The sequence below is a fragment of the Cygnus olor genome, chromosome Z, assembly GCF_009769625.2.
Source record: "Cygnus olor isolate bCygOlo1 chromosome Z, bCygOlo1.pri.v2, whole genome shotgun sequence".
Classification (NCBI taxonomy): domain Eukaryota; kingdom Metazoa; phylum Chordata; class Aves; order Anseriformes; family Anatidae; genus Cygnus; species Cygnus olor.
The window spans coordinates 39412304-39475541 of NC_049198.1; the positions used below are offsets into that span (position 1 = coordinate 39412304).

At 39.1% G+C, this 63238-nt stretch overlaps 1 protein-coding gene across 1 annotated transcript; it reads left to right on the forward strand.

Annotated features, from left to right (window-relative positions):
- Positions 1–17577: 17577 nt before the first annotated feature.
- Positions 17578–48323, forward strand: PTAR1 (protein prenyltransferase alpha subunit repeat containing 1). The gene is made up of 7 exons (XM_040541317.1): positions 17578–17762; positions 22819–22988; positions 28546–28612; positions 33262–33366; positions 36155–36368; positions 43187–43503; positions 44890–48323. Exons 1-7 carry the CDS (start codon positions 17677–17679, stop codon positions 45236–45238), a joined length of 1308 nt encoding a protein of 435 aa, XP_040397251.1. The 5' UTR covers positions 17578–17676; the 3' UTR covers positions 45239–48323.
- Positions 48324–63238: the final 14915 nt, after the last annotated feature.

Below are 63238 nucleotides of genomic sequence, written 5' to 3' on the forward strand. Positions count from 1 at the left end.
TTTAAAAGGTTTGAAAAATGTGGGTAAGAACTAAAATACGTCAGTTTTCTACAGCTGCAGTAACAGCAGCTGCCCTCAGTGGAACACAGGCACATAATTTCTTCTTTTTCTTGTTTAGAAATGGCAGCATGTTACTGGAATTTAACAAAGAAGGAATGCCACTTATATGCTATCTCTGTTTGAACTGGACTTGAGCAAGATTTAATCTCTCCCTTCTCCAAAGAATGCTAAATACTTTTTCTATGAGTCAAACGATTTCATATGAAATTGGGCATTGTCAGCCCTACCTGAGAAATGAAATCAAAACAATTGTGCCACAATTTCAAGTAATGATAAAACAAAACAAAAGAGTTCTTTCATAACATTTTACCACCACTCACACTTTAAAGCATATTTTCTTAGCATAAAGGAATAGGAAGATGCGTGATGTGAAGTTTTGCCATGAAGAACAACAATGTATTAATATAATCAACTGATATTCTATATTTCAGACAAATAAATTTAAATAAGGCTAACACGATTCCATAATCCTGTAGTTTAAATGCTAGTCTTCAGTAAAGAATGATAGTGCTGCTAGATCGGTAGAGTGATTTTAAGCAGCAATTTAAAGCTTTTTTTTTTAATTGTGAAAACTCTTCGCATCAAGTAGCACTAGCTGTGTTTTGTGTTCATTTCATGCAAATGTAGTCTAATATGGAATCCAACACTTTAAAAGCTCTCACACCTATTCTAGATTTACTGATACTCTTTGTATTCATCAAAAATTACTGTTCTATATGACAGCTATACACTTAAAGTGAACATATGCAAAAGCAACCCATTAAATGATATTAGTGCAAAACAATAAACAGGTCAGGATCTATTCTCACATGTAGCTGAATTTAGTTTGCACCCATCTGAGTGGAAATGGAAATTGGTTTTCTGTAGGCAAACTGGAGGATGGGTTATGAACTCCCAAAGTACGTAGAACTGTAATCTGTTCTCCTTGATTTTATTCTAACGTGTGCTTGTCAGTTTGGGGCAGTGGGAGGGAAGATTTGCTAGAAAATGCTTCAGAGATGGTCCAGGCCGGACATTTCTTATGCTAACATATTGCAGATATAAGAATATTTCTAGAAACATCATCACATAATACAACCTTGTTGCCAACTGAATAATGATAAACAGTTTATTTAAAGATGTCTGACAAAAATCTAAAACATATAGTTGATTATACAGAATCAAAACACATTTTAATTCACATGTGATGTGCTGAAGTATTTTGGTTTGATTATTAAAAGGGTAGCTAATTGAACTGCACCAGCTTCTGATGCTTAGTTCACACCAAGCTAAGGAGATTCCACAGAGTAACTTGGATCAAAAAAAAACAGGAATTACTCTTAGGATGTTGTCTTGGAAACTGCCCCATAACCAACTGCAGTTCCTTGGAGGCTGATTTCTATACAAATACCTTTGTTTATCTAAAAAAGTGTTTAGGATAATGGTGTTTTCTCTCTCTCCATACTATATTTGTATGCTTGGACAGCATAGAGCAATGTAGACCTGTTCTTCATTTTGTTCTACTAACATTTATATGTGTCAACAGGTTGTTAAAAATGAAGATACAACTCAATCTGAATTTAGTAATATTTATAAAAGGCAAGTATGCAGCGCTGCGTGCGCGGGGAGTCCGCGCTCTACCAACACGCACACACAACCGCCCAACTTTCTACGGGTATAGAACATTGCTTTTACATATTCATAAGAAACCCGAGTACGCCTATACATATGTATGACCTATCCCCGCTTCCTATTATAATTATCTCGTCCAGACCGCAGGGGGGGCTTCGACCGCTCCCTCTTCTTCTGCGCGAGCTCTGCCCTCCACAAGGTTCCCGAAAGTAACAAAATGTGATCGACACCAACCCATGCGAGGCCGTCTTTTCCCGCGTTTCGGTAACCCTTGAAACCACACTAATAATATGATTATCATATAACATTAAACAACAAATTTTAACAGTTTACTCAGTGTTTTTCATTGTTCTATATCAGTAACTGCTACTTCTTTGTTGATGACATAACTTCATTATATATGTGTTGCATCCCATATTGAGGACAGGCTCCCTTCTTACACTATTCGCCCCACATCAGTGCTTTTCCACTCACTCTTCATTGGTCAAACAACTTTGCCCGGCAACCAGCAAACCCCCAGCAACTTCCATGCCTTAACGGCGGGAGAACAAGCAACCCGAGACGGCGTCTCCTGAATCACCCTTCTTTGTTCCCTCTGAACTCTTTACATTCCTGATGGCCTCATCGTTAGGAATCTGATGTTATCACCAACCAACCATGGCGCCTGTCGACCCTCATGGCCACACTCCCACATCTCCCGCTTCTTTATTAACATCAACCATCTTCTTGACACGAATTATTACTCCATATATCACAAGGTCCAACCCAGAAAGTACACAACAGTGTTTGCTGTACTTGAAAACCCTTGTTTTCTGTACACACCACATGATTATTCACAGATTTAATATATTTTTAGCCTTATATATAAAGAGGAAAAGGTACTTAGTTGAATGAAAGTGAATTTGGATTTAACCTTCTCAATGAAAACTGCACATTTAAGTGTATGTCTGCTAAATAAACTGAACCTAAAGGCCACAAGATGCATGTTTCGTTAATCAAAGTTACAAGCATGTTACAGATGTGCACACTGAAATTTCTGAGCTATAACAAAAGAGAAGGAGCAAGTTCTTACAGCACTTGTCTTTCCTTCTGTCATATAAGAAGACCATCACAAATTCTTTGAATCCAAAGGAGTCTTATTTACATCTTAGTCTTTGTGGTCAACCTCCTCATGCCTTAAAAAAAAAAAAAAAAAGTACAACACATTTTTGGAAAGACATAGTGAAGCATTCTCCACTTTCAGAACCAAGATCGAATAATAATCTTATATATAATCCTATTGTCTTATTCCATCTCCTGCTGTTACCTTTAGTACAGATGAGGTTTGCAGTTGCATCTCATTGCACTTGAGAGATGATGAATAATCTTTCTGCTTCGTCTTCAGAGAAAACAAAACATTTAGTGACCATACTAAACAGGATTTTGCACATTAGCGGAAGAATCATTAAATCTATTTCCTTATCACTAAACTAACACAGAACTAAACAGCAACAAAGCTAGCTAAAATGTGTGCAGACATAGCATATTGCCAGAATTAAGTCCTTTTTTATCTACATTAATGTTCACGTAGAAGAGTTTCTCTCTAGCAATATGCTTTAAACATTCTCCAGATTAATGATTACCATTAAGTGAGGTGCAGAGCACAGCAGCCTCCTCCAGCTGCTCCGGCCCAGAACCATTCCTGCCTGGCTGCTGGGGCCCAGCCCCATGCCTGTGGACTCGCACACTCGTCCCTCAGGCTCACCATATCTGCAGGTCCCCCTGGGCATACCAGCACAGCCCTGAAGCCCCACTACTTGCTGACTGGTCCAGCTTAAAGTGTGCAGGCGAATACACACACACACACCCCAGGCTGGGGAAGATACATGCACTTGGGACCCCACCAGAAGCACCAGGCCCGCGGGCTGTAACCTGTGGCCCTGCTCCAGCCGGTGGTGCGGAGCCCCCTCACTCACCTTGCTCACTGGTTTGGGAATGTAAACCCACCTTGCCCCATGGCTGTGGGTAGGGAACCCCACTCACCCTGGTACCCCACTCGCCCTGGTAACTGGCACCGCAGTCTGTAGGGCACCTACACCCCTGGCCTGACTCCAGCAGCTGGCACTGGTGTCACTTGCACACACACAGGTCCCACCAGGAGCTGGTATGCAGTCTTTCGGCATGCACACCCACAGGATAGAGTGCACATATGCAGAGAGAAAAGATTTAATGAGGAGACATAAGACAAATTCTGGTGACAAGGCACAGCCAGACAAGTGCACTGAGCAGCCCTGTTTCACACATGACCGTCCCTTTTATACCCTTTTCTACTTACTCTCCTTCTACATACTCTTACCTTCTCATATTCACCACCTCAAAGCGACCTATCTAAGAATCCCTAATAATATGATTCTGAATGTCAGTCATCAACAGCACTGTGAAATATAACTGAAAAAGATGCAAACTGCAAGATGCAGCAGCTGGAGCTGTCAAAAATGACGACAAATTCCAAGAATCCATTTTTTCTTCCCAGTCTCCAAAAGAAAAGCATGGCATCATTCATTCATTCACACTTTGTGGATATCTTGCCATCAACTTAATTAAAACTGTAATTTCACTTCTTAGAATATGGAGGAACAAGCAAGTCCCTGATTCAAAGAAAACTTCAGTCTTGATATCAGCTCCCTATTTCTAGAAATCCATGTTAATAAATTCATAATGCAATATGGCATTCTAAGTTGCAAGTGCAGGACTGAGTATTGCAGAATCTGAAGGCTTCGGAGGTGACAGCTGATATTCTCAATAGCCATGTGCTTATAAGGGTTTTTGCATTATCTAGCTTGATTGAAGTGTTTGAGACTTGCATTCATCACCCTTAAACGAAATTGGTTGTTCTTTTCTGTCAGATCAATATGCTTTGAAAGCTTAAAAAGGAAACCTTGGCCTGTAGGGAGGAGAGAGGGGGACTTAAATAAATGAATGAATAAATAAATAATAATGTCATAAACTTTATTTGTAATCACTGACAAGCGAGTTCCTGAACCACAAATATTTAGTTTGCATAGAACATAGTTTTCTTCCACTCTTGAGCATTTGATCTGAACAGCATTATCTGACTTCTGAGAGCTGTGGATTCACAAGTTTAACCCTTAATGTTAAAAAAGGATCTTTTACCCAGAACAGGATAGGTGGTCCACATATTTGTGGACCTCACAAGGTCCTCAACCTATTTGGTAACTGTATTAGAGGTCAAATTTCATTTTAATATTGCAGTTATTTTGGACGTTTTATTAAAACAGCTCAAGAAGCCAAATCAAATGAAGTATTCTGTGCCTAAAAGACAACATTCTGAGTACTGTGTCCAGTTTGGGGCTGCAGAGAATAAGAAAGACATTGAAATACTGCAGAGAGACCAGTAGAGACCATCAAGCTAGTCAAGGACCTGGAACAAGTGTTGTGTGAGCAGAAGCCGTGAGAGCTGAGTTTATTCAACAATAAGGAGAAAAATCTACCAGGCAGCCCTACTACTGTCTTCAAGTACCTAACAGGAGGATATCAAGAAAATGGAGTAAAGCTCATCTTGGAAGAGCACCATGGTAGGATGGGAAGTAAAGGACAAAGGAAGATTAGGGAAAATGCTATTAATTGGGGCAGAGGGTCTGGTGACAAAGAATAGAGACAAGAATGATGAACTCAATGTCCTCTTTGCCTTGGACTTGCCCTCAGAAATCCCAGGCCCCAGGGGCCTGTAGGAAAGTCTGGAGCAAGAAAGAAGACCTTTGTGGAAGAGGGTCAGTTTAAGGAGCTTTTAAATGGATTCAACATACTCAAGTCCATGGGTCCTGACAGGATGCACCCATGAAAGCTGAGAGAGCTGACCCTTGTCATCATAAGATCAATCTTAGTTATCTTTGAAAGGTCACGAGAACTGGGAGAGACTCCTGTGGCCTAGAAGAGAACTAGTGTCACTTATACCTTGAAGGAGGTCAAGAAAGAGGACCCAAAAAAGTAGACTGGTCAGCCTCAGCTCATTCACAAGAAAACTGACAGGGCAAATAACTCTGGAAACTATTTCCAAAGATATGAAGGGCAAGAAGGTGACTGGGAGCAGTCGGGATGGATTCACAGAGGGGAAATCCTGCCTGACCAACATGATAGCCTTAAAAATTAGATGAGTGGGTTTGTAGGGCACAAAGATGATTAGGGGACTGGAGCATCTCTCGGATGAGAAGACGCTGAGAAAGTTGAGACTGTTCAGCCTGAAGAACAACCCCCCTGAGCAAGGAAGTAGACTAGATAATCTTCAGAGGTTCCTTCCAAACTAAAATTGTGATGCCACAATTCTAAGTGCTCATCCTCCTGTACTCCTGCATGCATAATGGGGTTTTTCTGAATAAAATATTACACAAGATTTCAAGAATTGTCCCTTGGCCTTCATGGTTTCAATAAATAATATTTGTCTTCATATTTTTCCTTAGGTCACCTAAGATGCTGTTGTTAGAATGTCGATAACATCAGTTAAATTTCACTCAAATTAATTTCACCCATTAATTAAATTTCACTCCACCAAAAAAAAGTAAACAGATAAAGTTATCGAACTGTTCATTAATGATCCACTCCTACCTATGCTTTCACTTTTTTCTTTTTAAATGGCTTTAACAAAAACAAAGCAAAGCAGAACAGAAACACTGCATGAGCTTTTAACAGTGCAAAGGATGTCTGACGACTTTCCTAATGCCTTGGGTGAACAAGAACTGTTTTTTGCCCACCAAAATTTATGTAAATAGGTATACACACTGACTTACCAGAAGGGGACAAAAAGCTAGGAGTGGAGGATGATGCAAAGTTTCACATCTCAGAAATTGTGTGCAACTAAAAACAGCCAGTATCCAATAATGGACACAGTGTAACCTCAATGGTATAACCTTTCTTGTTCCTCCCAGCAAATACTAAACTGCTAACCTTCCTGAAAATGAGAAATCAGAGACTACAGCTCATATATGCAGAGATGTCGAAGAATTTATATGGGTTCAAGGGAAGATTTGAGAATTTTTTAGTGAGATCTTTTGAGGGTTACTTAGAAAACAAATCAGGGAGGAGCAGCTGGTACTCCTGGAAGACTCTGCTGTCATACAGAGGGACCTGGACAGGCTGGAGGGATGGGCCGAGAGGAACCTCATGAAGTTCAACAAGGGCAAGTGCAGGGTCCTGCACCTGGGCAGGAGCAACCCGAAGCACCAGTACAGGCTGGGGGCTAACCTGCTGGAGAGCAGCTCTGCAGAGAGGGACCTGGGAGTCATGGTGGAGAGCAGGCTGAGCATGGGTCAGCGATGTGCCCTTGTGGCCAAGAAGGCCAGTGGTATCCTGGGCTGCATTCGGAAGAGTGTTGCCAGCAGGTCAAGGGAGATGATCCTCCCCCTCTACTCAGCCCTGGTGTGGCCACAGCTGTAGTATTGTGTCCAGTTCTGGGCTCCCCAGTACAAGAGGGAAGTGGAGCTACTGGAGGGAGTTCAGAGGAGGACTACTAAAATGATGAGGGGACTGGAGCACCTGTTGTACAAGGACAGGCCGGGAGAGCTGGGCCTGTTTAGCTTGGAGAAGAGAAGGCTGAGAGGGGATCTTACCAATGTCTACAAATATCTGAAGGGAGGGTATCGAGAGTATGGGGCCAGACTTTTTTCAGTGGTGCCCAGCAAAGCGATGAGAAGCAAGAGGCACAAACTGAAACACACGAAGTTCCATCTGAATATGACGGGTTTACTGTGAAGGTGACAGAGCACTGCAACAGGCTGTGTAGTCTCTTTCTCTGCAGGTATTCAAAACCCACCTGGACATCATCTTGTGCAATGTGCTCTAGGTGATGGTGCTTGAGCAGGGAGGTTGGACTGGATGACCTCCAGAGGTCTCTTCCAACCTCAACCATTCTGTGATTCTGTGATGCTGTGACTTTTTGATTAGTCTTCCCTGGGTATCCAGTTGTGTCCTTTGAGCAGTGACATACTATTGGAACTAGTCTGAACCACCAGAGTCACTTGTGTGTCTTGAAGATTTCCGGCTTTGTGGGGCAAAAACATGATTTAGTCTCATCACTGGGGAGGCTTAAGTCAGATCCCTACTTACTATCCACAACAACAACTCCAGCTCCCCATAAAAGGTAGAAGAGGTAAACAATTTCAGAGAATAATTGATCTCATCATGTCTATACTTTAACTGTTGGAGGAGGGTACTGATTTGTGAACAGTATTTCTAAGAAAAAAGAAAAAAAATAATAATAACAACACAGGTTTCCAGCACATGCTCCAGAGACATTAATCACCAGCAAAATCCCATCTTAATCAGCAACATGACCCTTGTCAACACAGCAATGCAAACACCTTGTCATGTTTCAGGGGCAGGGCTGTATCATCTGATCTTTCATTTTCAAGCACAACAGGTAAAAAAGAGAGGATAAACTGATGGGTATATTCTGAATCTATGGTAACTTTATTCTTTTTTCACAGTCTAGATGTGAGACAGCATGTGTTTGCACTGAATCACATAACTAAAAGCATTCACCCATAATTTTCATTTTATTAAAACCAGAAAACATAGCTTTTCAAAATCTTAAAAAAAAAAAAAAAAAAAAAAAAAAAAAAAAAAAAAAAGCTTTCAAAATCTGCAGCCTTGTGAAAGGGCTTCTGCAAAAATATTCTGTTATCTGTCAGTATTAATTGGGCAGAACTCATCCATGGGAAGTATTTCAATCAAGAAACTCAGCTCGTACTTTCTTGTTAGTAGCAGGGTTCCCTAGGTAACTCTAAGAGCATTCAGCCATTAAAATAAAGATAGAAATAGAAAAATATCGGAAGAAAATAAAGCAGGGTATCAGATTCAGAAAGTCAAAGAAGTTCTCCTTCTTTCCAATCTTTCAGAAAAGTTTTAATAAACAAGGTTCCTGATCACATAGTGAATCCATGATATTGTAAGTTAAAAACAATAACAACAACAAAAAAATTTCTACATACTAGTTAGCTGAATTGTCATTAAAAGCATTAACAACTGAAATTCACATATACTCAGAATACAGATATTTATTCTTGGTGGGATAACATTATGATTTGAAATACTGATGTTCAAACAAGGATACTAGGCCAGAATGCAATGCAAGACAACAACAAGAAACAAAAGGTTGAAAGCAATGCTGTACCCATTACACTTGGGGATAATACACTAGGCCATTCTCCAGTGAATGTATGATTGCCATATACATGAAAACTGACAGAAGTGTCCTTAGTTAGCCTTTTTTAACTCAAATTTTCCTTGGGGTATGTGGATTAAAGGAACCAACCATATATATCTGTGATTTATTGGAAGTTTGGTCTCAGTAGACAGCACCATTTTAAATATTATACAACAGAAATAAGAAAAATATTTAATAAATAAGAAAAGGTAAAATTTAAGGATTAGATTAAGCAGAGCAAAACATTTGAATTTGGGAAAATGAAAGAAAAAGGTGTTTCCTTAGGAATATATCTAGCCAGTTCTCTGAATGCTTATGTCCTCCCATTTATTTACCATTAAGAAGGCCTGTAACTAGAAAAAAATAAATCAATGGCTGAAAAATAAATTAAGAAAGAAGGTGGGTTGACTGCTAGCACCACTTTGGACTAATAGAACAAATTAAGTGGCATTGGTATAGGCTAGCATTAGGGTTTGTGAGTAAGGCAAGGATTCAGACTGACAATAGTTAATACATAAATTCAGAATAAAAAGACCAGTTAAGCTAGTTGCTGCTGTTACCATCATTCAGTGGGCTATGATAATACACGGTTCAACTATGAGAGAAAATTATATATTATGTGAGCAAAACCTATGGGGCTAGCCTGATGTCTTGACAGCTTGTACCAAAACAGATCACTACACCTACATTTAACTTAAGATGCAATCATCACAGGAAGACAAGGAATAGCAAAACGCTCATGAGATAAGCTGACAGTTGCAACAAGCATGAGTCACCAGGACATTATAAATGTTGCTGTCAGTTTGCCTCACATCTTAAGACCACTGGCAAGAATTATAGGTTAAGACTATGACTACTGTATGTGTTTATATGGTGAGGGGGCAGTCACATTGGTTCAGAGAAAGGTCAGAGCTGTAATCTGCATTATGGGTTGTGCTAGATGAAGCCTGTAAGCTAGATTTTTTCAGTCACAACTGTAATATAAAAGAGTGAGAGCAACTGATGAGCATCCTGACGGATGGCCCCCGTGGTACAGAGCCATGTGGGAGCAGTTCTTGAAGAGCTGCTGCCTGTGGGCAGCCCCCACAGGCTCAGTTCAGGAAGGACGGCATCCCGTGGGAGGGACCCCACGTGGAGCAGGGGCACAGAGTGACCGTGAAGATGTGGCAGAGACAAAGCGTTTGGGACTGACCGCAGCCCCCATTCCCCATTCCCCTGCACTGCTTGGGGGGAGGAGGTAGAAGAGGGTGGGTGAGGAGAAGGTGTTTTTTGTTTGCTTTATTTTTTTTTGTTTCTCCCTGTTCTAGTCTGCTAGTGAGAGGCGATAAATTTTATTAATTTCCCTACGCTCAGTCTGTTTAGCCCAAGATGATAATTGTTGAGTGATCTCCCTGTCCTTATCTCAACCCTTAAGCACTTTCCATCATATCTTCTTCCCCTGTTCCTTTGAGGAGGAGGAGTGAGAGAGTGGTTGTAGTGGAGTTTAGCTGCCCAGCTGGGTACAACCACCACAGTCACAGAGGTGGATTGAGGTAAAAAAACTTGGAAGGCTCTTAAATCACAGAATCACAGAATGTTTGAGGTTGGAAGAGACCTCTGGAGGCCATATGATTCCTTGCCCCTGCTCAAGCAGGGACACCTCAAGGAGGCTTCCCAGGCCTATGTCCAGGCAGCTTTCGAAGATCTCCAAGGAGGGAGACTCCACAGCCTCTCTGGGCAGCTTGTGCCAGCGCTCCACCACCTGCACAGTGAAGTGCTTTCTGATGTTCAGAGGCAACCTCCTGTGTTCTACTTGGTGCCCTTTACTTCTTGTCCTGGCACTGGGCACCACTGAAAAGAGCCTGGCTCCGTCTTCTTCACACCCAGTGTGAATCCCAGTGTGAATACAGGCACTCATGACTGCGTAATGAGCAAACTGAAAACAGTACAGTTGTTGGGGATACTTAGAACCTGAAGAGTTTTTGAAAACTGACATGACAGACTAACTTCTTTGAATGGACATGGCCAGTGTACTTAAGACTTTAGCCATTATCAACAGTGTGTAAAGTGCCATCTGACCAATGGTAAGATTTCAGGCAACTTGTATACATTATTCAATGTGTAATGGTGAGGTAGAAATAAATTTTGAAATAATTTGGTATCTGACAGGCCTGAAACGTTAGCCATGGTTTGCTGTCTGATAATACACATTCTATAAGAAATAGTTATAACTACTACTTTTTTTTTTTTCCTTCGGAAGAGGAAAAAAAGTAACAAACATGACAACAAAAAGCAGTTCTTATTACAAGGTATCTTCAGAGTTTGAGAAAGACAGATGTAAGAGGAAGAAAAGCATGTGTTACAATCATTTCTAAATATATCTGTGAGAAAGCATCCCTGCTATCTTTCCCTTCACACCTTGAATCCTCACGCTGAAGTCGAGGTGTTACTCACCTGTACTAGCTGCTTTGTGGTCAGAATCCTAGCATCAGTTTGAAGGTGTGAATAAAAAATAAAAAATAAATAAAAAAACAAATGTTCTGTTTGCAGTATTTACACCTACAGAGGTTCTATTAACACAAGCTGAAGATATTATAGACATATCACAAGAAGGGAAGGGCATATACATGCTTTGTTTGCTTGAAGAGAAAGCAGAACAACAGCTGTACAAAACAGGGTTAGGGTTTTATCCAGGCAGACACTTCCCACTCCTACACATGCGCGCCACCTCACCTGCAAGCACTCGAACTTCACTTTATCCTGTGTAGTCAGCAACTCCTTGTGCACAACCAGCGACATATGACAGTTTTGGGGAGAAAACAAGATACCCATATCAAGTTATGCTCAGCTTTCCTCCTTAAGAGAGGCTACTAGATCTCTTCTGTTCATTTCGGGCCCTGGAAGCCATGACCAAGGCAAAAAGCCAGCCCTAGTTTTTCGGTTACTTACTGATGTTTTGGACACAGACTTCCACAAATGAATACCTTTGACAGCCACCCAAGCACCCTTAACTCTCCCATTAAGAATAAGCCCTTTCAACTGAGGGTAGCCAGAGCACCATGAAAGTAACAGCTGAAGAAGAACTGCCAGAGTGGTGCCTGTCAGAGGGGTGCCTGAGGGGGCCGGGGCAGGAGAGAGCAGCAAGGCCACACGAAGCCCTCTCGCAACCCCACAGCAGATGGCTGTAATCCTCACATTTGCTGAGGATAGTGGCAAAATCTTTCATATAGTTGCCGTTTTTAAAATTACTGCACAAGGTTATACCTTTAGTTTATAACACCTAAGAGAAATAACATATCACTCAAATAATGTACATATCATTTTAATCACAAAGTAGTTTCAAACATTCAAAAACATATATCTCATAATTAAACAGTAGTATACCCAATTAATGTTATATGAAAATATTAAATAAAGAATAGATTATAAAGCTTATTAAAATGTCAGTTTTTCCAATTTTTTGGTGTTTCTATTAACACAGTGTATCACCTTCCTTCTCCCTGCACCAAGAGTAAGTGCTAAACAACTCTGTCCTCATATAGAACCAAACACTATTCTTAGTAACTGTGGTAAGTCCATAGGTGTTAGATGATGAAATGGAACTAGCACAAATTATTTTGTATTTCTGAAGCATTCTGCTCCTCTGTGACCTCTTTCTATGTCACCAAAATGAAGTATTTCCTCCGTTCTTGTCAGTATAGACATAATGCTTTTCTTCTTTCTTAGGTACCAAAGTCCATCTTTTAGATTCCTATGTTATAGTCTATAATATCTTTTATAGAGTAGGAGATTTTTTTTTTGAGTAAGAAAATCTAATCAGTCTAATAAAAATTGCATACTAGATCACTGTAAAAAGTAATTTTTTGTACTTTGTTTTTGCGTGCAGTCCTTATCCAGCAGTCCACTACACACACATCAACATCAGTAAGGAATTTCTTCCTTGTCCTTTCAGTTTCCAGATGAAGGCTCCAAGTCTATTCAGTTTAAACCAGTCAAGCCCACCTGCCACTGATTTACATACTTTCACTTATTGCAAGACTGTTGTGAAGAATAGTAATATTACGTATTAAAATATGTAAATATACAACAAAGTGAAGTCAGGAAGTCACAGAATTCCATTCTCTATCATCTGTATCCTAAATAGAAATTAATGCTTTTACATATAAAAATTAGTGCTCTTACATATAAGGAAATATTCTGAGACTGACTTCTGACTTTCCGTAAAAAATAAGAAAACATTCTCAAAAGCAGTCAAATGTGGCCTCTGGCAGTAAGGAAGAATGTTTCAAGATGATCTAGGCACAAGATAATACATGCTCATTTATAAAACCAAGAAATCATCCCACCTTCATGCTACAATAGGAGGGAAAACAAAAAAATAGTCATATATATTACTTGTCTGCATCAGTCCTTAACAATCATAAGTAAAATCATGATGAAGGCAGAGGTTGGCTGTACAGTTATCTAGGTAGAGAAACAGTTTCAACATGAGTTTGCTGATATGGAAAACTGTGTAAAGATATCTCATCTTTGTCTTAGCTAACATTGGACTAATGGTATGTGTAATAGTACACACCCAGCACTAAAACAATTATTATTCCTTCACAGAACTTAAAACAAATAAATCACATTTAAAAAGAGGAAAAATGTGGTTACAGACATATCTTAATTGATTCTGTTGATTGCACGTGATTAGCCGATTCAAGTGTATATTTGAATCAATTGCCACCATTTTGCAGCAGACAGGGTAGGTGTACTCAAACCACTTGGCAGCACACATATATATACAAGTGCTGCTGGAACAGCTCCAGATTAAAAGTAGATCTAAGTGAAAATAAATGCAGTTTGATTTTCAGAAAAAAAAAAAAAAAAAAAAAAAAAAAAAAAACATCACTTGGCATATTGGAAACACTTTCATCGTATTAAATATGTATTAATAAAGCACAAGTATATGTTTTAGCAATTTAACATTTCCTGCCTAAGGTTACTCTAGAATTAAAATCAATTTAGCTTCAACTGTTACATGGATTAATATTATTCAACACAAGAGAGTGGATAGTTTAGTATGCATGAGCACCTTTTCTTGGCACTTCAAATACATTTAATTTAGTAAGAATGGGGAAAAAATTAGTGTGGAGAAACACAGAAAACCTAATAGCTTCAATTTAATTTCATTAAATCAAAATTATAGAAAGTATGGGATGTTTCTGAGAAACCTTTTTTTCAGATTTTTCTGCACATTTCAGTGTGAGGTTTGCTCCCCTTTTCTAGCCATTCCTTTTCTCTTTCATCCAGCTGAAGACCATGTCTGCACTGTCCCTCTACGATGCCATTTCAACTAGCCCACTGATACATTGATCGCATTATGAACTGAGCCACACCACAGTTCTTACAGTGTTTAAGAAACCATTATAATAAAATACAATTTATTGCAGCTGAAGAATTATATTGACATATTAAATTTTGACTCAGCAATAACTTCGGACAAATTTTTCATACGAATTATCTGGTTTTGTTGCAAGGAAGAAGCAATTGACAATATCTGAGTACTACTGTAACACAGTTACAATCTGACCTCCAGTGTAAACTACTAATTAGCTAATATAAGAAAACAATGAACAACAAACTTTCTCCCCATATGTTACAAAGAAAGTAATACTTTTTATTATTTCTCAGGCACTGCACTAGGTTGTTTTGTGTTTTGTTGTTTTTGCTTTCTTTTCTTTTGTTTTGAATCTAAAAATATGTATTTTTAAAAGGAAAATCCATGTAATTTTTAGAAATTCTGTCGTGGGGTATAAAATTTCCAACTTTCAGTATCACATCACAAACTGATGTTTTAAGATTTTGGTCAAAAATGTTACAATGTGTTAAATAAATAATTAATAAAAAAAGAATTAGTCACTTATCAAAGTTGATATTTCAGGTTGCACATCAGTAATCTCTTTTTTGTCATTAACTGTTTGTCTGCCAACTTTTGCGATGCTCTACAAAAAGCTCCTTTCTCCATAAAAGGAGAGTTCGGGTGTGTCTTGCATTTATAAGCTATTTCAATAGCTAGAACCTATTTTGTTTCCAAGTCCAAGAATGAGAATGCTTAGAACTGTTCAGAGTGACCATGTCCATCCATGTGACAAGTTCCTGAATGCTTAGGATTAAAAACCAACATCATTGCAGAAAAATGAAATTAAGGTTATCCATTTCAAACAAGTAAAGCAGGAAAGCTAGGAAAAAACAGTCAAACAAAAACAAGGCAAGGCATAAAACCAAATAAAACATGCAATGTGACTTTAACAGCCTTTATTAACCCATAAAACTGCTTCTTTCCCATGTAGTTTCTCTAAAATGTGCTGCTTCATTCAGCACCAGAACACTATTGGTGGAACTAGAAAATGACGCTACATTCTAAAGAAGGTATTTGCCCTTACAAATGTCAGCTTCACAAAGTTTTCCATTTGAGAGATTTTTCCAAAATTGTTTCCTATCAGTATTGCTATAACAGATAATGTAATCTCCTGCCTCTGTAACCTCTCCTTTCATCAAGGCTGAGAAGACTACTCAAATGATAAGTGTCCTGAAGCACACTGCTAGATATATTTGAAAATGAGGGGGGGGTGGGGGGGGGAGGCGGGGGGAAGGAAAAAAAAAAAAGGATGTAAGGAAAAAAAACGTGAGAACATACACTGTTATTAACATTAACAAACAATGACATTAGCAAGATTCAGAAATATACAGGAATGTTGAGGGACATTTTCAATCAAAAATAATGTCAGGCACTGAGAAATAAGTATATTCCCTGTGTTACTATTAAACTGGAGAAGGACTTTTTATCATGGAATGAAGTGATAAGAGGAGGGGTAATGGCTTTAAACTAAAAGAGAGGAGATTTAGATTAGATATTAGGAAGAAATTCTTCACTGTGAGGGTGGTCAGGTACTGGGACAGGCTGCCCAGAGAAGCTGTGGATGCCCCATCCCTGGAGGTGTTCAAGGCCACGCTGGATGGGGCCTTGGGCAACCTGTTCCAGCGGGTAGCATCCCCACTAGATCATGCCCAGGTGATCTTCAAAGTCCATTGCAACCCAGCCCATTTTGAGACTCATCCAATGATTCTAAATCCTTCAAAATAAAACAATTCAAAAAAAAAAAAAAAATCCTGGGAAACTGGATCATCCTTGTTCACAAGTTTGTTTGTTTGTTTGTTTGTTTTTTAATGTTTGCAGTTTTCTCAGCTCAGACAGAGAAAATTTAATTAAAATCTATATTATCTCTTGCATATTGCCATTTTCACTTTCGCGCATTTGACTGGAAGGCCTGAGTTTCAAAAGCTGTAAGGGAAATAACAGTTTTAAATAGTGAATAAAGTGGGCTAATCACTGAAAACCTGATTTAACAAGACATAATTTTAAGCAATACAGCATCCACTAGTAGTACATCACCCAAAACGGACATAATCAAGTGTATGTCAAACCAAGGGGACTTCCCAAACAGACTGGTACACCACCTCTGTTAATTTCCGTTCAAGTAGTGCCAGAGAGAGTAACTGGCAGGCTTGTCAGGGAACGATGGACAGGGTTGAGGAGCAAAGTGCCTGGGGTGATATGACAGGAGAGAATCCCCCAAATCAACAAAATAGGGTTCACCTCCAGCATTTGCACGTACTTAAGTGCCTACAATGCACCATTACGGAGAAATCCTCGGGGCAGTTTGTGGGAGACCAGGATGGCGCAAGCTAGCAATCTGCATGAAGCTGCAAGGCTAGGATCTTTCCAGGACCACAGAGATGTGGTGGGATGGCTCCCATGGTGAGGGCTGCAGTGAAGGGATACAGGCTCTTCAGGAGAGACAGGTTGGGAAGATGAGGAGGTAGAGTTGCCCTTTCTCATGAGAGGAAAAATACTACAGCAGGCTTAAAGAGACATCCATAAACACTTAAAATATTATTTCAGGGAGTATGTGGAAAGCAACATAAAACATACTAAGCTATCTTTCAGCAATTGCTGCAGAAGATGTCTCTGACATCCATTTTAGCTTTTAACCCTGCACTTCCATCAGTGTCTTGCGTCACTTGGGATTCCCTGCACTCCTCAGCATCCGTATTTGTCACATCCGAACATATATGGTACTATTTAACTACTGAAAAAACACGCAACAGCATGAAACATATGTCTGCTTTAGGTAAAGATTAATTTATTTACAAACCCAGCAAAAACCTGGCAACCTGAGCATGTGGGAACACATTCAGTGTTTCTCTAGGGGACATCCACCTTCCTCTTTTACACATTTCCTTGACAGAGCTCCTTTTCTACACGGAGTCTTTCCCTCCTCTTTTTTTGCCCCGGAGAAGGGCATACAGTGCCAGGCCCTCCTGGCGGTGGTGCAGATGATGGTGAGGACGGAGCAAGCTTGAAAATGAGAGAGAACTTAAATAACGCACAGCTAGTGTTTTGTAAAACGACTTGTTGCGGAGCAAGGCATTATTTTTCAAACAATAAAATACCGCAGCTAAGACATTTTTCACACAACCATCAGACACCTCAGTTACGTTTCAGTTACAATCTGTTCTTCACGCTTCGTGCCCCCGGCCGAAAAGGACGCGGCCACGGACCCGCCGGCGCCGCCTCAGCGGCCGGGGCCCAGCCGAGCCGGGTCCCTCAGGGCGGCGCCGGCCCCTCCGCCGCCACCGGCCGCCGGGGGGCGCCGAGCCGGGGCCGCCCCAGCCGCACGGAGGCCCCGCGTTGCCGGCCGACCCGGAAGAGCTCGGCTCGGCTCGGCGCGGCCCGGCACGGCCCGGCTCGGCTCGGCTGGGCTCGGCGGCGGAGGCGGAAGATGGCCGAGTCGCCGGAGGAGGTGGCGGTGCTGGTGCAGCGGGTGGTGAAGGACATCCGCAACGCCTTCGCGCGGAACCCGCACATGTGAGCGGCGCCGCCGGGACGGGCACGGGCACGGGGACGGGGCTGGGGACGGGGACGGGGCCGCGGAGGGTCCGGTGCTGCCCTCCCGGCTCCGGGGGAGCCGCCGCGGCTGCCTGTGGCCGGGCTGCCCGGGGAGGGCCGGGTGTGCTCAGCGGGCGGTTCTCGGCACGGCGGGGCCGGCAGTGCGAGCCCGGCTCATGCGGAGCCAGCCCCGAGCCCCCGGTTAAGGTGGTGGCAGCCCCGAGCCCCCGGCTGAGGTGCCTCTCCCACCCCGGCTTCCCCTCCCGTCCTTTGTTTCGAGACACACGGCGTGTAAGGGGAGCGACTTTCTGCCCGGCCAGCCTCCATGTTAGCTACGGCAAGTGAGACAGCAGATCGCGGGGAGCAGCTTCGTGACTCCGACGTGTGTGTGAAGAAAGGGCTGCAGTCCCTGGGGTGGCGGCCTGTTAGTCTGCCCCAGAAAATGGCACGCCGAGCAGTTATTTAGGAGCCCTGCGTGTGCTTTTTTAATTTGCTCGAGGGAGAGGATCAGGACGAGCATCCTCACGCTTCTCTAAAAGTAGCTAACCACTTGGGTAGGTGGCCAGCTTTTAAAATACAGCATATGGGTGCTGCCTAAAAAAGAACTGCGTTTTGCCATGGAGTTTCATTTTTAGGTTGTGAGCCGTAATATGCTGTAAACAGACAGTGTTTGTGAATGAACGCTGTGAGCCTTTTTAGTCCCTACTCGTTCTCCAAAATTCTTTAGCGATGGCAAACTCGGAGACCGTGTTTTGGAAGAATATGCTGCTGTTGCTGTTTTCTTTCATACAATCCAGGGGATGAAAGTAGGTTACAAGAGTCATGTGCACCGAGACCGATGCGCTGTGTCATGCTTGGAGTGAGGAAGCATGGGCTGGTGTACCGCTCACCTGAGGAGGAGCAGGGGGAATTCAGCCTGCCAGGTTTCTGGGCCACAGCACCCGTGTGGATAAAACAGGCTCCAGGCCTTTGGCTCCAGGCCTTCTGCCTGTGGAGCAGCGGGTTGCAGCCCCGATGGTCAGGCGTTCTCATAGATCTGACACCCTGCCTTCCTCCTGTGGGCGGAGACGGTCGTGATCCTTTGCAGTCCCTGTCAAACATTATCGTCTTCAACTGAGTGTCCCGTTTGTGTCACAGATCCAGCTTTGAATTCTTTAGATCTGGCTCCACAAAAAATAAGTGGCTTGCCCAGTGCACAGTGTTCGTTTAGGACCTCATACTTTTGTCCCCGACTCTAATTGCTATTACGGCATTTGTTGTCCCATGTCTTTGACTATTTGTTCACTTGCCCCCATTGCTTCTGTTGGAATGGATGCTTTGTTCTGGCAGGCTCCCCGTTTTCTAGGGTTTAAAGGGCGTGTTGTCTCTGGTCAACAATAAAAGCATGTAAAAAATAAATTTGGGGCTAACTAGAACATTGTTCTTTCTCTTTTATTTATTTGTTTTGAATTAGATTTGGAGCAACCTTTCATAAGGCTATGAAGTTTACTGGAAGATACTTTTACCCAGTCTGTACAAGCATAGGTTCCAATAAAATCATTGGCATGAGTTGTCCCACTGGAACTGATGGATTGCTAACACTGAACAGATCAGTGCATGTCTTCTTTTTGAACTTTGCTTTTCTCTGCATGTGAGGTCAAACAGAATATAAGATTCGCTTGTCAAAAAAGTACGTGAGTTTTATGGGTGTAATTGGAAAGCTGAACTCTTAGATGGTAGCCCAACATTTGTGTGTGAAATCTGAGGATGCTTTTTAGTTTGCTGACAATGATTTATATCACTTTAGCTCAGATCACTTTTTCTGTCTCAATTCACCACGTTCTTACTGTGTTTGTTTAAAAAACACACTTCACTTTATTAGATTGAAACTCTAAATCAAGGCATCTTTTGGTATGATTGCAAATTTCTCTGCTGGGGACTGAGAAAGAAACTTACTTTGTTAAGTCCTTACTGATACGAAATTTGTCTTGCTGCTGGCAGAGCTCAGCAGATGGTTGCACCTAACTTCTCCAGGCTCGATGCAGGTTGAAGAAGCTCTGTAATGACTGAGGCCTTCAGTGACAACCTCAGTTAAATCGTCCACTGAGTTCTAGCAGCTTCCATTGTGTGTTTTAGGCATGTGAGTTACTGTGATACATTGATCACCTGTAAATCCAAAGGTAGTTCATGCGGTTTTTGGAGCATGACCATAGTACTTGCTCTTAGGAAAATAAATCCATGCACACCAAAAAAACCATCATAAAATTCAACAGACAATAATGGAAAACCAGGGAATCTAGGGAGTGAAATATTACTTTCACAGTAGGTGGTGCTTCAGGTGCTAGCAAAGAACAGGAGCCCTCGATTGCTGTTTCCTTCAGTATTGTGAGCAGCTTGTATCTTGACCTAAATGTGGGCATCCTCTGTCCTGCAGCTGGTTTGTGCCGTCATGTCAATATGAGCGAGTTGTGCCCACGCCTGGGCCGGATCGATGGCTGCATTCAGCAGGGGTAAGTGCCAGGTCATGCTCTGGGGTCACAGCAACCCCAGAAGGAGCTGTTGGTTGGATCTGAGGATCTTTAAGTTCTTTTCCAACCTGGATGATCCTACGATTCTGTGACCGGAGGCTGTCTGCAGAAGATTAAGGGTATTTCAGTCATTTACTTTTACAAGCGCTAATTGGGTGACTGGTGCCTGCACGTGAGTCCTGCTGCAGAAGCTTTTTTTGGGGTTTGCGATGGAGCAAAGGCTGCAGGTGTTCTCAAGCAGTATCTGTTGGACTGACAAAATGAACAGCCTGCCCTGTAACTTGCTCCTTTTGCAGACCAGAGGGGCCTTCAGGAGCAGCCAGCTGGAATAGGTGGTGGTTTGTATGAATTGTTTTGGCCGTAAGTTAGGCACCCTGATGTGGATAAATCTGTTCTTCTGGTATTTTAAAGTATAAATTCTGTTCCTTCTCAGGAACCGAATGCCACATATGGTTTCTGAACCACCCGGGTCATCAGAAGCCATACCAGGGTGTTGTAGACAACATCTCTACCAGATGACAAGTCCTGATTTGCATCTTGGGAAAACTGAGCAGTTACCAGACACACCATTTCTTGTGTTGCATTGTATCTTCATGATTTTCATTGTGCCATGGTATGGTCCCCTGCCTCTTGGCTTGCTGAGCATGACCCCAGAGTTGGGGTGTTTGGCTTGTCAGCTCCGTGCAAACCCTACCTATCTGTCATCGTGGCATCTTCAACGCAGTGTTGTGAAATTTAGCTTTCCCAAATCAGACCTTTTTTGCTTGGTAAGAACAGAAGGTGTGGGTGTGTGGTTCTCTTTGGTTTTTGTTTTTGTTTTTTCCCCTTGCTGTTTACCTTTGGTGTACTCTCTATAGGCATCAGCTGGTAAATTTTATTGGTTATTCACAGAATTAATTAGCAAAGCTGCAGGTAACTATCTTTCTTGTAGCTGAGGCCCTGTATGTCCCAGTATGCAAGGCCAGACAAAGTTTGGCCAAGGACTAGGTTTAAGATTCATAAATGAAATGGAGCCAGCAGGAAGTACCAACTTCAGTCTATAAGGCACCTTCTTGAAAGCAGCAGTCTGGAATGACATTGTAGGTCTAATCTGACTAGCTTTGTGAAAAGCTTAACTTGTTTTTTCAGTGGAGCAGCAAGCATGAAAATCTTCCTTTTGATATTTACTGCTTACGGTGTAGTGGGTAGTAAAATATAGTTTTCCTCTTCTGTTCCTAGGTGACAAGAGGTGGGTAGGGGACCTGGCTGTGCATTTGGAGACAGAGCCAAGCTATTTGGGGATGTCTTCCCTCAGGTTATATGTGCTCTTTGTGGCTTGTTGCAGTCTGACAGAATAAATCAGTTTTCTGAAAAAGCAGATACACTTGTTCTTTAACAAGCACGTGGTGTCACTTTTGCTTTTAGACACTGAACTAAATCAGTGCATTCAGATTATCCAGTAACAAAATTAGTTTAAGGTAACTGAGTTAAGGTTACAGGGTTGGAGCTTATCTGTAGGCCTTGTACTGAGAAAATTTAAGGTGGTTCTGAAAACTACAGCAGATTTTTTTTTCCTGTCTGAGACCTGAGGAGCTCCCTTCTCAGCAACAGACATTTTCCTGTGAAACAGGGCATAATGGTGAAATCGTTCATAATAGCAAGTATAAAATAATGTTGCTTTCGGTCCAGGTGAGTGTGAAAAATTGACAGTCTGTTTGTTTTTAAGAAGCTGTTAAAGCCACTCTTCCAACACCCATGTATGCTAAAAGCTGAGGAAAAATGGAAAAAAATGTTGCCCCTTGAAACTAAAAAGCTTTAGATACTGCTGCTGTGTTTGCTGGTATGAATTTTTGTGGCCATGTTTTATTTATTTGATTTTTTTTTTCTAGAGGCTTGGTTAATGTTGGTAATGTGAAAATACGAAGCAGGGACCTTGCCCATTCAAGATTTTTGGGAAAACCTAGTATAGCTTTTCTGAGTGCGTTCAGAAAAGTGAGAATCACCAGAAGGAATCTTCCTAGATAGCATTTTAAAGATTTTGAATTCGTTCTTGTTCATGCAGTCATGGTTATTACATTGAGGCTGTTCAGCATGTCTTAAAATGTCCCTGTTTTTCTGTTGCTACAGCACTGGGGAGCTAAAATAAAATTTTGTAGAGGCTCTTAACCAAAACCACAGCTAGCTTTTATATTGTGTCTAAATAAATTGTGTGGTGATAAAATACGTTTAGGCTTTTTTTCTTTCCCCCCTCAACTTAAATCTTTATTCGCACTTTAAAACATGTTTGAATCATTTATTTACTGAGTTAATTTGCTACATAATTGTGCAGAGGATGTCTTTCTCAAAACACATTTTATCATACCTGAAGTCTAGGAAGAAACAGGAGGGTGAGTTGAGAATAATGAGCACAGACTTCGGTAATATCAGGGAAAAAGGTGATGAACGGGCAGGAAGCACTGCTTTTTGAGAAAAATAATTGACAAATACTGGAACTAAGTTTAATTATATTTCTTTCTGTTTTTTTTTTTTTTTTTTTATTTTTTTTTAAGAGATGAGATTGGATTAATACCCTGTCCTGAAGCCAGATATAACCGGAGCCCTATAGTCCTGGTAGAAAACAAGCTTGGTGTGGAGAGCTGGTGTGTCAAGTTTCTTTTGCCATATGTCCACAATAAACTTCTACTCTACAGACAAAGAAAACAATGGCTGAACAAAGATGGTAAGTTACCCAATTGGAGAATAGTATCTTACCTGATTCTTAACACACATTTTTTATTTACCTTTTTTTGGACGCTACACTGCCCCTTCTTGAAGGCAGTTTAACGTGTTCTGAAAGAACTGAGTGCAGCTCTCAGGCTTTATGTTGTGCTTCATGGCGACACAAACAAGTTGTATTGTTGCTTGGTTGAAAATACAAATCCTTCCTCTCTTGCCACACTGGAAGGTTTAGAGGGAAGTGAGTTATTCCCATTTCTGTGTACAGAAGGAATTATGCCCTGAGACAGAAGGGCAGTTATGGAGATGTGTGGATTTGAAGTAAGAAAGAAGTGCGATGTTTTTTGGACTTAGGGGTACCAGGAATCATGTGTCCAAACAACTTGGTAATTGTAAAACTCTATTCCCTTTTTCTTTTTTTGTTGTTGTTGTTCTGTTTTTTAATATGTTTTACTTTCATGAAAAGTACTTTTGTATGTATTGTCTATTTTGAATGTAGTGTTTTTTTTCTATTTTTTTTTTTTAAGAATTATAAACAAGTGTGACATGGGATGTATGACTCTACAAAGTAACTTATTCTGTTTAAAACAAGAATGAAAAAGGGTGACTGTAGCTTAGGAAACTAATTTTTCTGCTTATGGCTTTAGATCTCTTCTAAATGGCAGACAGCTTAAAAATTTTTCTTCCTGTATGCTTCTCTCAGTTGGATTCAAATTTACTGGCACACTGCTCCTTTTAGGCAGGTTCTTGTGCTTTCTTGTGGTGACACCGTCTGTCTGGTGCAATCCTGTCTGTCCAGCAGGAATGGCAAGGGTGTTCTGACTGTTCAGAAAGCGTTCCTACTTTCCTCACGGTTGAAGCATCTCAGAATCTCTTCTCTCAAAACACAGGTCATAAAGTTACGCATCAGAAAATACTGGAGCACTGTGAAGTTTAGATAAGTGCCTGTTTGTCTATTGAATCTTGTTTGATTTTCTTCCTTTGAAGAGTAACTCCCTTCTCCTTTGTTTCTTTAATTATGAAAGCCAATGTCACATGTTTGAGAAGAGATGACCGACAGTATTTTCACGTCTTCTGAGTAACTCCTGTAAAACATGATCAGGACCTCACCTTGTTAGTAGCATGCTTAGAAGCAATGTACAGCTTACAGCATTTAGCATGCTGTACCCTTAAAAGAGTATCACATTTGATAGGAAATTCTAGTGGAAACTGAACTGCAATGGTGGAGGAAATGAAGGCAGAAGTCTTTCCCAGACAGACCTACATAATTGTTTTTAACATAGGTTAAGTAGGTATACTATATCAAGAGACGTTACCTTTTCTATACATTTGAAATGTAATATCCTCAAGGATTTCCCTCTGAATTCTTTTTTCGTAGGTAAGACTTCATAGTGAGAATTTGGCAAGGTAGTTGTTTTCTTTTGAATGTAGTAAAAGTATAGATTTATTGCTGCTGCAAACTCAATTGCGTATTCTATTGATATTTGTAATAAACCGTGATTGCAAATACAGTCTCCTATTACCTCTTCTGTATTGTTTGAATTACCATAAGCCATTTTAGATAGAACAAAGAAGAAGAACAGAGTCCTGATTAAGGTGTATGATTTTGTTGGTAATAGAAGATGAAATACACATTTATCCTATGAATATTGCTTAATATATGTTACATTTGCGATGTACTGTGCCTGGGCTGCGCTTGGAAGATACAAAATATATGTGTGAAGATAGCATGAGAGAATGCACTGATTCATGATGAGGAGTAAGGAGGAGGACTAAAAGAATGCTAAATTGCAAGACATCTAGATAACAGGGGCCCCTCGGACCCTGGGAACTGGATCAAACCAACCTTACGGTTTGGACTGAGACCAAGGGCCCAGAGAGCATGCATAAGAAGAAAAGGTAAAAAAAGTTCAACTCTGATGAAGACATCTTACTTCATCCCAACGACCACCCGGACGACCACCAGAGAGTGATAGCGAGCGCAGAAGGACTGATAAGATAATTAGCATATGAAGCGGGGCTAGGCAGAGCTAGGAAATGAATATGCATAGATGTGTTGTAAAAGTTAATGCATATGTAATATTTTAGGAGATAAAAGAGAACTGAGTGAACAAATCAGACGAAGTTAGATTTGGGCAGGCATGCCCCTAACTTCCGTCGCCTAATAAAAGCACCTTCATATAATCACTTTGTGGACTATGTGTCTTCATGAATGCTAACGATTTCATCTGATATTCTTCTGGCAGGATCCTAGAAGAAGCCAGTTCTTTATAATCAGTCCTTAATAACTTACTGAGAGATTTTTAATTTCATCATGGCTTCTTTTGAAAGCTTGAAGGTTTCTTGGGATCCAGGATCAAGATTACTTCTTGCTATTGTTCTAGTTTAGAAGCCCCAATTTCATAATATGTTTTTATCCTTTCTCCAAATTGTTTTAATATATGTATGTATATTATTTGTGTATGACAACAAGACAGTTGGCTGAAATTGTTACACATCTTCTCTTCATGCAGAGTATCATTGTGCATATTCCCAGAATATCCTTACTTCCCATAAACCTGCATTTCCACTTCTATAACAGTGGATTTTTTTCTTCTTCTAAATTCTTCTAATTTCTTTTCTTCTAAAACAGTGGAATCCTTTTTTCTTCTGAAAAGCGCATTAGTGTGATACACGTACAAAAATAAAAATCTGGATACAGTCATATTTGAAAAGAAAACAAGCTAAAAATATACAGTCATTCTTGCCCTCTTGCATCTGAGGAAACTTTTAATGTATAGAATGATACCTATTTTGTGAGCATCTGTGATGCTGTATTTTGATTAAAATGTATCAAGCAGAAAGTGCTTTAAAAATTTTAAATAAAAGACATGTTGATTTTTGTTATTGACACAAAGAGAACTATCTGGCAACTACTACCTATGTGTGCCAGATCTGTCACATGACATTGCATGGAAAAACTTAGAGGTTGCTAAAATTGTGTCATTTGAAATCTCTAGCTCAGAATTCATATTTCGTGAAATCTACATGTGCTGTTTGTTACAGAAAACGTCAAAGTAAATTGGACTGAAAGAAATGGTTATTGCTTGGAGATTTTCCTTTGGTATGCTTCTTTCCTGTGATTATGTTCAGGATACAGTGATTTTTTTATTTTTTTTTTCAAACACTTCTGTAAAACAGGCAAAATGGTAGATAAGCTAGTGCTTAAATTGTGCATGTCTTGGTGCCGTTTCAAAACTTGGGCAATACCAGAATAGTCACATTAATGGGAAATCACGACTGTAGGACAAACAAACTATATTCTTCTACGTGGAGTTATGTAGTCTCTGAAAACTGTTTCTAAAAAGAATTTGAAAGATCGATACAGGCTGTAATACATTTCGTTTAACATATCCTATCTGTCATAGACTATATAATGATGGTACCTAATAATTACTGAAACAATTAATAAAATTCAACACTCAAAAGTTCAGATTTTTAATGTCTAAGTTCAGCAGCTCTGTGTTGTCTATAACGTTCTTTGTCACAGTACTCTGTTGTTTCTCTCCATTTCATTTTATCCTGCATTTTGCAGTCCCATTTACCTTTCACTTCTATAGCAAATACCTTTTCCTTCTATAGCAAATAAAAAAGGTCCTGAAGGCAGATCTCCTTTATTATTGCGCAGTCCTGGTGCCTTGATGCTTCTGTGATTGAGCAGAAGCATTGGACCCTTTAGATACAGCCTGCAGACTTGTTTGCAAAGTGATAAGCAGCTGAAAATGAAATGCATGATAAGTGTCAGTCAACCTAGATTTGGTGGTTGAAACTCTTCACAATATGTTTTAAAAATTGTACTAAGCCAGCAATTTGCTGGCAGTTTAGTTTAAATATAAGAAAGCAAGACTAAGATGGATGTGGCCCTCTTGTCTAGGGGAAAAGCAAATACTAAAATTTTGTGTGGGGTTCCTTCTTTTGTGTTTGTGTTGTTGTTTTTAATAAACACCAGTTGGAGAGAAGGTTGGTTGAATGGGGTAACGATGCAGTTACTTAAATAAAGGAGAATCATTTTCTGTTTTTAGTGTTGGTTTGTGTTTAGCAGCAAAGGTGGTAATTGCTGGATTTGTTCCTTCAAGAAACTCTCAATTGCCCTATAGTAGGTATGTGAATTTGACATAAAGAAGATTTATGTTACCTTGCATAACATAGTGAGAAGTGATTATTAGCTGTTGGCCCGTTGCATTTTGAAAGGCAGGAAGTTTTCTATATGTTTGTATTGTTTATGACTCGAGGTAATAATAACAGAATAATTAGTGTTTAATTGTGTTTATTGATGACACGTACAATCTATAGACTTCCGTAAAAGGTAGAATAACTGCTAGTATATTAAGAAGGTTAAATGGAAAGTGTAAATGAAACAACCACAGCTCACAACTTTACTTCATATTTCTTTTTACACATTTGCTTTTGATTTGCCGAGTGTTGCCAATGCGACTTTTTGAGTGTACAGTTAAAACCATAGCCAGCAAAACACTTACTAGGTGCTAAATTTTACATATGTGAGTAATCCTGAATATTTTATTGTGGACGCCTGCAATTTATCCGTGTAAAATTAAATAGGTGTTAAATAGGTGTTGAAGTACTTTACTGTCTCAGAGGTTGAATAAGTCAAAGAAAAAGCTGTGTACATTTAGGCATCATATTAAGAAAAGTGTTTGCACATCTTAGATGCGTTTCATACCCCAGCAACAAACAGGTCTTTAAACAAAAAAATTTCATTAAGGGCAAAAAAAAAAAAGGCAAAAAAAAAAGAAACCTGAAAAAAACAATTCAGCATAATTCTTTGAGGTAATTTTTAAAATATCACCATAACAGCTCAGTTCAAAATTGTCACAGTGCACTAAAGAGGACTTTTTTTTGCTTGCATAACATATATATATACAAATATCTGTATATATATATAACTTATATATAATATATATATAAATATATAACATTATAGGTAGGAGCATCATGAGGAGCACAAATTTGCTCTGTCAGACATAAGTGAACAAGTAGGTATGCAGTTATAAACAAACATATTCTACTTTTTCACACAAATAACAACTGACCTCTCTGAGAAACATCTTGGTTAAAATATAAATTAAGTAATTTTCCTGTCCATCTCGGAGAGCATATGATGTGTTTGAATCTATCTAGTTATTTATATCTCTATATAGATATATTGTATATCTATCTATCCATTTGTATGTATACCATCTATCTAGTTAGATAGACAGGTAGCAGTCAGAAATTTCCAGCTGCAGACTTCTTAGATAAGAGTAGTTAACAATATAGAAGTCCATTATTTCAAATAGCCAAAAGGGAAGATATGGCTGATTTTGCTCCCTCTTAAATTGTCATTTTTTCTGGAATGAGATATAGCAGTGTTTTGCAGAGGCAGGCATCCATAGATACAGCAGCCATGGGAGGGGAGACATTAAGGATGGGTGGGGGCGAAGGGATTTCAGAGAGATCACTGCTCTTTGTGAACCATTGCTAATTTTTGTGTTTTTTTTTTTTTTTTCCTAAACTCATTTTAGAGCTGATAGATATCACGTGTACGCTGCTGCTACTGAACCCAGACTTCACCACGGCTTGGAACGTGAGGTAGGTTGCCCTGAGCAAATGACATTAGAACGACCTGGGCCTTAATATGCAAGTCAGCCATAAGGTCTGCTTTAAGTGGTAATTAATGACACAGCAACAGCTTCTCAGCTAAGGAGTGCTGAAGGAATGTTGAACATCTCTTTTATCCTGTATACCTCACAGGTAATTTCATACTGGTTTTCGTTTTTGTTTTTTTCATGCAGACAAAGTTTATGCTGCTGCATGTGAATACAGGAGTTAGGCCCTTTTTTTTTTTTTTGGATGGAAGTCCCATTTGAACTGCTGCTTCTCTTTTTGTCCATCAGTTGAGGCGGGCTTCAACTGAGTTGTAAACTTGAGATGGACATATCCTTTTTGCTGAATCGCATAGCGCCCAACTGATGTTTGCTGTCTGATTTCATTGTTCCCATTTTACCATTCGTTCAATATTATACCTGAGTCCTTCTGAGCTAACTGTTCAATTTCCTACCATTACCAGTGCAGCTCATCAAAGCTGAATAGCCCTTAATAGATATATACTGCAAGAGAAGGGGAGGAAGTTGTATTCATAGCGTTGTGAAGCAGATCATTTTGTGTAAATCCTGCAGGTGGGGGAATATTCTTCTGCATCCCAGGTAAGATATGACGCAGTCTAAAAGGAATAGTTTAAGAGTGGTTAGAGGGCTGGCAGGAAGTTGTTAATGTCCAGGAGGGCTCTTGTTTAAAACAAAAAAACAAAACCAGAAACGCTCTTTGTAGTTAAACAAAGTAGTAGTTTAATTTCAGTAGGAAAAAAATGAACGAAATGACCTAGAAAAGCGATGGCTGTGGGTTGCTGTCAGCCCTATATATTACAAATTCAGATTTTTTTTTTTAATTGATGATACAGTTCTGAAGGATTCTGCTGGGATCTGTAACTCTCTAGCATCTTGGGTGTAAGAAAGGCAGGTGGAAGTGGTAGCAAAGGGCTTAGTGTCTTGAAAATGTATACCCCCAAGTAGCTTTCAAGTAGCAAAATGGAATTATCAGCATGTATAAACACTAGAGCTATTAGAGTAATGTAATCTTGAATATAAAACTGAATTCAGGTTTTTGCTTTGTCTTTTTTTTTGATGCAAATGTGTCCATCCTTAACAGTCAGTGCATTTTTTTTTCTGCCTGATAGCTGAAAGAGTTTGTACATACATGAGAGGGGTAGTTTAAAATTGCAAATGGAATAACGATGTTAAGGAATGTAGATGAAGATCATCTCTTTTATGGCCTTTATGGTTTAGCACAGTGTGCAAAAAACTTGAGAGGATGTCTGTGCTCCCCTAATTTTTGGTGGGGTGGCCTGGTTAGTGGTTTGTCTTTGAAGCACTGTGTCACATTCGGAGAGAAGCTGATGTCATACCAGCCATTCAGTAGCTAAGGAATTTGCCTCTGAGTGCTCTAGATGAGGTTCTGATGTGCTGAATATAAACCTTCCTTGGTTTAGGCTGCTGCTGGGCATTGGCCCTTTCAAACGGTAGGCACTCGATGGCACAACCCAAGCCAAAGCACAACACTTCAGCCTCCCTACTATGCTGTGTAATTCCTATTTCAGCACGCTACAGATCAAGGCAGACAGACATGGATGATATATGCAGTCACAGAGTAGAAGACAGGCTATGTTCTGCACAGATACCGGAGATAAATTTGTACTGTGGATTATTATAAGCTGGGAACTAATTGTGTGGGACTTGCACTCTGCTTGCAGAACATGATGGATCAGCAGTGGGATGATTGTTTTCATCTTGCAGAGGATGTTTTTTGTGCCAGATTCATCATATGCTCTTGACACACAAATTCCCTGTTTTATTTGGAGAGGAAAAAAAGCATCATAGATTCGGAGAAGCCTAAAATAAAAAGAATAAGAGTTATTTACTGAATAGCAGCCCATTCCGCAGAGTACTTTGTGTACAGTCTAATAACTTTATCATTTTAGGCTGAGATAATCCATGTTTCTTACATTGTATTCTCTGCTGAGAGCTTCAGAGGTAGTGATTGACCCAACAGCATTGAATGGGGAGAGAATGTGGTTGTTTGAGAGTAGGAAAAGGAAATCTCTTCCTTGGAGAGGAGATAGGACTTCGCAGAGCAAGAAGAGAAGTGGTGATGTGGAAGGCTAATGAGTATTTGAGCTCAAATGACCATCATAGAAAGTTGTATGTCATTAGTGAAGGACAGGAGAACATAAAACTTTAAATATGCTATCTGCTAGGAACAGGTAATATAATATGTCTGTCTTGACTTCGGAGCTATTCTAAACAGTGTAATGTGCCTGCACAGGTTAGTCTTTTATTTATTTATTAGTTTTATTTATTGTTAGAAGAAACTGGGAAGCTACAGAATGGCAGAGCCTATAACCTAAGCAGGGAGAACTGATCAAGAGCCAATTGTGTGGTGTAGGAACGCATGATAAAGAATAGGAGATGTGTCATTTCTTAGAACTCATAGGGAAATTCCTGTCATACAGAATGAGCAACGAGGCATTTGCAGTTACTAATCATAACTCATTTTATGTTTTTAGAAGTTGAAAAATCTTTCAGGCTACTATGACCAAAATCATTATGTAAGTTATTACGAAGGAAATTGTCATAGGCATCATTGTTGTTGATATCGTTGCTTACATGTATGATTGATCAAATGTCAAAAGGCATCAGATAACAAGAAGCTCTGAAAGTTCAAATATTTTCCCATGAGATATCAGTGACTTCAAAGATGTCATTAAAACATGAGGCAAGTGAAGAGCATTTCAGTTTATCTCTTACGGGAGCTAGAATTCTGGAGGTTGAAGAACTAACAATGGTTCATGGGGCAAAAAGTGAGCTGGAAGTTGTATATCCTAAATTTGACATTTGCTTAAAGAGACTGAAAGAGGTTTATTTGGAGTTTATAATACCTTAGTCATACGTATGGTTGAAGTCCCTTACTTATGAATGAGGGTATCTACTGAATGTAAATCTGTGAAGCTAAAAACTGTTTTTCTACCACAGCAGAAAAATTAAATCTTGCCTGTGATGTTCCTCAACTTTGTAAAACTCAGAACAAATTTAAGAGTAAATACGTTTGTAAATACGTTTGAGACTATTTATTTACAGTTAAATCTTCAGGATAGAAAGGGCAATTTCCCCATGAGGAGTCTATATACTGGGAGGTTGCTGTCCTGGTAATCCATAGCTAATCTAAACCTGTACATGTTGCCTTTTTTTTTTTTTTTTAAGTGTTAGACTGATCTAGACTGCTCTTTCTCTGTCCATATACATGTTTTTTACCAAAATGTTGCCTTTTGCATAGCAATAATAGACCAGTTCTTCCACCTGCCAGAGTGTTGCCATTCTATGTTATGTTTCACACCACAGAGATGTTTTGCTTGGTACGTAGGAGTTGTTTTCATAGTGTATTTCTTTCCCATCCCACCACTTTTTTTTTTTCTTTTCCTATGCCCTTCACTGACTAGCACTCCTCTTGTTTAACCTGGTGCCATGCATATGATTGTGGTAAACAACGTCATTTAAAAACAAACAAATGAACTAAAAGCCAAAATTGCTACAGCTTTATGCATGCTGAGGTTCTGGAAGAGGCATGTTTCCTGAAATCAAATGGTAATTTTGGATCTTACCGTATCTTAACTTCAAAGCAGCTATCTAATAAGTAGATTGGAGAATAGGAGATGGAGGCTAATGTTCTTGGAGTAACCAGTGACAGGGTGATGTCTACAAACATGCTTGAGAAGGGCAGGAAGAGTTGTAAATCCGGAAAGGCAAACAGGGTGTGGAGCAGGGAATTCTGTGCAAAGAAGGCAAAAAAGGTAAAATACAGACTTTCACTCTGCTATGTCTGTACAGAGGGTGCTCTGGGAAGGCTTTTGTTAGCTGAACAGTAAGTTTTGTTAGGGCAAATTCCGTTTTTTTTTTTTTTTTACCAGAAGGTGTTTTACATATGAGTAAATGTAGTGATTTCTGCCTTTCTGGTAAGTTTGAAAAATATTTTACACACACAGAATATTTCTCCCTTCCTTCTAAATTTAGGAATCAGTGATACTGTACCTTGAGACATATTTAAAAATTGTGTGTGAAAATAAAATGGGGGGAGGGGGAGGGAAGCTGTATGGAAGAGTGACTGTATTTTCGGATATACAGAATAATCTAAAGGCCTAATTTCAAGAAAGATATTTCATCATATATGTAACTCTATTGGCAGTCCTTGAATCAAAGAAAAAAGAAGCAACTTATGTTATTAAGACTCTTTTAGAGTGTGCAGATAAAAGCAACATTACTGTTAATAGGCATTACATGTAGCCCAAACTCCTTGGCTTTCTGATTAGTAATAGAAAATGTGGTAGAGGCCACACTCAAAAATACAGTTGATTCAGTGGTTTTTGGTGGTGGTTGTTGTTAGAATTGAGAACCAACAGATTGAATGTATTAAGATAAAGTTCTTTGATTTGGATTTATTTTGTTGGGCCTGGCTGAATAATGGTGCCTGTATATAGCCAAGCGGAATGGGTCAGTCCACCAAAGCCTTTTAATTCGACAGTGAAATTGTACTTTAATGCAAACAAAATGCCATGCTGTTTGTTATTGGGATTTGTGTTTTGTTTTCAGATTACATCTTTTATTCATACAAATTTATTTTATCTTTTGTAGGAAAGAATTAATACTATCTGGCACTTTAAATCCACTTAAAGATTTGCATCTTGGAAAACTGGCGTTAACCAAGTTTCCAAAGAGTCCAGAAACATGGATTCATAGGTTTGTTTCCCTTGCCTTCTGTTGATTCCCCAAACTTAAACACTCTTCCTAGGTGTTTTTTGTTTTCTTTTGTTTTTTTCTTCTGTGATTGGGTTAAGCAGAGTGCTAGATGGAAGAGGACAACTAGAAATACAGCAGATTCTTCGAGCCAGTCACTGTAAAATTCAGTGCTTTAGCTTTTGAAGATGCTTCTGTTATTCTACACTTAGAACTACAATCATATGCAATATGATATACACAAAATATACAATCATATGCCAATATATGGCATATTTTTAATGAGCTTTGGAGATAGGATCATTTTTCCTAAGGGTTTATCATGTCTTGCAGCACCTAAAATTCTCATCCTGAGAATTTTATTTCCATCAATAGTAACTATTTGAGCATTGTGGGTTACTGTCCCCTAGCCCCCCAACCTATAACTCTATTGTTTGTCTACAGACACTTTGGAAAGAGAAGAATCTATAAAAGCTAATCTCTGTAACTAAAGGTGTCTTACTTTCCATTTCTTTGCTAGTCTTTTTTGGTTTGGTGAATATGTTTTTATCGTTTCTAATTTATGCAATGCCATTAAATCACCTATGCTAAATATTAAGACACCAGACCACATTTTTGAAAAATGTAACTCCAGAATTACTGAAACATGGAGCTAACCGTTTTAGTCATGACTGAGTGTATGTAAAATTCCTGTAGCACAGCTGAGTGAAGTATAGACACATTGCTCGATTTTGTGATAAAATTTCTTGGTATTTGTGTTTTTTTTTTTTTTTTTTTTTTTACATTTTTATTCATTCTTTTACACACAATTTTCAAGAGATTTGAATGGAAAACATTAGAAAGCAGTTCATAATGTTTGCATTTCACATGCCCAGTATTGAGACAACCGTGAAGTTAATATCCTATGAGGGGATTCATATTCTATCAAAAACATATACAAGTTTCAGTCTTAAAGATAACATGGATTTTGGGATGAGGGAGTTGTTGGTAAACTCTTCTTTTTGAGTGGATGTGCTCAAAATTCTTGAAGTTTACATAGAATGCAATACGTGGAATATTACTAGGTGTTACTTACTTTATAGGGTATTATTACCTCACATAGTTTCTGTTAATTTCTTAGTGGTATTGATTTAGCAACAACATTAATGAGTTTCTGCAGTGTTGATTTTTAATTTTGTTACCCTTCAATGGCTTTTCAGCATCTTCATTCTAACTACTCATGCTGCTTGATTGCTTTGTTTGGAGCAAAAGGACTACATGGAAATAATGGAAGAACACCCTGCAGTTTGTCATGGTTTAGCCCTTCCTCTGTGGTAGCTAGCAGTGGAAAACTAATTTTAGCATGTAACTAGTGCTGAGCTTGGTGCCATGCATATCGTTATGAGGACCAACATACTCTTATGAAACAAGTCAGAAGTTTGACTACAAGCTAAGTTGTGAGGTTCTTAGTATTTATTTACATCTTAGAAATAGTGAAAATGTCTGTCTCTAATGCAATCTTAAATTGGGAATATTTTTATTAGTGTTATAATTGGTTGTTCTTTCTTGTGTTTGCTCAGAATAAAAAAGTAGTTTCGAGAATGATTGAGATTTTCCCATTTCTTGCATATCTGGTGACTGAAGTTAAAAAATAGTAGATGGTAATGTTTAGATTACAATTGTTCGTATTGTCTTCCAATAGTTTAAATCTTGTTTAAAATAACTAAGAAAAAGGCACAGTTTAAATAAATACAAATGAATAAGAATGTTATAAACAGTCTTCAAATGAGACAAAAAGCAAACGGATTACTCTTTTTTTCTGAGTATTATCTTTTTTACAGCTGCTATTTTATGTATGATGGAACTGCAAAGGAGAATTCTCAATTTATTTATTTTTTTTAGCTGACACTGTCATGAAGTAATTATTAATTGCTTTTGTGACTGATGTGAGTCAGTACAAAATAGAAAAAATCCACTGCACAAACTGAAATGTGTACAGCTTTCCAGACCACTCATTTCCATGTGGTCTCATTGGCATTCTCTTGACGCTGCTGCATGAATATCTGCCATCATTTTCAGTTCTCTGTAGAGACTGCAAATGTACGTTTTCTGTAGCATTGAGGACACCTCTCAAAATACAGTCCTCATCTAAAAATAGTACTAAAGCCAGTCCAAAATAAAATTGAAAAGCCATTTAGGAATCTGTATGTGTCTCAGTGACTTCAGATCAAATATGTGTTATTCAATAGTGAAGACATTTGTTTCAGTTAAGCCCATAGCCACTGAAACCTTCAGTCTTTTGCATTTTCTTTCTGCTGATGATGTACAAAAACTAATTTTGCTTGCAATGTGCAGTACTGAGAAGTGTAAAAAATGCACATGAAGCACAATTAATATCTTTATTGAGTCACATTTTTCTGCCTAATTTTTTAAACTTTATTTTAGTGCTATGCAAGCCTCTGAAAGGAACTCATGAGAAATCATATGCAGACCTTGAATTGTTTTCCTTATTTGCTGTTTCTTTTTGTTTTCTTCCGGTATGCTCTAGGTAGCCATGGCTACTTACAGTAAGCAAACAGACAAATACAGCTAAAGTTAAATTATATTGGAATATGATCATAAAGTCACAGTTCTCAGTATGGGAGCCGTTCAGGTGGTTGTGTTTGCTATGTTTTCTTATTCAGCCTCTAATTACAGCATAGTTCAGATAACAGAAATTTCAGAAAAGCTTGATTGATTTATATAAATGCAAAAAATTGTTTTTCTCTAAAAATTGGTCTCTCATCATTAACACTGTACATCGTTTAACCAGACGATGGGTGCTGCAACATCTAATTCAGGAAAACTCCTTGCCCACTCTTGTGAATAAAGGAAACTTGGGAGCAGCACCTGTGGAGAGAATTCATCGACTAGTGCAGGAGGAAATGAATGTCTGCTCTGAAGCTGCTGGGAGATACCCAAGTAACTACAATGCCTGGTCCCATCGCATCTGGGTTTTACAGCATGTGGGAAAGCTGACTGTCAAGGTATAATGCAATAGTGAATAAAGTTTTAAATTTCCTTGTTTAAAAAAAAAAAACAAACTGTTTTGCCAAGCAGATCCTCTGACATGGGTGGATAGTGTCATATTAAGTGAGTATAGACAGCTAAGCATGTTCTTAAAAAACAGGCAAAACATTTCAATACATACTGGTTTGCATTTTTCTTGCCAGCATAGTCAAGTTATGCTCTGCAGAAAGAACAGATTTTTCCTGCCCATGTACAACGTTCTGTTCGTCTGTTGGTATTTGTGTTGGTGAGCACGTAGAGGATAGGTAGGACTACGTGAGCTAAAACAAAGAAGGAACAAAAAATGTTTCATAACGCTAATCTTAAATTTCCTAATAGAATAAAAAGACAACACACGATGGATATTATTTTGATAGTGTAACATGATGTCTTATTTTCCTACACTCACTCTCCTTCTCTGTCAGGTCAGAATATTGATGTATTGAGTTAAGACAGCAGGAATTATAGAGAACACATAGTAGTTCCAATAGCTAGTTTGTTCAACTCCAACAGCATCTTTTGGCAGCTATGCTTTTGGCATCTTATCAGGCCATTCCAGCTCCAGCAGTCTTATGTGGTGGTGAATATTTGATAGCACATGGTAGTATTTAAAACTTTGAGACCTATGGAAAATTGAATTAATTCAATGTGACACGATCTAAAATTATATGGGTGGTTTTGTAATATTGTGGTTCATAAAATGACAGGTGAATTGACTGAATTGTAGGCAGATACAGTGACACATCATTTGCATTTCTAACAGCACTCACAGTATTTTACTGTAAATCTGTAGCAGAAGTAAGGGAGGAATTTAGAGAAGGAGGTTGAGTCTGTAGAGCTCTTACTGTTAAGTCTTATGGGCCAGCTATTGCTAGCAGTGGATGTTGTTTTGCTTGTTTCCTGTTAATTGTCACCTGAGAAAATTTAAAAATAGCTGTGTCAGATCAGTAGTAGATAGCAAGTATGTTCCAGACTCCTTGAGGGAGACAATACAGAATTTATTCATCTACCAAGTAAGATGTGAAAAGATAGGTACGGAAAAATCAGTGATACAGGATTGGGATAGCCTGCAGGTTAGAAATTAAGGTTAAAGAAATAATAGGAAATAGGCACTTTCACGTAAATCTTTGATAGCTTTTTTAAAAGCTTGGGGGAGAAGGAGGCAAAAAATGGTAGCACTGTTAGTGAAGACTCAGTAATTTTATGCTTTAGTTGACAGTAGTTCAAAGATTGGGTTAAAACCTTAAATGTTTTTTGCACCTGCTTTTCCTTAATAATTGAAATAAACACAGATAGTTGCATCTTGCTAGAGTTCTTCTCAGAGTTGGAATTTTTGTGGTGGTTTTATTCATTGGCAGTTGTCAATGTTTTGTGTGACAAGTCACAAGTGTGCCAGTGGAGGAAAATGCTTAAATCTGTTAGATCACTCCCAACTCTATTTGCCTTGGCAGCCATCCCAGTTTCCCTATTGGTCTTCTGTTTAGCCTTGTTACTAAGGTAGTGATAGTTTTCTCTGGTTTTGCCCAACTGGCTTTCATAGCCTTTGGCAAAATTTCACCAGGGCTGCTGATCATCTAAGTGGGTTTAACCCATTGAGAAAATCTCCATATTAAATCTAGGTATTTCTCATGGCAACACTGATGCTCTCTTCAGAGACAACACTCTTTAGATGGCCTAGCATTAGATGTTTCAGATTCAAGAAAAGTAGGAAAGTGTGGAACAAGAAAGATACAAAGAATCTTGAGATAAAATTTGTATCTATGTAGATTTAAAAGGTAGAGTTTTTTTCTTGCTTGAGGTCTCATTTTGTATGTTCAACCAGTTGTGTGCTTTAAGAATGATAAATTTCATTGAGATTTGAGGCTGAAACTGTGCTGAAAAAACAGCAGATAAAACAGATATTGTGGTTCTTTAGCCATTTAGTTCTTGCAAGATTGCCTCAAGTTAGAGGTCACTGTTTTATTTAGTGCCATATTTCTGCTATGATGAAAACTTTGCCAGTAGTATTAGGTTGTTCTTAATGCAGTGTACAAGAAAATAGATTCCCAGAAGTATAATGTATATGTTGTATTATCACTGAAATAATACTTTGCAAAAACAGTTTATCATTTATGAATTTATGTTGGCTAACTTTGGAGGTTTTGGGGCTGGAGGCTGTTTGGTGTTTTTTTTTCTTTTTTACCTTTGGTTTTGTAAACCTAATGATTCTGCAGACTGAAACTCAATTCAAGCTGAGGAAAAAATATATGAAATGCTAGAGAGGAAAGTTTGAAACTCTAAGAAGATTTTCTCACAAAATATGGATGTTTCTTTTTTCTTGCACTAGACATTAAAAATACTGTTTTGTTTGAATATAGAAATCTCAGTTCGTTTTTCCTGCAGAACTTGAACCATAGTAGCAAGTTTACAGTGTATTTGAATAGTCTTCATTAATATTCATTTCAGATCTTTCAAGAACAGATTGTTCCAAGCCCATCTTATCTTTCTGGTATTGGAATACATAACTCAGAAAAGGAGGAGAAAGCTTGACTTCAGTTTTTTCCCTTGACAGTGCAATTAGCTAATGGGGAAAAACATTAACTCCAAGCACCCAGTAATAGATGAGTGTGTAATTAGTTGGAGAACAAGTGTAAGAGAGTAGTGTCAGTATAGTCTGTTAAAATTCAAACCCATCATGATGCATTAGTGTGCAAGGACAAAAATAGGATATTATTCAGGAACTGTGGACAAATTTTAATTTTCTTTAGACAGAAATAATCAACTTCATAATTAGAGGGTGGAGAGTGACTGTTCAGGTAAAAAAAAAAAAAAAAGTAAAAGAAAAATACACAAAATAATTTTTTCCTGTAGTCATCCCCAGTAAGGCCGTGGATTTTCTTTAGATGACTGGAACTCCAAAAATGCCTGTCTTTAGTGTGAGAGGACACTGACATATTTATGTGGTTGTTGTTAGGAAGTTTTTTCCCCAGACACAGTCCCTTTTCATTTCCCCAGTGTACCAGACCAAGGAGGAAGTTTTGAGCTGCATTTTATGGTTGGTAAGCACATTAAAAAAGAAAGAGGGTCAGGGAGGGTGTAAGAGGGAGTGCAAACCCAGAGGTTGAGGCAAAGGTCGGCATGTGCGTCCTGTTCTGGAGCAGGGTGCCAATTCCATTGTACTCGGCTTATCCTATAAGATAAAAGAGGTTTTCAAGAATGGAGGGGGAGGTGTTTTAATGTTATTTCCAAAGAATGGCAAACGAGTTGCTCTGTTTGGTGTTGAAATGGAGAAAATTGAGTTGTTAAGAAAAATTCCCAGCTAAAATTCATCTGGGAGAGAAAAAAAAAAACACCTCCAGTTGTTTGAAGCATCTTCCACTGTTACTCTGATGTTCCTGGAAGAAACACCCTTAGTTTTGTTGTAGATCTCAAGAGGTTTAATAGAGCTCTTCAGTCTTGCTTTTCTGAACAAGATTTTCTGTTTCAGATAAGGAATGATGCTAGGGATCATTCTGTTTACTGTGCTTTATTCGAGGAATTAAAATATTCAATTATAATGTTCCTCGGTATCTTTGTAGCTCATGAACGTGTCAGTTAAATTAATCAGATTAACCTGAGATATAAGCACTTCATAATGTGCCTAGTATCATTTGCAGCTGAATGAAGGCTGGTCCGATTTTTCTGATATCACTATTAAACCTTATGTTGTTTTTAATAGGATATTACATTTTTAATGTTCAGAAATTTAAATCGCTTAAGTTCAGTTCAGCTGAACAGAGAGAAATTAATCAAGTTTAAAGTGGAGAACTGGGAATGGGGACTATTAGCCCCCTTAAGAATTCCAAGCCTGGAATAGAATCCAAACCTTTATAGAATCATAGAATATCCCGAGTTGGAAGGGGCCCAAGAGGATCCAACTCCTGGCCTCACACAGGACCACCCAAAACTCAGTCCACGTGTCTGAGAGTGTTGTCCAAAGGCTTCTTGAACTCCGGCAGGCTTAGTGCTGTGACCACTGCCCTGGGGAGCCTGTGCCAGTGCCCGACCACCCTCTGGGTGCAGAACCTTTCCCTAGCACCCAGCCTGACCCTCCCCTGTCCCAGCTCCATGCCGTTCCCTCAGGTCCTGTCGCTGTCCCCAGAGAGCAGAGCTCAGCGCCTGCCCCTCCGCTCCCCTCGTGAGGGAGCTGCAGGCCGCCATGAGGCCTCCCCTCAGCCTGCTCTGCTCTGGGCTGAGCAAACCAAGGGACCTCAGTCGCTTCTCATACGTCTTGCCTTCTAGACCCTTCACCATCTTTGTAGCCCTCCTTTGGAGGCGCTCTGATAGTTTTATGTCCTTCTCGTACTGTGGCGCCCAAAACTGCAGACAGATCAAGGTGGGGCTGCACCAGCGCAGAGCAGAGCAGGACCATCCCTTCCCTCGACCAGCTGGCAGTGCTGTGCCTGATGCACCCCAGGGTACAGTTGGCCCTTTTGTCTGCCAGAGCACACTGCTGGCCCATGTTCAACTCGCCACCAACCAGAACCCCCAGATCCCTTTCCGTGGGGCTGCTCTCCAGCCTCTCTGCACGTACAACCAAGGCTGCTCCATCCCAGGTGCAGAATCTGCCACTTGCTCTTGGAAAACTTCAAATTGTTGGTGATTGCCCAGCCCTCTAATTAGTCAAGATCTCTTTGCAAGGCCTGTCCACCCTGGAGGGATTCAACACCTCCTCCTAATTCCATATCACCTGCAAACTTTGATGGTATGTATTTGAGTCCTATATGCTAGTCATTTATGAAAACACTGAAGAGAACTGGCCCCAGAACGGAGCCCTGGGGAACCCTACTAGTGCCCGTCTGCCAGCCTGATGTAGCCCCATGCACTAGAACCCTTTCAGCCCAACCTGTCAGCCAGTTGTTCACCCATGGTATTATATTCTTGTCTAGCTGTATGCTGGACGTTTAGTCCCGAAGCCTATTGTGAGAAACAGGACTGAAATCTTTGCTGAAATCCAAAATACTACATTTCCTGACTTCCCTTGGTCAACTAGGTGGGTAACCTTGTCATAAAAGGAAATTACATTAATTAAACAGGACTTTCCCCTCATAAGCCTGTGTTGGGTTCACTGCACTACAATGACTGCATTGTCTTTGAAATGTTTTTCAGTAACTTCCGGAATAATCTTCTCCATCGTTTTACCAGGCACTGAAGTGAGATTGACAGGCCGTTAATTACCAGGGTTTTCTTCCTTGCCTTTCTCAGTGGACTTTGAGGGGACTGGGACCTCTCCAGATTCCCAAGACTATTAAAAAAGTAATTGGGAGAGGTCTCACAATGACATCTGCCATCTCTCTAAGTACCCTGGGATTAATCCCATTGGATCCCATAGAGTTATATGCATCCATGTGGAGCAGCAAATCCCACACAAGTTGGGGTGGGCTGAAAGTTTATCATTAATACAGTTGTGATCCTCCAACTCAGGGCTCTGGGGATCTCAGGGCCCATCACTGGTGTTGAAGACAGAGGTGAAGAAGGCATTAAATGTCTCTGTTTTGCTTATGTCTCTATTTGTGAGGTTACCATCCTCATCAAGTAATGGACCTTATCAGTGCTATTATTTAAAAGTGTGTTTCAGTTTGCTGATTTATAAGGTGCTGCTGGTCTGTTTTTTCCAGACCTACCTCAGGTAGAAGGTGCTATTTGCATTGTTCGTATTTGCTCTCTTGGCTTTTAAAACAGGTGCACCATAAAAGAGGTGTATTGCTAACTTTGTGTATATCTTTTGTTTTCTTTCTGGGAGGCTGTGCCTCTTGTGCTGCATGAGGAAAAAGACAGACTTGTGCCTATGCAACCTGCTTTGCATCAGTCAGCCCTCTCAAATGGTGGAGGTAGCTTAGAAAGAGTGTTTAAGGCTAGATAAACCAGTAAGGTTATATACAGTTCTTCAAAAGTAAGTGAAAAAGGTACAGCTTTAAGTTCTTTGAGAGTTTAAATTCCAGAGATGGAGCAATGCAAGGCAAGTATGTAACCATTTCTTCTAATAAGAGAAAATAAAGTGAAAGAAGCTTTGTCCAGTAGTCAGACTCACCTACCTAGAAATGAAAAAAAGTCCACAAATTAAAATTCTTAGGTGTCAGCTATGTTATCAGAACAGTTGCAGTCATTAATTTAAGTTCTTTTGAAAGCCTGTCTGTGACTTCACCAAGTCAAGCATCTTAATTATAGACAAATAGTCTTCTATTCCATAAGCTCTAAGTTTTAGAACACGTTAGTGGTCAGCATTCTGTTTTGAAAAATTGAAGTGTAAATTACTTTGAATCTTTTTTCCTTTTTTAATCTCAAATACCCATCGTTCACTAGGCAAAAGTAAAATAATTCTAATGAATAATATCCATGTAGTTTGATGTACCCTCTACCTAGTATTTATTCCTAGCCATTTTGAGGTTTTAACAACTGCTTATTTCTTGTCATAAGAGTTTTGTTGTTGTTGTTTTCTTTTTTGTTGTTGTTTATTTCTTTGTTTTCCTGATCCTGTGGGTTGCTGTGACACTTATCTTGTCAGAGTTTGAAATAAGTATAATTTCTTTAGGGGAATACCTGTCAGCACACAAGGGAAAAGGTTCTGTGGTTATTTTGTTTTTCTGTGTTTGTTCTTAAACTAAACATTTTTCTGTGTTTGTTCTTAAATTAAACACATTTTTCTGTGTTTGTTCTTAAACCACACTGACAATAATCTATGAAAACACCAGAAGAGAGGGTTGCCCTCAACACAGAAGCAATGGTGGTAAATTCCTCTTTTATACTGGTTAATGACTGTTGCTGCTTTTTGTTTCAGATTCTCCTTGATGAACTTACTTCCACTAAATATTGGGTATCCATGCATGTCTCAGACCACAGTGGATTTCATTATCGCCAGTTCTTACTCAAATCCTTGATAAGCAGAACTGTGAATGATGATAATACACTGGTACGAAATCAAATGGTAAATGAGCAAAACCCTAGTCTTCAAAAGGAGGAAGAAGGTGAAGGTGCAGAAGCTGCCTGTGCAGAGGAGCAGAGTGTGGATATCCCCCACTATTTAGAGGAGGAGTTGGATCTCTGCACTGATCTGATTGACACTTACCCAGGGCATGAAACCTTGTGGTGTCATAGGTAAGAGGACTTTGTTGACAGAGTATCTTTCTGATTGTTGGGTTGTTCCTTGCCTGATATTTCCAGACAAGTAGTTTTTCTGATTTTAGAAGGTACCACTCAATAGAAGATTTCTAAGCTACCATGTCTTGAGCCTTTGGAAAACATTCAGGAGAATAATCAAAGCTCTTGAATGGAAAATTTGATTGGGTTAAATTTCTTGTTGGCATAAGCTCTGCCTGTCCGTATAGTTTGTGCAAAAGACCCAAGATGCTATTAACTGGTCTTATCATACACAAAAGGTATAAAGGGCAAAAGATGAAGCAAAAGATGGCTGAAGGATCATCTGCAGAAAACTTCTGCTTTGCTAGCCATGTGTATATGGCTGACAAGGTAACAGCAGGTTTGCCAAAGTGACGCTGAGACTTTTTTTTATATGCTAAGCAAAATGAATGAATATGTATCATTTTAGTTTTTATCTGCGCTGTGTTACCTAGCAGGCTTGGCTTACTTGGAAAGCACAGTGGCAAAATTGCACAGGGTGTATGTGTGCTGTTACAGTAAAGAGAGCTAAAGATATATATGCTCTATGAGTTGATCTGGTACCCTTCCTAAGTACAATATCCCTTATTTTTCTTAAAATCCAAGATCGGTTGTTTACAGGATTGTATTCCTACTGTTTAGTGATAACAGAAGATCATTTGTGGGGTTTGAGGGAGACCAGCTGCTACATACATGCAATTATATGCATGCAACAGTTGCTTTCCGTAGTTAAATTTCTGCTGGTTTCTTCAACAAGTCTTGTCTAGGCTGAACAGAGAGGCTGTGTTGAAATTTCTACAGTTTGATAAAGAGTTGGGCCCTCTAACAGTGAGATCTGACAAGATCTGAGAATCTGTACATGATGCATGTCTGTGAAGTTCTAGATTAAAATAATTCTGGAGATACAGAAGCTGTCTTTTTGTTCAGCTTTGGCACAGCTACAACACAGGCATGTGTCCCTTTCCATTGCCTGTGCTCTTTATCTTCATTCCTGCATAAAGTTACTTAATGCATGATGCCTCAGATGAGCTTGTTTTGTACAGTCTGACTGTGACAGCAGATTTTGTGCAGTGACACCTATTTGCAAGGGAAAGAGGTGAACTTTACATGTCCTTTGACGGTGCATGAGGAATGACTTGCGGGATGGTAATGCAAATTTTATTACTGAGATAGGCATAGAAAAGTACAATGGTTCCTTTACAGTCATTCAGCTTGAGGTTATCACACTCTTTCTGCTTTCAATAAGCAGCTTTCCTGTGTGTTTGTGGAGAAATGTGGTGGGGTGGCAAATAAAGTGGTGCAAGAGCATATTGTTTTCAGTGTATGACTTTTTTTTTCTTTTTCTTTCTTTCTTTTCCTCTGAAGAAGGCGTGTGTTCTACCTTCAGCACCACCTAGGCAACAGACTTCCTCTTCTGAGTGCGGTTGTGTCATCTGTGGACAGCAGTGATGAAGCTTTTCATAATTCACACCCCTGTCCTGCAACACGTCACGTGGCACAAGCTATGGATGTTGATGGTTTGAGTGAATCCAGCAGCAAACAAGGTTATACTCAAGAAACAAAACGGCTGAAGCGTGGTCCTTTGCAGGACTCTGTTGGGCCAGAAACAGAATACCGGTTCGTTGATAAAGTTTTATCAACTTGCAGAGATGCGGACCAAGCCAGGTTTGCTACTGCTTATAGGAAATGGCTAGTTACTTTTTTAGGTCAGTGAAGGAAGTGTTTAAAGCCTTCAGGGTTGTTCTTTTAGTGCAATATTCTTTTTTCAGACACAAACGCATGTCTTCATTGCAAGTGTTAGCTAACCATGTGTTTCTCACTCTTTTAATGGTCAGTCCTAAAATTGATACTCAGAGTAGAAGTTTGTCACTTTATTTATTAAAGAACTGGCATACCTTTTTACTAAGCAAATACAGTTTGTCGTCCTTTAACCTTTTAAGAAGTCACTCTTTTTCTACCTGTGTGCCAGCTTCCTACCATGCCATTGTCTTATTTTTTAACTTCTGCATTAAGGTGGACTCTGAATCATGTGGCTTTTAAGAAAAAAAAAAAGTCTGCTTTTGAAACAGAGTGTCTGGAAAAAGAATAAGAGGATTTGTCAGTACCAGCTTAACCTGTTTCCAGGTTTTTCCTCTCTACTATACTGGATCATGCTAAAACTGTATTGGATTCAGACTATATTCAGTGAGTGCTATTACTTTTGTATTAGCTACCTTTGGCAGAACACCAGACTGCAGTGTTTCTTCCTTGAGGAAATAATGGTGTTGGAGTCATATCTTTTATTATTGTTACTTTTTTCCCCTATTAGTTGTCACGAGTTTGATAAGAAAGTATATGAAATTGAAATTCTGAAAAGCAGATGCATGAAAATGAACTATTTTCTGTCAAAAGCACACACACACAGTCAGAGCTATATTTGGAAATATTTTTCATAGAACAGACTTCTTTACGTTCATTTCCTACTTTGTATTTATTTATTTATTTTACCTCAACAATCCAGAATTAATGACACTTGATATACATTTCTGAATGTATTACATACACTACAGAATATCAGCCTGCTAAGTCACAAATTGATAACTTGTACTTAACCAACACCATACAAATCCAAAAGATGGTGGACTAAAAAGTAATTCTGCTGACTGGTTGTTGAGACTATACAATTCAAAAAAAGACAGCAGGAGGGAGCTGTCTCTTCACTTTTGTTCGTCTGCAGGGCTTCAGTGGTTTGTTTTGTTTCTGTTTGTTGTTTTTTTTTTTTTTTCCCCCTTTGGAACCCTCTTTCATTGCACTTCTCCAACCATAGGACCTCTGTTTACATAACTATAAATTTTAAGGGGATTTGATATACATTTCTGTTCTGGTGGAATTAAACATGAATGGTTTATTTTGTTGTTTCTTTAGGAGTTGTCTATATAAGGGATTTTTAAGGGGAGAAATATTGTACAACTGTAGAGGTTTGTACAATGGCAACATTGCCTCTGTTCCAAACAGAGAATATTCACTGAGGGTATTAGATTTTTTAAGCTAGAGTCTTCGCCAAAATTGCTGTATATTTCTCCTGCCCAAAGTGCCTCCTGACTACAATAAGTTTTAAGCTGCTGTTTCTGTTGGGCAGAGAGAGAGAGCACGAACGAGGGACTGAAAGATAGGTAGCCTGCTCAAAAAAGTTATCACCTGAAAAGAAAAAAGGCACTTGAGATGTGGAATTCGAACAGTCCTAAATAATTTGGTGGATAGAGGTTACTCATGCATTTCAGAATAAAAATTGACCTTGTCTGGTCTTAGAGAGGATGTTCATAATCCATTTCAGCCACAAAGTAGCAAACGGAGACATTTCTAAATATGTGCTCTTCTGTTTGTAGTACCTAGATACATCTGACTCAGGCTTGAGGATCTGCATGGCAAAGCTTTGTCTCTGTCAGCCTACACTTTCCTCTGTAAAGGTAGGGAGATTATGGCTGTTTGTTTTCAGTTGATCTGAGATGCCATCTTGGTTGATGGTTTTAGTTGCAGAATAATGTAGCTGATGTGTGAAAGGGGTGTGGGAATGGCTTGAGAGGATTATTAGGTCATAAGATGTTTTCTGTGTGACCACTGAAAAGTGGGTACATTCAGGTACAAACTAGAGTCAACCCAACTCTAGCAAGAAGTTACACCCATCCCAGAAGATACAATATGTTTTGCATATGAAAGGTACACTAAGGCATGTGCAGTAGCCTGGGTCAGCTTGATTACAGATATCCCATTAACGACTAGTATGAACTTGGAAAGTGTGACATCATCTGGCAGTCTATTAAGGACCATATTTGTGGTCCTTGGTTAGTTAGACAGTAACTTAGTTGCATTTTCTTTGTTTACCTTTGCAAAAATTACCTCCTCATAAGAAGAACAGAAGCAGACAGAAGACTGAGAAGTGGGAGCAGGATAAGAAATGTTTCTGAAACTGTGGGAGGGAAGAAATGCTCCCTTCTTGCACTGGAGTGATTGAGGCTTTTAGAGGAACTTGCAAGATTTATGCCAGAGCCTGACTTGAAACCCATACTATATTTCTTCCAGACTATAATCTGGAGTCTTGGCTTTCTTGGAGCTAAATCATGGAAGTACTGTGCTATTGAATTTGACAGTCTTCGTGACATAAACACTTAGGATCAAACAACTGCCCTCAAATGAATGTGTGCAGTTCCTATTTTTGTCAGCAGGAGTTATGCATGCTTGTATGAAGACAAGATTTGGTCCTACATAACTGAATAGAGTTTCATTGTGCTTTTGTGCTTGGAAGATGTTCTGAGAGCTCTGATTAGAGATGGTGCTCATATTTTATTACTTGCACAGAACACTGGTGACTGTAGAACGAATCCAAAGTGTGAATTTTTAAAACCTATACCTGATGGAAAAATTCCTTTTTTTTTTTTTTTTTATCCAATGAGAATTGCTGCTTTTAGAAATGTTTTCAGAATAGACTGCCACACAGAAAAGTAAACAATGGAAATGAATTTGATTGAAACGAGTCATGTTTTCCATTTGGAAAGACATGCAAACAGTAAGCTGACAAAAAAAAAAAGGCTTTAATTTTTTTCACTGTAACAATGTAAGTTATAGGGATGAATAAAATAGATAACTAAATTATTTCTTGTTGTCAGTGTCTTGAAGCCTCTTACATGAAATGAATGAAGAGATACTTAAAGCAAATTGTATTAAACTCACAATGATATAATGTTCTGGAACTATGATCTTTGGAACACACCTATTTAGACATTCAATATTAGTTCAGAGTCCCATATGGGCATGACTTACAAGCAAGAAAAGTAGCTTCAGGGCATTGGCAGTTAACATGAAGAGAGGTTACTGTGTAAGGATCCTTCAGATAATGCATTTCAGTCACTTTGTATTTCAGAGGTCAGAGCATTTTAATGTCAATCTTCTCTATTTCATGGAGAAAATGTCCAACAGAAACTGCAGAATACAAGGCTCTAACTCTCTGTTGTAAGTTCCTTCAGTTATAAAATCAAACCTTGTACATCTTTAAACATCTTCATATAGAATTCAGCATCTTTACTGAACTTATCTTCTACTGTAGTAGGTCACTTGCATTGATTCACATTCTTTTTGTTCACTGGATTAATGCTTGTAGAAATTTATTTGTGCTAGAAAGAAAGGGTTTTGAGGAACAAATGTAATTTGAAACTGCAGAAATTAGAATGGAAGGAATCACGGTTTTAATGGGTTGAATTTGCTGCTGCTACATACATTAGCTATTATTTCACTGGCATTTGGTATCTTGTGCGTTACAGTCACTGGAGCAACGTGCAGCATTAAAAATAGCGACAATAAACCTGTATAATGTTGATGTTGGAGCACATCACTATAGCTGCTCTGATTAATATTTGTTAATCTACTTAAACCTGCATATTAGAGTTTTGTTGACTTCTTACATTCTTTATACAATCAAATCCTTGTGTCATTTAAATATGGGGAAAAGTAAATAGTTTACACAGTTTAATTAACTTATATAGAACTTATGTTAAGACAAATAAGCAAAGTGATAATATGGTAAGAAAGCTTAGAATCTGTTCTACAATCAAAATTTCTGGCATTTCTAGTTTTGTGCTAGTCCTACTTCACTAGAATATGTAGCTAGTCTTTATGGATAGGATTGAATTTTTTACTAAGTAGATAATTAATTTTTAAGCGGTATTGTCTAATATTGATGAGCAGAAACAAAGGATCTTGGAGAAGCTTGTCTGTCTAGCCAGACTTGGCAAGCATGCTTTTTCAGAATAACATAATACAATGAACAAAATGTGACTACCACAGAATAATTTAAGCAGTGAGTCTTCAGAGATTTGATGGACTGAATTTTTGGACAAGGCTTTTTGCTTTGTTTTGCCTTCAGTGAGGGAGTAATGATCCTTAGATTTTATTTGTATTTGGTAGAAAGTGAACCTTTGCACTCTAGTGTAGGGACAAAAAAAAAACACAACTGTTGGGTTGTATGTTCTAGAGCAATTATGGAAATCAAGCAGTGAAGTGAAATGTAGATGTGACTTTTAAATGTATGTTTGTCTTGTATTCATTTGGGGATAAGAGTTCTTTACAATTGGAACTTACTATTTTTTAATGTTAGATATAAGAGGGGATAAATCACCTATTCTCAAATGCACTTAACACTCAAGTTAGTTTCAAAGGAAGGTCAGTGTCCCTGTCTAAGAAAATTTTCCTTCTTTTTTGCCATGTGTTCAGAGGTATGTTTCCTTCAGAACTTCTTGTCTATTCTTCCAACCAGCAAAAGAAGAATGTAGCAAAGCATTGGTGAGGTGGCCTCATTTCATGTTTAAATAACTCTGTCTACCTCCCAAAAAGTGCTCTGATTAATGTCCTTAACGGGAGTTCATCAGGCTCAGTTTTTTCGGAAACCACATGCCAGGCCTAAACCCTCTTTCAGAGGTGAAAAGCTTTATCTATGAAGCCATCTAGTTTCCCCAGAACAGTTTAAGGGTGTGTTGGGAGGGGTGTTGAAGGAAAAAAAAAAAAAAAATATATGCGGTGGTAGATGCTTCAGGTTGTAGTTAAATTTGGGAAAACTAGAATTAGCATAAACTTTCATTAGTCTTTTCCTCTGAAAAAGCGATGTATTGCTAAAAAAAAAAATGGAGGAAATATGTGCTTCCAAGAAATTTCTTGTAGACAGTTTATGCTTTTCAAGTATAAACCTGACACTTTCTAGTGGCTTTTACTTAGTGTGTAATGTTACTTCTCAGGGCATAGTCAATCATAGTGAATTAGGGTACATTTTTACAGTTTATAATTATTGATTTAAAAATAAAACCTAAATGCTAAACATGTAGTAACCGGCTTTTAACATTTTTTGTCTGGTGTAGTGTTTTATATCTACCCACGCACTAATACTGTACCTTACCATCTCATCTACATCATATTTTTATTCTATATCATAAATTACTGTTGTAGTCTTGCAGGAAGCTCCTGGGAGTTGCTGTGTTTCTTCTCTAAATTTCCTGGTACAATTCAGTAGGCTATTCAGTGTACAGCTGAGTATCTCACATGGGCATAGTTGTAATGATGGTAAGCTTTTTACTCTGTATCTGTGTTGACATGCTACGTATCTCAGTTGTTTTTTTTAAAAACTTGTTAGGAGCCAATATTAGAATTAACAATGCTTTTAGTTGTTGGTAGCTGGCATATGTTTATTGATGATGTAAATACTCAAAGGTTGGACTAGATGATCTTCCAACCTAAATGATTGTATGATTCTATTCTGAAGAGCGGAACTCTTACCTGAAGTCTAGTTTATTAAGCATCTTTTTCTGCACCATCTTAAACCTGCTGCTAATGCTTCTATATAGGTGGAGGTGGGGAAGAGCCCACAGCAAAAAGGAGGCGTGTATTTTGTTCACAGGACATGTTCTGAATAGAATGTAATTATGGTGAAACAAAGAGCTTTTCTTGGATGAGGTATTCCTGTATGTTCCTTTTGGAATTGGTATGTCACTAATACATTATGATTCCCTGAATGAATGGCTATGTAGAATGAATAGATAAGTTTGGTGTGTTTTTTGTTGTTCTTCTTCTTTCTGTTGTTTGTTTTAAGCAGAGTATAGAATACGTTATTACCTGTTGAAAAGTCACATAAATGATGCAAGGTACCAAAATTTTTTTTTTTATAAGATAAAATATGTTTATACCTACTATGTTAATTCCCTTTTGTTCCAGTTCTTTTTTGAAGTGTCTACATTTAAAACTGGGTAGCTATCTTGTAAAATGTGTTTGGGAATGTATTGTTTAACTTCATGTAATAAAAAATAGTGGATGTCTTAAATGGTTTTAAGTAGCATTAAGATTCATGATAGTGATAGCACTACAGTATTTAAGTATGCCATTAAGCACTAATTTTGTAGCACTCTCATGTACATCAAAATACTATTCTACGTAGGGCAAAATGTTTATTTTATCAAGATATGTGAAAAAGTATTTAATTCTCACAGCTTTCATATTAGGAAAAACAGTTGTTTTTAAACACTATTTTGCAATATTTTTCTATAAAAAATTCTCAGATGCACATTTGTGACCATTGTAAATTTTTTTATTTCCAGTGTTGATAAATTAGATAAATGGTAAGTTTTGTAGCAGAAAGAATAAGAGAACAGTAAAACACTGGAAAGTAATCCAATAAATGAACAGTGTTCTACAGGATAAAGTTCATTTTTCACTGGTCCTACTTTGTTATAGAATTAATTATTTTCAGGGATTTTTTTTTCATTAGTAGAGATCTGGGAACAAATTATCGATATTTATTCTCCCACGGTAAGCATGTGTATATGTGCAGGTGGATGAATGGCAGCAGAGCTGTGTTCATGTACCGTCCTGTAAAAAAAAAAAAAGAAAAAAAAGGCAAAATCTCCCACCTATGGCTATTTTTGTGTAATGCTGATGATCTATGAATAGAACTCTTCCATGGAAGACCTGTCTTAAGTCTCTGATTCTAGAAAGATAATTGCCAGTGTCAAGGTTTTCTGAAAGCAGCAAGATCTCTCTTCCCCTCTGTGGCTTCGTCTTCCTTCCTTTCATGATCCTTGGGCAAATGTGTACATCCACAGACCAAATTATTCGTGGTGGTGTTTGTTCCAAGTGCTTATAGCTAATGTTTGAGACAGTGAAAGAACTGGCAAGGTTCTGCAGACTGGGAGGACTGGGGAGTGTTCAGTTGGTGTCCTACTTGCCAGATAGCTTACAAGAGCGCCCCAGGAGGAAAAAGGCACATTTTTGATGAACTGCTTTAGCATCAGAGGAGACTAGAAAGAGGATGTGAGACACAGTCTGGCAACTGAAATTGATATTTGAATTACAGACATCAAATAGTTCTTTTGGTACGTTATTTTCAGTGTTTTCTCATATTGTCCTTATGATAAAAAAAAAAAGTCACATCAAAAATTCTTTAAGTTACTCATCATTTTGAATGCCTTCTGGTTTTGAACTACTGGATTTGAAGTATCTCTCTTACGGGGCTCCTTTTTTTTTTTTTTTCAAAATGCTAGCACCTTTACTCTTTTCACCTAGACAATGCCATTCATTCCAAATGTTCTAAAATGAGCACCTGAAATCACAAGGCATTATTGAAAATAGTGCTTATCATTTTAAATTCAAAACTTAAAGCGGGGCATTTTCTGCTCATATATGTTTCTTTCAGTTTATCTTATTGATGGGGTGGGAAGGCAGAAGGGATTTATAGGAAGCCCTGAGCAGATATGTACAATTTTGGTTCACTTAATTTGGGGTTTCATTAGATCAGAAGGTTTAATATGAGCAAGTAATAAAACCTTTAGAGTCATTTCACAGAAACGATTTGCAGGATATAGTAGTTTGTTGCCAGTTTGCATGTTTGATTTTAGAATAGAACAGAACAGAGTAGTTCAGTTAGAAGGGACCTACAAAGATCACCAAGTCCAGCTGCCCAACCACTTCAGGGCTAACCAAAAGTTAGGGTGTATTAAAGAGGGCATTGTCCAAATGCCTCTTGAACACTACAGGAGAATCAGCCACCTCTCCAGGAAGCCTGTTTCAGTGTTTGACCACCCTTGCAGTAAAGAAATTTTTCCTCATGTCCAGTCTGATCTTCCCCTGGCACAGCTTTGTGCTGTTCCTGTGCATCTTGTCATTGGTTACGAGGTAGAAGAGACCATTTTTACTTCTGTTAAAATGAGTGACAAAATCCCCTCTGATTTCACTGGCAAAGAATCAGGCCATACTGCAGAGAGGGCATCAGTCACTGCATGGTAGCTTTGACATAATTACTGTGATGGATTGTAAGTGACTTCAGATCGTCATATTTATGACTTCACAAATAAAAGCTGTTAGGGTAATGTATATTCATTAGTGCTGTGGTTGAGGAAAAACTGTTCAGGTTCTGGACTATTATTGGTTTAAAAGGGCAGCTAGAAACAAACATGGCTACTACCCAGGTATCAAGAGCTAGGAAAACTTTTCTGGTTTTGTAGTTGAAAAAAGTTTCATACTTTATACCTGTGTGCTAACACAGTAACACATAAAGAGTTCTAGGAGGTATTGCATATCAAGATATGCGTATAGGTCAGTGACCGTGTATGCAAAATTCTTAGGGACAAATGGTAAGCTTTTAGGTGACATGTAATAATTGGCGCAACACTGAAGGAAGAAAGTCTTAATAAATAGTGAATGGCTTAAGTTTTACTGTTCTCAAAGTGTGCTGTATACGTTTATGGTGCAACAATAAACTGCACGTTTGTCACACTGTCATCTCACAGATGCTTATAATTAGGTAACAAATTTACTTTTTAAAATGCATCTATTTAATGTTGATTTGAGATGTTCTAGAATTATTTGTTGTTATCTAGTACTAGATCTTTTCCTCTTTTTAATCCTTCTCCAGTGGAACCTAGCCAGACACAGATTTTCATTGTTATAAACCTAGCTTTGCTGTAAAGGGAAGTTGAAATTCCACCATATAAAATCTTCAGATCTCTGGTGTCTAGTTAGAAACATAGGAGGACATCCTAACATCGCTTTCCAGTTGTGCACACTGGGTTTTACCTTGTTTATCTTGAATATTTTCTATTGCATGTTAATTATATTTTTACATATTCTAGTAGTACAAAATATATTTTAAAAAAAAAAGAACTTCCCTAGAGCCCTAACCATTCTATGCAGATGTCTTCCAAAATTTACAGGTACAATTTTAGTGGTGGTGGTGATAAATGGATTATTTTTTTTCACTTATTTATCAGCAGACTTGTTTTTATATGTATTAATGATAGAATGTACTAAGCACAGCTGTAAGTTATTGTATTTCTGTAGAAAATGGAAAATAGTGTAAAATTGTTTTTGTTACATGTTGGCAATTTTTAAATAAAGTTTTCATCTCCTAAAAACTCTGTTTTCTGTGACAGTGTATTTACTGTGTAGTTGAATATCATTGTTAACAGATACCCTTCCTACTTACTGCTTATCTCTTTTTGGTGATAAGCTTCTTTTAACAGGAACTGCACCATCTTCCATGAATTTATATGATGTCAGCTGATTTAATTTATTGTCTATTTGAGCATCAACGAGTAAGGCTTTTTCAGTTGCATTCTTACATATTTTGTTTGAGCTTAGTTTATGAAAGGATGAAGATGCACAGTAGTAGTACGTGTTAAGAAATTTGATTTTGACAATAGACATCTGGATATACTGTTTAGAGTTTAATGAACCTGGGCAGCTGAATGAAGTTCGTGTTACTGTAACATCTTCAAGTTTCAGCATGCTGTTTACTGAAGTGCTTCCCTTTTTTAAATGCTTTTATAATTGAATAAATTTCAGAGAGCTTAAAATCTTGAAACTAGGTATCTGCCTTTTTACGTTCAAAATACGCTTTGCTTCATTCAGAGACAAGATAGCTGTAATATAGAACTGCATTACGTTGATCCCAGTTGATTGCCTTTAGAATATAAAATTTGCTGCACAAATTTTATGGAACTCCCTGATGAAGAGAACACAGATGACCCCTAATCTGGTCTGGCTGGAAAGGTGCTTGAGGGTATACTCATTATTTTTGTAAACTTTCTAATTATGTAAATATATGTGCATTAAGATGGTATGAGTTTTTATATCTGCAGTTATGCTCCTCAGATAGCATGCTACTTTATGTATAGTTTTAAGCTTTCATTTATCAAAAAATGCTCTTTTTTCATATCAAAATTGTCTTCTATGTTAAGATGTCTTTCATAGACTTCAGTTAATGCTGCTGTAAATTTGTTTTCATTCTTTGTGTATCAGGGCAATCAATAGCTCTCTAAATAGCTTTCATTTCAGGCTATTATCCAAATAAGTGAGATTCTTGCTGTGTAAATACATTATTATTACCAGAATGTTGTGGGTTTTCCTTTTTTTTTTCCTTTTTTTCCCCTCTCTCTATTTAATTTTTTTAATCTATGACATGGCTATTAGGTTATTTCAATATAACAGCTTATGTGAAAGATTTTTTAAATACGGTTAGACAACTGTATATTTTAAATTTTTTAGAGGGCATGACTGGAATTCAATGTCCAAAAATTGTTAAGTTTACTTAGATGTTTCTTGGGTTGTCTCGTAATCCTGATACCATGTTCATCAGATGCATGTGCAAGGAATGAATTACTGACATGTGAAAAGAGTTGAAAGATATAATGTGTTTGCATCATCATCTCTTCTACTTGCACTCTGTAATATTTGTTGTTGTTCTCTGGTGTAGGGCTTCAAATCTTCCACTATTTTCCAGTTGTAATAAATGTAAATGCTACCCAGCTACTCATAAGCATACAAAAACCTTTAGAACTCACTTGATTTGTGTCAGAAAACATTGGTGGCATTGTCTGTTTTCTCAAAGGTATGGAGCACCTGGCTGTTCCCCTGCAGTCTGGATTTCATACTCTTTTAAAAAGCAAGCCATGATTCACAGCTTTGATTGTAACAAAACATCTGAAGGACTTATTTTCTGCAGTATGTGGTAGAGAAAAAAATTTAAGAAAAGAAATGGAAATGATGTGTCAAGATGTGTCTAAGGGAAGAAGACAACCTTTCAAGGGTAAGTGTTTTTCATCATTTAAAGTGGAGCATTCACAAGGGAAGGACTTTTTTTTAACGTGGGGCAGCTTTTCTTTTATTTCTTTTGCATGTGTGCTATCTCAACTCTGACATGCTCTGCAGTATCAGTATTTCTTTGACTAAAATAACCTTTCCTGGTGGCTTATGTCACAACGGACAAGGTAGATAGCAAAGATTTTTAGCTGCAGAATCCATGAGGTTTCAAAAGTCTTGCTTTTGTTCTCCTTGTAAATATACGTGTTCAAACACAAGTATTAATCTCTCTGCTAGGTCCCTCTGATTGGAAAAAGTGAAGTAATTGAAAGTGCGCTTAGTGATTTCCATGGCAATGAGTGATTAGCAAGAGAAGAGTCAGACAGAAGGCAGGAAGTGAGAGATCAGTCCAGCTGTTTATCATCATTATCCATCATAAAGTTAAAAGCATACATCTTTGATTAAACTTGTGCAGACATGAAACAAAGTAAGACTGAAAGACATCACAGTTCTATAGTGTCAGGTCAGGTGAGTACATCTGTGTGTGTGTTTGGCTGTATTGCAGATGATGTGATTTTAGACAGGGAGATTTATCACAGCTGCAAATATATAATTGGAGCTGAGAAAATTTAGTAGCTGATGATGATCTGTTGACTTAATTTCATTCCTTATGGGGACGGCTTTGCTACTGAAAAGCAGTATGGCTGTTTCTTAGGTAAAAGGAAATAGGAACCTTACTCTCTGTGCATAAATCCTCCAACACCCCTCAGATATCCCAGATCCTTGCATCCTTAAGCATATTCAAAATTCTGTTTTGCCTGCAGTTCCTTGGTAACCCATCAATGGGTGTGACTGACCAGGTATGTTTCTTGGGTTTTGGTCAGATTTGCAGCTCTGTATGTTCTTGATAGAACCGTACAATCACAGAATATCCTGAGTTGGAAGGGACCCAAACGATCATCGAGTCCAACCCCTGGATCCACCAGGGACCACCCAAAACTCAGTCCACGTGTCTGAGGTCATTGTCCAAAGGCTTCTTGAACTCCGGCAGGCTTAGTGCTGTGATCACTGCCCTGGGGAGCCTGTCCCAGGGCCCGACCACCCTCTGGGTGCAGACCCTTTCCCTAGCACCCAGCCTGACCCTCCCCTGTCCCAGCTCCATGCCGTTCCCTTGGGTCCTGTCGCTGTCCCCAGAGAGCAGAGCTCAGCACCTGCCCCTCCGCTCCCCTCGTGAGGGAGCTGCAGGCCGCCATGAGGCCTCCCCTCAGCCTGCTCTGCTCTGGGCTGAGCAAACCAAGGGACCTCAGTCGCTTCTCATACGTCTTGCCTTCTAGACCCTTCACCATCTTTGTAGCCCTCCTTTGGAGGCGCTCTGATAGTTTTATGTCCTTCTCATACTGTGGCGCCCAAAACTGCAGACAGATCAAGGTGGGGCTGCACCAGCGCAGAGCAGAGCAGGACCATCCCTTCCCTCGACCAGCTGGCAGTGCTGTGCCTGATGCACCCCAGGGTACAGTTGGCCCTTTTGTCTGCCAGAGCACACTGCTGGCCCATGTTCAACTCGCCACCAACCAGAACCCCCAGATCCCTTTCCGTGGGGCTGCTCTCCAGCCTCTCTGTACGTACAACCAAGGCTGCTCCATCCCAGGTGCAGAATCTGCCACTTGCTCTTGGAAAACTTCAAATTGTTGGTGATTGCCCAGCCCTCTAATTAGTCAAGATCTCTTTGCAAGGCCTGTCCACCCTGAAGGGATTCAACACCTCCTCCTAATTCCATATCACCTGCAAACTTTGATGGTATGTATTTGAGTCCTATATGCTAGTCATTTATGAAAACACTGAAGAGAACTGGCCCCAGAACGGAGCCCTGGGGAACCCTACTAGTGCCCGTCTGCCAGCCTGATGTAGCCCCATGCACTAGAACCCTTTCAGCCCAACCTGTCAGCCAGTTGTTCACCCATGGTATTATATTCTTGTCTAGCTGTATGCTGGACGTTTAGTCCCGAAGCCTATTGTGAGAAACAGGACTGAAATCTTTGCTGAAATCCAAAATACTACATTTCCTGACTTCCCTTGGTCAACTAGGTGGGTAAGCTTTTAAAAGTTAATTAAACAGGTCTTTCCCCTTGTGAAATTGTGTTGGATGCAATCAGTAACTGCACTGTCTTTCAAACGTTTTTCAGTAACTCTTATAATAATCTCCATCATTTTAGCAGGCACTGAAGTGAGACTGATAGGCCAGTATTTACCAGGGTCTTCTTCCTTGCATTTATTGAAATTTAGAGCAACATTTGCAAACTTCCCATGGACTGGGGCCTCTCCAGATTCCCAAGACCATTGAACAGTAATTGACAGAGGTCTCACAGTGACATCTGCCATCTCTCCGAGTACCCTGGGATGAATCCCATTGGGTCCAATAAGGTTACATGCATCCATGTGGAGCAGCAAATCCCGCACAAGTTTCGGGTTGGCAGGGAGTTTATCATTACCACAGCTGTGATCCTCCAACTCAGGGCTCTGGGGGTCCCAGGGCCCATCATTGGTGTGATGTGGTGTCACTCATTGGTGAAGAAGGCATTAAACATCTCTGTTTTGTCTACGTCCGTATTTGTGAGGTTACCGTCCTCATCAAGTAATGGACCAATGTTGTCTCTCTGGTCCTCCTTTTGCTGTTACTATATTTAAAAGAGCTCTCTGTATTGTCATCCACAGTACAGGCCAGCTACAACTCTAACTGAGCCTTGGCCACACAAATTTTCTACCTTATGTCCATTTTCCCCTTTTTTTCCTATTTTTTCTACCTTTTTCTTCTTGATTATGGTTTCCTCTTCTACTCTTCCCTTTCCTTTCAAAAAGGTGCTTGACAAGTTAAGGGAGCAGAAGTTCCCTCTCTCCACGTACCCTTGCACAAACAAGTTTGCATGTTTTCAGGGAAGATGAAAATCTTACTTCAGTGTATCCCACAGCAGCTTTATTGTTTTTACTCTGAAACCTTTTCAGTTTGACTGGAAATGCAAAAGCTTCCAAAAAGCCTTCAAGATGGATAGATTTCATAATTTCTCCTGTCCCAGCAGTTTAGCAGTTCTTGACTTGAATGAATGCAGAAATTAAAAATGCTTCCAGCTGATCCATCTGTGATTGCACCATCTTACAGAGATACTGCAACCACTGCTCTAATTGAGAAATCAGTGAGGACAGTGGGTGTCATCAGAAGTAGTTTCTTAGGGGCTAGAACAGGGATGGAAACTAAACAACATGAAATATAAATAGTTTAATTCCCTTTCTGTCTTAAAAGATTGGGTTTTCTCAGTCATCAGTCAACTATAATAGCCCAGATCTTATGTAACTGTTTTGTTGTGGTGGTGGTGTTTTTTTGTTGTTGTTTTGTTTTTAAGAGGAAGAAAGAGAACATAATTGCATTAATGAAGTAGATGTTACATGGTTAACAAATAGGAGATCCATATTTAAAATGCTAACTACTACCCAGCATATCAAAGCCATCCCTGCCCTGAGTGGTATTTAGGAAAAACAAAACGAAAGGGGGGAGGGAGATGCAGGACATCAGTTCTTTGCTATCCCTAGTAGCAATACTAATCACTGCAAACTTATCAGTACATGGGGGAAACAGTCAGCTCACCTGTGGGAGGGAGCTGGTAGGAAGTAACACTGGAACTGCTGTGGGTGAGTCCTGTCATAAAGGAGAGAGAAAGGAGACTGCCTATCTCCATCCCTCTCCTTGTTAAAAGTTTCCGTAAGGGGAGCAGAGGTACCAGCTTATTTTCCCTTTAAACTGGAGGGCAAAGGAGGGCAGGAGGAGATAATGAATGGATTATTTAGGTCTTCTGTGTCACACAAAATGTAAAAGTCTCACTACCCCAAAGAAGAAAGCAATCATGAAGTGTGAGAAACCTGCATAACCACTCCAGTTAAGCAGTGAGGGGAGCCAAATAAATTCCTTCTCAGATTTCCAACTTGGACTGTCCATTCTGTGAACTTTGTAAGGTATTTTATGCTGAGTGTTTATGGGAATCTGGCAGTGGCAATAAGAAAACCTGCCTTCAGGTCTTCCATAGGATCAGACTAGCATTAAAAGCCTGACTGACACAGAGGCAGACGGCAGAAGTTGAGCCTTCTTTACATCTTCCTATGTGACAACTAGTCTGCAAGATATTTTCCTACTCCCTTTGTTATTTTCTGCAGCGGTGAATAGTTTTTTTTTTTTTTTTTTCTTTTCTGTAGTGCCAAAGGTACAATAGAAGTAACAAGGACTATAGGACTATGCCCCACTCAGGCAAAAAAGAAAACTCTGCTTGAATGCGGCATGTGGTAGCTAATTGTGGTAAGCAGTGTTCTCTGGCACAAAACAGGAGTGAGGTTTTTTGTTTGCATTTTGATGAATCGGCAGAGGGAGAACAGGATTTCTCCCGTGCTTTTGTGTTTAGCACCTGACTTTCATTCTGAGAAGTCAGGTATTCTGAAAGATCTTGTCAGTGATATTAAAGCAGATTACTAGCAACTAAAAGTAATGAAGAAAAAAGGAAATAAAGCTCTTCTATCTTTCAGCTGTTAATAGCCAGAGGTCTGGCACTTAACAGTTAGTGATTCGATAACCAACATTACCATGGTGGCATCTATTCCCGAGGAAGTTTACAATCTATTTATTTCATGCTGGAATGAATGTGATTTTGATAGGTATTGTTTAGTGCTTTATTTCAGTATTTTGTAGGTTTCTCTGTTTTCCTGTAAAATATGGCCTGTTTGTTTTGTTTTTTTTCTTTTTACGTAGGTTTAAAGGATCTTTCTATACTAAACATAACAGACATATCTGAACTTATTTTAAATAAGCAGGCCTCCTGTGAGCTAATTTTCTTTGGTAAGGATGATATTCTGTTTTCAGCATACAGAGGAACACGTTCAACATCTAGAGACTGATTTATCTCTATACTTTGATATAATCTTAATAGAACATGTTATAGCAGACTTCTGATACATTGTACTGTGCTCTTATAATTTGAATGAATGCAGATATTAGCGTAAACACATGACTAGACAGGCCACTGATTTTCATTTAGCCTGTTCCTTCTGTGTTTTCATAGGAAAACTATTTCATTTCTCCTCAAGACTTTATTATCCAGCTGTATGCATTATTAGGATCACATATATCCCTGACTTTTATGGCAGCTTCTCTTGTGTTGGTTCTGCATAACTCTTGCATACCTCAACTGCTTCATATTTCAGTAAAAACTGTTGGCTTTTCCATTCCTGCAGTTCAAATGCAGGCCTCCATCTGGATGATTTCTTTGTTGACTCCAAATAAGTTATACTGGGATGGAGTTTTGTTTTACTTCATGTATTCACTGAGTTTCAGGTGAGACACCAGCTCCCTCAGATTTGCATTACATTTTTTCAATCAGTGAGACCCAGGTATCTCAAGTTATCACAAGTGACACTTGAAAAGGGATCCCATAGAATTAGTGGCCACTTTAAAAAGCAAAAGAGGAAAAAAAAAAAAAAAAAGAGAGAAGGATGTCACTGGCACTTCTGTTTCAAACAGTGTTTACAGGAACATTTACAGTCCTGGTAGGCAGTGTGGCTTAAACAGTTGCAAAGCACCAAGTACTCCAACAGCAGGTGTGGTATATAGCATGATGCATTTTTAGCATGGGATAGCTAATGCTGTGATAGTTATGTGCCTCAAAGAAGAAGCAGTTAAAGATCACACCTGATAACTGACAAGAGGTTCATCTTGAGAAAATAAGCCTTGCAACACGTCCTGAAAGCCCTCTTGGATCCAATAGATTGCTGGTGGAGGAAGTCAGAAATCACAGTGATCCTCTACTGGGAATATCTCCTTTCACTGTCTTTGCTTGGCTCCTGTTGTGCAAGTGCCTCAGCTGAGGATCTTTTCACTTGCTGAAATGCAAGGGCAAAACCACTGTAAAGGATACAAGTGCCAAGTCATTAATGTAAAACCTGGAGTTGCAGGCAGGAAGGTACAGATTAAAAAAACACTGGAGCTATGCCTTTTTTTTTTTTTTTTTTTTTTAAACTGCAGTGGCTGGTTTCTACGGCGTCAGCCCTTCAGTGCTGGCAGTACCTGGCTCCAGGAAAAGGCCCAGAATGGAGAGTGCCTTTGGGCTTGTTGTTGAAGTGACAAAAAATTACAATAACGAAAAAAAAAATCCAGTGTTCAGATGAATTATACTTTCTTTTTTTCCTTTTGCAGTCTGCAAAACAAACACTCCTACTCTCTGCACTACCTGCAAGTGTCCTTGGCAAGGCTTTTTGAGTACTTCACCAACAGATGGAACAGGCACTGACCCTGCCAAATCCTCTGCCTCTTTCAGCCTTGCAAACCAAACAGCGCTGCTGCGTTCCCTGAATGAGGCTTTAAACTCCCTTTGTGCCCTTTCCTGGAGACGCCTCAGAAACAGCTTGCTAATGATAAAATGAAACAGAGGTGAAGCTATTGGCAACATCATGCTGCCAGAACACACACAGCCTAGAATGCCTCCTCTAACTGTCTTGGTTGGTTGTTTTTCCTGCTGGATAGGTGAATATGAACCACAGGCTGGGACTCTGCAGAGTCACTGTTTCAGAAAGGCAGAGAAAGTCATTTGGGTGACTAGCAATGGCCCAGCTCCATCTGCTGATCGGTCTTAGGCGGCGAAGAGCAAGGTTGCGTTGAATTGTTCCATCTGCTATGAAGATCTCATAAGCAGGTAAATCAGTGTGTGAAAGCTGCAGTGGAGCTATTGGGTTCACTTTGGCAGCATGCTGGAGGAGATTGCTCAGGGGAATAAGGTACTTTTGTGGCATCTGAAGATCTGGAAAGAAAGGCCTAGAAAATGGGAAGTCAAAGAATTACAAGCAGCATTGAAATGTCTTTGCTAATAAGACCAAGACAAACAATATTCAGATAGAAAATGCTCATGTCACAGAAGTTCTGCAGATGGAGGTAGCTGAGGAGGAGTATAAGACTTGGTCTTCTCCAGGTTCCCTATGCTCCCTTACCCACCATTTGCAAGTGCTGGCTAGTCTAACCTGCTAAAGACCTCTGAGATTAAGACTACCAAGGCAGCTGCCGTATTTAATTCAATCTTTCTGTTCCTTCTGTGAGGCTCCT

Bases quoted from the DNA above. Each gene is read 5' to 3' on its own strand.
- PTAR1 (XM_040541317.1), top strand. From the start codon at position 17,677: ATGGCCGAGTCGCCGGAGGAGGTGGCGGTGCTGGTGCAGCGGGTGGTG. The intron at 22,989-28,545 runs GTAAGTTACCCA...AACTCATTTTAG, and splicing joins ACAATGGCTGAACAAAGATG to AGCTGATAGATATCACGTGT. The intron at 33,367-36,154 runs GTTTGTTTCCCT...TCGTTTAACCAG, and splicing joins CCAGAAACATGGATTCATAG to ACGATGGGTGCTGCAACATC.